This window comes from Neopelma chrysocephalum, unplaced genomic scaffold, assembly GCF_003984885.1.
Source record: "Neopelma chrysocephalum unplaced genomic scaffold, ASM398488v2 Primary Assembly neopelma1_96770, whole genome shotgun sequence".
In the NCBI taxonomy this organism is placed as follows: Eukaryota; Metazoa; Chordata; class Aves; order Passeriformes; family Pipridae; genus Neopelma; species Neopelma chrysocephalum.
In genome coordinates, this window is record NW_020925414.1 from 910,272 (window position 1) to 982,360 (window position 72,089).

General features: G+C 40.4%; 3 protein-coding genes across 4 annotated transcripts; 2 read left to right on the forward strand and 1 right to left on the reverse strand.

Moving 5' to 3' along the window:
• Positions 1–16,429: 16,429 nt before the first annotated feature.
• LOC113981778 (granzyme A-like) lies at positions 16,430–21,500 on the forward strand. The gene is made up of 5 exons (XM_027709358.1): positions 16,430–16,528; positions 17,224–17,368; positions 18,980–19,118; positions 19,776–20,048; positions 20,803–21,500. Exons 1-5 carry the CDS (start codon positions 16,468–16,470, stop codon positions 20,959–20,961), a joined length of 777 nt encoding a protein of 258 aa, XP_027565159.1. The 5' UTR covers positions 16,430–16,467; the 3' UTR covers positions 20,962–21,500.
• Positions 21,501–26,054: 4,554 nt separating this feature from the next.
• Positions 26,055–45,526, reverse strand: CDC20B (cell division cycle 20B). The gene is given in 11 exon segments (XM_027709364.1): positions 26,055–26,226; positions 27,227–27,266; positions 28,936–29,071; positions 29,751–29,876; positions 30,897–30,913; positions 30,916–30,948; positions 30,951–31,123; positions 35,252–35,336; positions 43,157–43,295; positions 44,519–44,722; positions 45,290–45,526. Coding segments are annotated over 11 exon segments (1,362 nt in total).
• A 2,038-nt stretch (positions 45,527–47,564) lies between these two features.
• On the forward strand, positions 47,565–52,530 carry GPX8 (glutathione peroxidase 8 (putative)). Of its 2 annotated transcripts, XM_027709345.1 has the most exons (4): positions 47,565–47,922; positions 48,001–48,377; positions 48,984–49,245; positions 51,059–52,530. In XM_027709345.1, the coding sequence occupies exons 2-4, from the start codon at positions 48,072–48,074 to the stop codon at positions 51,220–51,222; spliced, it is 732 nt and encodes a 243-aa protein (XP_027565146.1). In that variant the 5' UTR covers positions 47,565–47,922; positions 48,001–48,071; the 3' UTR covers positions 51,223–52,530. The 2 variants fall into 2 exon arrangements, with proteins under 2 accessions (XP_027565146.1, XP_027565147.1); XM_027709346.1 differs by lacking the exon at positions 48,984–49,245 and having other exon boundaries at positions 51,059–51,243.
• The last annotated feature ends 19,559 nt before the right edge of the window (positions 52,531–72,089 follow it).

The following is a 72,089-nucleotide window of genomic DNA, read 5'->3' on the forward strand; positions in this document are numbered from 1 at the left end:
TTAGAAGGACCTTGCACAGGGCCATTCGCTTCCTCAGGGCATCAAGAGGATTTTCATGGTTATGCTTCCTACATCTTTTGTCCTTTGCCTCATCAATCATATGGCTGTATTTTCAAATATTAGAATATTTCTTTTTTTTAACTCCTAGGATACTCATATTGTGAATGATTGCTGACCCCAATGACATAAGTGCTCTGTAACTCCTTTAAGCGGGGCCAGAATTTCACACAATACTTCCAATGTTTTATGATCTTCCCGGCTGGGTGTTTTTTATGCAAAGTATGGAAAGGAATGTTTCCAAACAAGTTCTAATTAGAAAGCAATGAGGGGTAACAGCTGCATATTGCCTGTGAGAAGTCTGGTTTCATTAAGCAGCAAAACTGTCAGAAAGCTATAAACCTACAAAAAGCCTAATCACTTCCAAATTTATTTTAGCTCGTATCTCACTATTTCCAACTTTATTGCTTAAAAAGGTGTTATAACTAAGCAGTGTTATGAGTGCAGAACACAGCCTCATGTTTTTACTCAAAAATGTGATAATTTACATGCATTTATATCCACTCAGCGTATCTGAGAGAATAAAATATAACACATGAATAGTATTGATTTTTTTTTTATTTTATTCATAGACCAACCTTAACTATCAAAACTTGATGTTAATTTTTGGTCACTTAGTCAAATGCCCAAAAGACTTATTCTTTAAGAAAACTACCTGGGAAAATAATTTTGAGTAACATATTCAAAGCTGCAGATATTTTCCCAAATTATGAATCTGACAGATATGTGATTTCTCTATACTGGCATGTTATTCTTCTCTTTCACTCTATCTTCTGAATTGTCATAGACTGAACAGGGGTTATTTTAGCTGTTTCCTGTCCATGATAGAATAAACTATTAAAGTAAGCAAAATTTCTGAAATCGTTCACAATCAGATGCACTTATTTAGATGATTTATTTAAAATCAGATAGTTACCAGTTACTAGTTACTACTAATTTTGCCCATGCTGTGTTATGGATCCTCTTCCCCGTGCCAGGGGTTAGCCTCATGTTATGGAGTATGGACACTGGCTGGGTAAGAGGTAACTGTCTCATCCTGCCTGTAAAGATGATGCAAAGAGAACAAAGAGGCAGGTCAGATGCAGATGGTTGTTGACAGCAGGAAACAGCCCCCAAAGCTGTGGTATACAAGATGTTCCCTTACATCGATCCCATGAGGACATTGGGCCAGAATTGGGCAACAGTACCTTCAGTGCTGGCTATAGTGGCTTTTTCTGTTTTATAAAACAAAAAATGTTTGGATTTTTTTATTGTATAAAAATTGATAGTAAAAAAATAAGTCTGTTTTCTACCATCAGCATAGAGGATAAGGATTTTTTTGTTTGTCTACTGCCTAAGATAAATGCTTGAAACAGGATTTGAAACCACTGGCTGTGCCCATGGAAACCATTCCAAAGTCATCAGCATCATTTGGCTGGGCAGATGAATACTTCCCAGGATGGCTAAGCTGGAACCAAGCATCACAGGAAGAGAAAACCCAACTGAACACTGCTGGTGGAATAACAAACCCTCCTGGAAAACAGTGTCCCAAATATGAATATCAAAACTGCTAATGATTACCGTGTCTCTGGCTTCAGCAACTGCATACAGGAAAAACAACGGGAGGGAAAGAGGCCTGGAAGAGAAACAATTTAAATATCCCATTAGAACTGAGTCCAAGTTTTGCATTATCTTACCACCTGCAATGCTCTTACCTCATGCAGACACTCTCAATATTTCTGGATAATGAGGCTGAGACCACTCAGTAAGATCAACACCATTGTTCATAAGACAGAATGCACTGTCAGAAACCAACATACTTTTTAATCATTTAGGGCTCTGACGTGGAGTCCCTGTCAAATCTCACTGTAGCACTGCTGGGCTCATTGCTGCTGCAACACAATCTCATTTCACAGGTCAAGTTAACTCAAACTACCCATTTCTACTCCTGGAGGAGCACACACATCATTCCACTCCAGCTGTGGATCTGATAACTTCTGAAGTTGGTGTACCTAGATCATGAGCACCACAGCCCCCTGTATCATGCTTTTCAGTACACTTATATTCTCTTGTACTTTTATTATAGAGGCATGCCCAAGGAACCTTGCAGTTAGAACTCTTGGAAATATTGCAGAAAGAAAATGAACTATACATTAGTATCAGCAGGTTTATCTTCTGTCTGTTGGTGTGAGATTTTCAGTGTTGCAAATATAGTTGCCGCCCCCACATCATTCTTTTCATTATGATGCAGATTGTGCGCAGTAGGAATTTGCTGGCAAGGTCCGACTGAAACACCTTGAAAGATGGGGCCTGTCACAATCACCAGTGAAAGGAAGCAGTGCAAGTTTCTCTGCAGTGCTCCATCAGCACACCCAAAGCATCAGTTCTGAGAATAATGGTGTGCTCAGTGCAAATATTTGTTACTTGAACACTGCTAAGACCAGTGCTAGGACAGGACTGTGTCTTTTGGCACAGGATGTGCACGCCCCAGATTTTAATCAGGGAAAGCCACATCGCTGTCAATGTGTTCCTTTGCCACTTAAATATGTTAGAAGTTTTGCAAAAACTCTAGTCCAGAGTACACCCTTCTTTTCATGCATCTGCTTTTATCTGATATCAGTGGGGCTGAGAGAATGTGTGTTATGATTTTTGTTGTAACAGCTTGAGATAGACTGGCCACAACATCCCAATAGATAACATTTCTCTGCGCTGTTTCAAGATAACCTAAATCAACAACCACGTGACATTTATTCGTTTAAATGGAAATCATAGAATCATCAAATGGTTTGGGTTGGAAGATGCCTTAAAGATCATCTAGTCCCAACCTCCCTGAAAAGGGCAGGGACACCTTCCAGTACACCAGGTTGTTCAAATGCCCATCCAACCTGGCCTGGAACACTTCCAGGGATGGGGCATCCACAACCCTGGGCAATGTGTTCCAGTGCCTCATCATGCTCACAGTACAGAATTTCTTCCCAATAACAAATCTAAACCTACCCTCCTTCAATTTGAAGCCATTTCCCCTTGTCCTGTCACTACCTACTCTTGTAAATAGTCCCTCTCTGTCTTTCTTGTGGTCTCCTTTCAGTTACTGGAAGGCAGCAATTAGGCTTCCCCAGAGCCTTCTCTTCTCGAGGTTGAGTAATTCAGAGCCTCTGAGCCTTTCTTCACAGGAGAGGGGCTCCTAATCATCTTCATGGCTCTTCTCTGGACTCATTAATTAATAGTTAATTAAATACGAATGACTATTATTTTTTTATTACAGGAGTGATTAAGAGCGATTAAAGTAACATTTAATTTTTTCATTTACTGATATTACTACTGTTCTAATTATTCTTACCTCAATTTTCTATATGGCTGCAGAGAGGATTGATATTTTATTGAAATAAAGTTGTTGTGAGAGTGTTTTAATAGGGTGAAGCTTCTTGCTTTTTACAAACAAATGTACATAAGAATGAACTCTGTGAAACTCCATTGTTTATACATTGAATCTAATCTGTGCCCTGGAAGCAGCCAAGGATGTAAGATCCTGTTCTATTTTATATAAGAGCTTTTTTTTTTAATAAGGTCTTTTTGTTTATCTTTCTATTGCTCTTTACTTTGAAGCAACCTGTGTCACCTTGAATTGAATTACAGTTAAATTTAACCTTCTTGCAATCTTCTAGATATTAATTACGAAATATTATTAGTCAATCCAAAAAGAGCTTCAACAGATGATTTTGGTGTTATAAACATACTGGGATAGAGGTGTCTGAACAGATCATTTATGAGATTAGGATAAATTTCGGAAATCAGTAAATCATAATTAGCATGTAGCAGATGTATTAAAATGACTTGCTGTAATTTGTCTGACTATGGTGAATTGACCTATTCAGAGCTGGAAAGAGGCTTCTGAGTTTATTTGTTTTTAGGCAAGTATCCAAGAAAATTATCTTGAAAATCTGATGGCTTGCTTTGTTTTAATTCTGTTTTCTAAATGTTTCTTCCTGATGCCAGATTGAGTTGCCCAAAAGGAAGGTTGCTTTTACAGTTTGCTAGATAGAGGGTGGCTCTGTGATCAGAAGATAGAACAAAGACTTTGACTAGGAGTTGTGGAGGCAATCCTTGCTCCAAACATATCACCACACTTTCAGGAAATAACAGTTGTTGACAATAGATAATGACACCCTCTGTACTGAGAAATAGAAGTTTGTTTAAAAAAAAAATTTAAAAAAAAATTGAACATGCAGTGTACAGCCAAAACAAGTACAGAATATCAGCCACTACTGCCCAGCACATCAGCCACTACTGCCCAGCACAAGAGCAGAACAAACCTAAGGCCTAGAGCTAACTGGCATCTGCACCCCAGTGTGATGTGTGAGTATGAGTTGCCAGTACCCTCTAGCGGATAGAGAGCCAATGTGTCAGCACCAGCACCATAAATTGCATGTCAGTGCCATATGTCATGTCTTCGCATGGCCTGGTCAGCCTTAGAGGCTGTTCTCTGTGCCCAAATATGACTATGTGACAGGCAATGAGCAAGTCAGACCTCTCAGAAAATAATCCTTCAGAAATATTGCTCACGTGGAAGACCTCAGAAAAAACAGATATAGATGTAAAAGTCTGACAGAGAAGTCAGCTCTGCCAAGACAAAGCTGCAAAGTGCAAGCATAGACAGGAGAACAGCCTTGGCCAAGGGCAGAAGGATTCCAGAGGCAAGAATCCTTTAATCCACTCAGAAATTTCCAGTAGAGGAAAAAAAAGGTACAAGAGAACTGGTCTGGTACAAGAACCCAGTATTTGGAAACTGAGAAGTACTGTGCAAGGAGATACCTCACAGGCACCTAGAGACTAGTGTTAAGGCATGACAGGTTAAAAAGGCAAGATTAGATTTCTTCAGTGATGGAAAGTGGAGCTGCAAATGCTGTGCTAAGGACAACTGACATATTCAGTAAATTCCGCCGCAGGCTACTGGATATGAGCTCTTCTCAGTCCAGTCAGGAATATGTTTCCAGCTTAATTTTGTCAGGCTTTGTGGGTGTCTGTCATTGCAAAGCTGTAACATACATGGAGCTACTGTCTGTGGCTTTCCCATTTCAAGGTTTTTCCTAAGAACCATCCCAGCAGTGGTTTCAGCAGTGAATGACACCAGTGGTCACCTCCTTTAGCCAACACTCACCCTTTCCTGGACCCTTCTTCTGCCTATCCCTATCCCTGGCTGCAGAATCAGTCATCCTTACATGGTGTTTTCACAAGTGCTAATAAAATGCAGAATTATGGGGCACTTTACAGCCTTGCTGCAGTACTCTTACCATGCTCCCTGGTCCAAAGTGCCCCTCTTCACATGGAGAAGTGGGCAAGTAGGTACTCTTTCAAGACACGGGGATTTCAAGGGTTACAAAGTCTTCCCTACTCTTGCATGTGGACAAAAATTGAGTCAAGGTTACTGCTCAGCTAACTGTTGCTGGGGCAGGGGCTGTTGGTCCTGGGGGCTGAGATGACTCATGAGTAGGTGAGCGGGTGAGGGAGCCATGGGGACTGGGCAAGGGAGTCAAGCCTGACAGTAGCGCATCTTTAATATTTTCCTTCCCACGACCTTCAGTGAGAAGTGGATCTAAGCCCCCACATACCACAGTGTCAGGTTTTACTGCACAATGTCCAGCTACCAACCCAGCTTTGGGGTGTCTGAGTGCTCCTTTCCTGCACAGCCTTTATAAGATACAGCTTGTTCTGCTCAGATCAGTGATGCGTTTCTTGGTTGAAAAGCAAGGCCAGAATGTTGTTCTGCTGGAGTTATTTATTCATGCCTCTGGAACATCCCAAAGTTTACAGTATTCAGTACATCTTAATGTAATAGCCAAAGAAGTAGAAAAGGTCTGCAGATGCTCTCTTCAAAACTCTTGGTTAAAAAGATCTAGAGAATGTTTGGAAGACAGTGGAAGAACACCATGCTAACCACAGATTTCTTCAGACACGCAGCAGGTCCTTTTGTTATATTGAAATCCATAGCAAAAGTCCTGTTTGTTTTGACACATATTAGATAGGAACTGTGTTAAAAAACTATAATTACTCCCATTACAATCAGTATTTATATTTTTTTCAGCACACTCATAATGAAGACTAATTGGAAAACTATTTCTCTGTTTAATATTTTAAGTCTTTGAATTTGAACTTAGTTTAATAAATATTTAGTAATAGAAAATGAAGTATTTGGGTTTTAATAACATCACAGAAAAATATTTGAACATTTAAAGCTTTTGTTACATTTTTTCTCATTCAGCAGATATCTCATTCACTATCAGTCTGAAATGGAATTTTTCTGTAAGTATACATTTAAAATGTTGCCATATCCCAGGCGCAGTGAATAAGGTGAGCAGTACTTTGCCATTCTGCTAAAAGGTAGAGGGAAGTCCAATACAAATTATATTTTCTAAGAGGCAGTTTCCTACTAAAGATTAGTAAACATGTTATCTGTACAAAGGTGGATATTTTGAACAGTTCTCACAAAGCTGTGGTGGTGTTCACAAAGCTGTAAAGCTGGGAGGTACTTTTTAAAGGTGATGCACTAAAGCAGCAGCATCTAGCTCTAAAGCACAGCACAATATTTATTAAAATGCTCTTGACTGTCTCACAGATCTCTGCAAAGGGAAACTTTTTTTTAATCCAGTCAATATAGTTTTTAGTCAGTTGTGTATAAACTCCAAGTACGCCTCTTTTTGCACATCATTTTCCAAAAGAAACAATCCCATTGTACTGACCAGCACAGCTTAATGGCCTACCTGAATCCTCCTAGAAGACAAAACAGAAGTAACTGTCAGTGTGCATCCATCGCTCTCCAGGGGAGCACGCAGTGCCACCTGCAGTGCACAAGTGTGTTTGAAAATGTTGCTTCTAACATTTTCCAATGTATGAAATGAATCAGTTGGTTTACATCAATTCATGGGAGTTGGGTAAGGTATAAAGAGAGGTTGCTTTTCAAGCCTTAGGGAGCCTTTGACGTAAATGCTGTAGACCAGCAAAGTGCTACCATAATTCTATTTAAAAATGTATTTTTTATTGTTGTAATAAATTGATTCTCATTTCTTTAGCAATTGTCCCTTCTGGACTAGGCACAGAAGGCATCAAAAGCAAGATCCAAATAGCCTTTTTGAGTGTACAGTTAATTCTCTACTATCCAGATGTTGACTTCTAGAAAGGATCAGGTGATTCAGACCCTGAAAGTTCTTCTTTTTCTGTCTGATAACTACAGGTGGTGCCTGAGGAGAGCACCTATAGCTGAAGAAATGTACCTAAAGTTAATAGATAATCCCAGGTTCAAACTCCCATACTCTTGATTCTGATATGTTGTTTTGTGAAGATATTTTGATAGTTTTCTGGATGATGTGGTTCCCAAACCAGCCACCTTGCATACTGTGCCAGGTTTTACATCTTACGAGAGTCAGGCAGAGGCAAAAGTTGCACATATTTGTTCAGCTTCGCAGTATCATTCATCTGGAAAGAAAAAGAAGGAAAAAAAATGCTTTCTTACGAGGAAGGAAAGTATAAATCTAGTTTCAACTTCCATCTAGTCTTATTTTACCACCACCTTCCTTGTAAACTGCTTTCCAGTATTTAGGAACTGATCCTGAGCTTAACTGCCCTTTTGCCAATTCAAAAGGTTTTCCCTTGTGACTGCACAGAAATTCCCTATCTATGGTAGCAGTAGTGAGTTCAAGCCCATCTTCCCTTTGAACACGGTAGGAAATTAAAAACCTACCTGGGAGTTACGCTATTGGATCTGTGTCCTACTTGAGTACCTCACTTGACACTGAACTTCGATGTTGAGATCAGACTCTGGTGCTTGACTGGCAGAAAAATCTCAAAGCACAGTGCAATGTACCCAATAACAAAGATGAAAACAACAGCTATAATCAATTAGACATTAGAGCAGCAACATAATTGAGGAAAAATTAGGTCTCTATCTCTTCAGACTACCAATTTTTTTCTCTAAGAGATTCTAAAAGGCCTAAATGTTTCAAACTGTCTGTGTTTTGTTGGCCTTTACCTAACAGATTCATCCTTCAACAGAGGCCAGTTTAAGTTTGTAAATGAAAACACAGCCAAACACTAACATATATCCTCAGCGTGCTTGGTAAGGGCTCACAGCTGCTGAACAGACATTTTCTGTCTCATAATCACCACACTATGATTCATTTCACAAATTGCAGTGTGGTTGTCAGTTAAACAATTCTGGCTTTATGCCTTTTAAAAAAGGCACTCCAACAAATCACAAATGTATCAAAAAAACCCATTTATGGTTTTTTCAGTGCCACTGGAAATTTCCAAAGATGGAAAGTTTACCCCAAATGATTTAGTACTCCATTACAGCAGAAGTGTAGAGATGGGAGGTGACCTCTTATACAAATACTATCCCGGCTTCTATGTCAAATTCAAAGGATTTTATGGTATCCATATCATTCTGGAACAGAGCTGTAACTTCCAGTTCCAGAAATACTACTTCCCAGTAATCCATTTTGGCTTTGTGTTCACAAATAACCTGGTATTCCTGACAAATCACTGGTGGCCATGGAGAAGCCTGTGAAATGAATCTGTCTACATTTGCAATGAAGCAGATAGAGAATACTCAGTAACATCTGGGAGAAGGAGCAGATGTCTGGGCAGTGATCAGTTACTTGGGGCACATATGTCTGTAAATGCTCCAGTTACTTACAGAAAGGGACATTGCCAGCTTCCTTCCTGTGTGATTGTCATATCAAACTGGTCATGCCATCTAAATACTAGCAGCTAGGTTGAAGTCATAGAGTCATAGAATCATAGAATGTTAAAGATCATCTAGTCCCAATCCCCCGCTGCCATGGGCAGGGACATCTCCCTGTAAATGTAAATTCTTATAGCCCTACTCCACTTTGGTATTGAATGATAATGTTGGCAAGGACATTTTTCTGTGCTTCATTCTGCATTATCCTGAGCCTCCTTCACTTTGTGACCACTCCACTGGAGCTGAATTTGTATATCCTGTATTACCTGTACTTCTACTTCATCTAGTTATGCCAAACAATTAACAGTAAGCTTCATCTCCATTCTTAGTTAGTCCAGCACAAGGTATAACTTCAGGATAAAAGTTTGACCCACACTCCATTGCACAGATCAACTCAGCACTGCCTTTGAAAAATTACCGAAGAATGCTGTGTGCTTTGGATGTGTTGCTGCAGTTAGTGGGTTAAAGAGAGTTTTAGAGCACAGAATGGGCTTGAAATGTCATCCCTACTCACAGAGACAGTGATCCTGTACCCTTATCTAGATTAGTACAACCAAAAGCAGGGTGTTCTGTGATATTGTTAAGCTATCTAAACAATGTACTCTTCAATACCAAAGAATAGTCAAAATGATCATCAGCAAAATTCCTTTTATAATAATACAACAGTAATTAACACAATACCTTGATGAGCATTATACCATTTTCCTTGGAAGACCAGCCATACTGAGGATTAGGAAAGGAGCATATAACCTTAAATATCTGCTGTTCTTTTTCAGCAATGGATGGCTGATTGGCTCTAAGAACAACTTTATCTTCTGATTCATTGACATTGTGATTTAAAGAAAGTACGGGGAGAGAAAGTCACTACAGGAACTGAGCAACATCTCTCAGGATAACCAAAAGACATGTAACATTATACTCATAATTTCACTTTACAACAACATGATTAAAACATAGGGAAGGATATTGTTCATTTCAATGTTTTGACATGAGCTTGTATTTCCTCTGCAGAGTAATGTTTCTTTACTGTAAATATAGTTTGGTGAAATAATTGTATGATAACTGACCTTCAAAGATTTTCAGAGTTAGAAATTAATTTCATGAAAAAACCTTCCAGCTTTTTAAGGAGAGTTGCTTGCACAAGGACTGATGGTACTCATGCCTTTCATTAACCTCTGAATTAGAAAAAAAGTTATTTTCTCCATTCTAGCAGCATGCCTCACTGAAAGATACAATTCATTTATTTGTTTATGAAAGTTTGCTTATGAAAATAGCTGCAAAGGCAGTACTGGAGTCTAAAAATTTCTCTTTTTATTTACAAAGCAGACTTGCTCAGCGAGAATGTTATAAGACTCAAAACTCCATCTCTGGGACTCTGACAGATTGTTCACAGGCCATACAGAGATCCATGTTGCTGAATTCATGTTATTTTATCCAAGACAAAAAATTTTCAGAAATTATTAACACATAAGATTCATTAGTTAGGAAGTCTTACATGCACTGCAATTGCACCTGCTAAGAGTAGACCAGGCATAGAATAGGGGTTGGCAGGTTTTGCATGGGCATTGTCTTACAGTTCAGGAGAAGGAAACCAGACAGATTCAATTTGGCCCAGTGACAAACACTTACAAGCAGCCCAAACCAATGCGCATGTTAGAAACCCAAACCAGTGACCAGAGAACACCCTTGACAGAATCAGAGAGCGCCAGTGCCTTTTCCACTGAACAGCTCACAAATCTGAACTATTATATGTGTAGCTGACTGTATATCTCTGACTTACTGACTGAAGAGTGAGAAACTCCCATTAATAAGTCCCTTAATTCCAAAAAGGAAGACTTAGGTTTTTTCTGTAAATTTCCAAAACAGCACATGCTAGGAGTGAATATTTCTGGCCTTTCAACCAAACCTGATTCAGCTGAAGAATTGTGAAAGTCAAATTGACTCAGAAGGAACTGTGACCTCTATTTTCAGACTAACAGAATGGAAGAAGGCTGGCCAACCTGCCCACACCTTGTTTGAGGATGTCGGGTTTGCACAGGTTTATTTTAATTGGTTTGCTTTTAGATATTCAGAATAAGAAGAATAAATTGGAGAACAGTGCTGATCTTGGAGTATCCCACCTGGGGAAGAGGCATTTGTGCTCATGTTTAAATTGTCGAAAGGGCAAGGTCCCTTGTCACAGTCATGAGTGACATTCTGGTTGTGTGAGCCCGGGTCACATAAATGGGAGGAATAGTGTTTCCATCTAATTCAGCTTCATCCCTCAGGGTATTTTGAGGCTTAGTCCCAGGCACACAGGTAAGATTTGTTTAAAGTAACTTGGGACATATTTCCTTTTCTAAGACATTACTGTTTCAGATGCATAAATAAATAATTTGGTCTTTTAACACCACAGTATGTATCCTGTAACATTGGCAGGATCTGACTAACAAAGGTAACTGTACACAATGCAGGTCAGTATTTCACAGCAGCTTAAAAGAGAATTACAAGTTCTTGGATCATTTTAGTGAGATAACTTCAGCTTTTAACAATCCATTAAAAAAAATCAATATCCACCTTGTTTCACCTTACAGCCTTTCACGCCATGCCCCACCTCAATGAAGATTTAAAATTGCCCCATTTTAAGATATTTATTCACAATGCACTGCTGTCAAAACCTATTGTTTTTCCACAAGAGCTCCTCCACAAAAAACTGTTAAATTCTTACTCTGGATAGCAGCCATATAAGGCCAGGAGTGAGGACACACAACATGTCCTCTGATAATGTCCATGGAGCCACCTGAAATGCAACAGAAGTGCAATTACGCTACATGTTGTCCAGAAGAATTGGGAATTTGGATATTTTTACCCTTAGATGAGTACTTACATCTTGGCAGTAGGGTAAGAGCAGCTAGGGAGATCAGGAGAGCAGGAGAGCAAACAGCTGTCATAGCTGCTGCTATTTGCTGACAAGAGCAGTGTAAATTACAATGCAGTCTTTTCTATTTAGATATCTCCTACAGGAAATTGGGGCTTGAAAGTTTTTGTTAATAGCTCCTTCTCTCAAGTCTTTCTTTTCCATCATTAATATTGTAGTACTTAACTGCAGCTTGGTTTCTTTAGATCCTCTTTTTAAAACCTACCTGTTTCTTGAATCCCCTAATAAAACCTGAATAAAATCTAATACCTGAATAACACCTAGATGTCTCAGGGAATTTGATGCATTTTTTACTTCAAACAAACAAACAAAAAAAAGGCAGCAACAACAACAAAAAAAGGAAATTTGTGAGAAGAATGAAAGTGGCTATCTTCAAGGTGGTGAAAAAAATGGGAGAATGAATACATGGGTGTGAGAGAAAGAAATGTTCTTATTGTCTTAAACATTGTCAAAACCACAGGAAGACTTTTTGTCAAACTGCAAAGGAGCAACTGCCATCTGTGACCACTGAAGCACACTACCACCCTACCACCGTTCCCCACCACCACCCAAAAATGTGTCTCCCGACTGGAATTTGGACTGTGACAGAAACTTGAGATAAGACTATTGTCCAATTATCTCAGGTCTAAGGAGAAGTAAACAAGGCTCAGAGAAGTAGTATGTGTCCAAAAAGCAAGCCAAACTCAGCAGCTGTGCTAAGAATCAGCCCTAGCCTGGGCTCGGCAGGTGGAGGAAGAGGAGGGTTTTTGATGTGTGGTGGAAAAATCTCTCCACACAAAATAGAAGGAATAAACCTCCTTCTCCGGGAAGACCATGCACACATGGGACATTCACATGAGAGGCAACTGAGAAGGGGTCATAAACCATCAAAGACCCCCAAAGCATTCCCCAGACTCATTCCTGAGGCCTTCCACCACCAGAAGACTGCATGTGATCTAAGTGATGCAAAAAATCCAGTCAGTTGCAAGACACTGCAAAGCTTCACCCCCCATGGGAGGTGCCTAGGCATCTTCTGAACGTATATTAATCCATTGGACACTATGTGTTGTGGGACCTCACCACCAAGAAGTCCAGAAGAAGAGGACCCACAGAACATAAAGAAGCCACATGTACGTAAGACAGAGCAATTTGCATTTTCTTAGAAGTAGTTTTTGAGGGTGCAGGTTTCAGATGCAGAAAGCCCTGGAGCACGCAAGTATCAAATGCAAACAAAATATCTAATCTGTGGTCACACGATAAAGATGAATTGGTGAGAAAGACACTTCTGTATTGCAAACCTCTGTGTCTGCAAGCATGTTTTGCATGCTTTGCTGGTAAACCACTACAAAAAAACCAGTCTACCCTTGTGTGAAGAAATTACAGAACCTGCTATTGTATTCAGTATCTTTAGAAAGAATTCAAAATGTAACTTGCTCAAAACAGCTAGCTTTCATTTTTATTCAAGAGTTAGAAAATGGCAGCTCTCCAGATTGTTGAATGAGATTGTAACACTGAAATGCTTATTTCTATGGTACAGAATCTTACTAGTCATAATCCAGTTTGAAAATATGTACACAATGCAACACAATTCATGTTTCAGAAGACTCTTCCAAAGCTCTTTTAAAAGAAAACATGTGACTTTTAGAGTTCATCTTGAAAGAGCCAGCTCTAGTTCCCCCAAAGTCACTATTCTCCATCTAATCCTGGAATTATTCGCCCACTGTAGGTTAACTCTGCAAAGAGGGACCTGAAGGCATAATTATGTTTGAGTCCTTTATGACTTTGCCCTCCCACTAAATGGCTAGCTTAGAAAGCAGCCATTTAAGAGACAAAATAAGAAACAGACCCATGTTCTGGCCAGTCAGGAGAAGGCTTGTGTTTCTAGAGCATATTATCTAATGCTGGGTTCTTTCTGCCAAGCACATTCAACTTCATAGAACTAACATTGATTTGTTTCAGTCAAGGCTTTGAGGACTCTCTGAGTTAACTACAACTACTTATATTTCTCTGCTACTCCATTTTCCTGTGATATCACACAGCAAATAGATGGAAAGAGGGAAGATGAACATCTGAGGCAGAAAAGACAACCTGGTGAGTATTATGAGACACTGGTACCAGAGAAGAAAGTAAAATAGGTATGCTCAAGCATATGTTTTTGTCCCTTCCCCAGTGAGTCCCTGGGAGTCTGTCTCCCAACCACTGAGGGATGTGCCCAGACACACCAGGGTGGGTTTGAGGATGGGGCAGCCCAAGGAGAAGACAGAGAAAGCATCACAGCTCTGCCTTGCTATGCTCCTGGCAGCTGCCCACTCTGCACCACTCACCTGCCCTCCCTTCCCAGCCCAAGGCAACAGCCCTGCAGCTGAGCTGAGATGCTGCCTGAGGTCAGGCACCAGCAGCCCTGGAAGGTTTAGAGGTGCAGTTTAAATTGGACCCCTGAACTTGTGTCCTAAAATCACACCTGACGCTCACCTTTAGCACCACCAGAAAGCAGCATGAAGGAAAAAGGAACACAGTCACTACGGAAGAAAAATTATCAAAATGACTGAGTATGAAATAAGGGATAGAAGACCTCAGCATAGTACTAGACAGAGACAAAACTGATCCACTGACACATGGGCTTAAAGCCTATAGCAAATTTCCCCAGAGGCAAGGGCTGGAAATAGAAGCGAGGTAGACTCATTGTTCTTTTACTCATATGGTGGCTCCTGCCAAGAGAGTGGCTGTGCTTTGTGGGAACTGTAGGGAGAAAGAATGGATCATTTTATTTACAATATGTTACTCCTCTTGAAGTCCAATTAAGTATGCAGCAGAGGAACTAATAAAAGAAATCATCTCCAGAAAGAAGTTTTGCTTTGGGGTTTCCTTTTACATGTAAAAGGCCAATAAATTCTAAACTTGACCATAAATTAACTTATTGACACAACCAAAGGAGCCCAGCCAACTTTTTGCACACCCTAAAATTTTATGTCAGTTTTTCAGCCTCAACTACTAAAGTTACAGGACGGCACTGACAAAAGCATTTGGGTACAAAATTTGAGGCTGGTTATGCGTATTAATACCTGTGCCATCAGGGATTATTTGAACAGTCAGAGAGGTTGTTCAGAAGGAACTTGCACAGAAAGTGATGAGTTGTTACTACATAATAGTTTAGGCTGCATATTCCTAATCCTAATTAGCAGTTTCAATGAATGTCCCAGTACTAGAGGGGATTTTTTAAGAGGTATGGGTATGCTAATACCTAGGGAGTTACAGAAAAAATATCTTTAGAAGTAAGTAAGATTTAGAAGTAAATCTATGCCTACCATCTAAAACCAAATTTTCTATAGCCCATTTATATTTTTTTCCAATATCTAAATGTACTTCTATTTACTTCTAAATATTTACCTGAAAAACACCTAGTAGCATTGGCTAATGTTTTATTCTGTGTATTCCAAATAGATTTTCCTTGAAAACAGATCAGGTAAAAACATGATGATACATACCAAACCTCTTTTTACTAGACATGGCACCTCACACAGGAGTATAAAACTATAAGTTTAAGCAGGTCTCAGTGTACAGGATTTTTGCTAAAAGTGCTCAGCCTGATCATGCCTTTGCATAGTCTAGAGGAAACAGCTTCAATATGGTAAAACTGCTAATTAAAATATCATAAAATCAGAGTTTGGCAAATATTTATAAGTCATAAAAGAAAGAACTGTACCTATGATGCCTGGTGATACTGTGTACAGGAGAACACTGTAAAAAAGAACAGCAGTGCTACAACGTGATGATAGTTACAAGTGATGTGGTAGTAGTGAGAAGAAAAATGAAAGAACATTAAAAGCTTTTGCAGTGCATGGAGTTCTCACCATGTCACACAGGTTGCTCTGTCTTGACAAAGACACATCAGTGACAAAGAGCTCCACAATCTCTAAAAATAAACCTACACCTCCCTTTTTCAGAGAAATCTCCAACAATTACTCTCTTTCCCAGAAGGGAGAGCAACAGCAAATTTGAGCAAGCTGTCTGCCCAAGGTCTTCTACAGGTAAAACTCATGAGGCTGGGCCAACTGAGCTCAAAGATGCGCCACAGCTAAAATACAGAAGCTTTCTGCAGGCTGATTGTAGTGGGGCTCAAGTCTTCAAGAAATCTTTCAGTCTGTGTGACAGGGACATTTCACTGAATGTACCTAGTTAGTAATAGAATACTTGATATTCCAATATTTTTATATTGATGAAAGATATTTTTATTATTTGAGTATATATTTGGAAGTGAGGAACTGTGGCTTTAAAAGGCTTCTAAATTCATAGAATCACAGAATATGCTAAGTTGGAAAGGACCCAGTCTCCATCAGTGAGTTACCTGGAGACTGGAATTCATCTCTGACCTGGAAGCCACCTGAGGTTCTGGAATGAAACTATATGACTTCACGTGGACAACTGAATCAAGCCTAAATTTATGTGAGCTGAGTAATACTGTGTAACTAGATACATAGTGGCTTGCAAGGTTTCACCCCAGTATTCATATACTAGCTCTCTGCAAATGCTACAGAGAGAAAATGAAGAGAGGGAAGAGCCTGTCTTCACACCACAGCAGATGACGCAATTTCTCACCAACCCCTCTGCTCTAACGTACATTGCTGGGGAGGATTTCTCGCCTTTGTCATGGTTACAGATGTCAAATATCCTTAAAAGGAAAAACCAAACCCACATCCTTTTCATTTATATATATATATACACACACACACAAATAGACAGATAGATACATAGACAGATAGATAAAAAAGTGAGTAAGGAGGAACACCAGACAGAAATCATGGGTGCTTTCCTTGCTTTGTACACCTTTGCTGCTGTCATTCTCCTGGTCATTCATGGAGGTAAGTAGCCAGTTCAATCCTTTTGAAGGTAAATGCTGATGTACAGAGTTCCAGCTAAGTCAACATATATTAATGTAAAGGAAGTAGTCACAATTATTATTTGAATTCTTATTATTAGCTCTTTTCCACTGTGTGTATGTGTTTGATCTTTCATACAAACAAAATTTCTGAATAGGTAGTATTAATTAAGCTGCAAAGAGGACGAGTTATCTGGAAAAGTTCTGAGGAGTTAACATAATGGTTACCTGATCTTTTTCTCTCCAGAGATATACACATGCATTGATTTCTTGATCTTCTCTTTTTCTGAAAAACAAATTTCTGTAGTGTGACTTACACTATATAGCCCATCTTCCAGCTACAATATTTAAGATGTGGCAGATCTGAGGTTATTACTCACAGTGAAAGCTAAGAAATTAACCATATCAGCAATCTTCAAGAAAAGAAATATGTGCAAAAGCAAAAATACTTTGGTATTCTTGTTGCCCAAGCTCACCCTACTGATCTAATTTCAGTCCTATTGAAACATAATGAAGTAGCATTGCTGAGCAATTTTAAGTGTACCTTGAAGACCATCATTGTGACATATGTATATATTTGTGTCTGCATACTTTGTAATGTTCTTCCTAAGAGACTTCGAGTGTCTTACAGTATCTGTTAGCCCAGCTGTGTGTGTTGTGGTTTATTTTTATTTTTAGGTTTGTGTGTGGATATCATTGGAGGGACTGAAGTAGCACCACACTCGAGACCATTTATGGCACAAATCGTGGAACCAAAAAGATTTGTTTGTGGAGGAGCTTTGGTCAAGGAAAACTGGGTGTTAACAGCTGCCCACTGTGAGGTGTAAGTAATTACTCTGATTCAGAGGTTGTCCTCAGCGAGTATCTGGTGTCTCTGTTCAAGTAGGAGAGTCAGTATGCCTGGTGATTTTGTGCACTTAGCATGATCATGATCAAGTTCTGATTATTGTGTTTTATAGTTTATATCAGCAAATGTGCTTCAGTGAGTAAAAAATATTATAATAAGGTATACTGATCTTCACTGCTTCTGAAGAGGTATTTTAAAAGCTTCTAGCTGCATCCAAGCACAGAATAGCAACACTGAAACAGTGATTTTGGAGGAAAGGTTTATCCTCGTTTTCTCAGTCAACCAGTACATGAGTCCAGATGAGTGGCCAGTCTAAACTGCTGCTCTGTAAACAAAAATAAATTCTTGTAACTTTATTCTATAAAAGATATGCAGTTCACCACAGAAAGAGACAGCATGCAGTTAACACAGGGGAAAAAATCCTCCAGACAGAAGACACTGAGAGATCTCTGCCTTACTGGGTATGTTGGCTTGTCACCAATGTTTCTTCTTCCTGTCCAACTCAAGATGCAAATGGGTATTTAGCCCCACAGAATCCCTCAGCCAGGCAAGAAGTGAGGATTAAATGACATAGGCCACCCCTCCTTTGTGGGGAGGACTGGAGCTGTTGCTGAGCCAGACCTCACGCAGGCTCTGTCAACACCCTGACCAAGGCCAGAGAATGACTAGGCTCTGCACACATCACGGAAATGTATCTCCTGGCCTCATCCAAGCAGGGAGATACATGGGACCTACTGCACAGGGCCCAAAAGCTATTGTATTAACATAAGGTAAAGATTATTTTCAAATGAGATTGCATTTAAGAGAAAATACAATGAATTGTTAACTTAATGATAGCTGAAGGAGAAGAGCAACCACTTTCTCAGGGTTATGTTTTCCACAGTACAACACAAATGAGGGCCAATATACACATCTGCTCTGCTACCATTCAGCTGCAAGATACATTGTTCGCCCAAAACTAGCTATACCTGTGGTCTCATATTAAGGTCTGCTTGGACTGCTTGACCAAGGAGTGCTAGACTTGTGGTTTCTATATCAAAGAGCCTCAGCAGGCACAACCCTGTCACCACTTCAGCATCTTGTAAGTACATGAAGTTGCAGAATAGTTAGAGAAAAGGAATGAGGTGTGTGTCACACAGATTCAGAAAACTATGTTGAAATGGTGCTAGGGCATAGCAATGACACAACACAGACCAGTCAAGATGATCTGTGAAGTAACAGTGAGCTATTCTCCTAAATTTTCAACACAAGTTGCAGAAGGCACAGTTGGTGAGACAAGTACCCATAGTAAAGCTAATGCATTCACCTCTCATTCAGTTCCGAAAGGGAAACAACAGGGATAGATCCAAAGTCAAGTTCCTGGGAAGTTGAAAATAGGATAGCATGAACTTTGATCCACTGAATCACTTTTTGTTTTAATTATTGTGGAAATAAGGTCATACTTTATATTTTTCTAAATTGCTGTTGCTTTTCAGGCACAAGAAAAGAGACTGTAGCAACTGAACGTTATTAGCACCACACGTAACAGCAAAAAATGTATAGAGTTACAGCAAGTGAATCCCACTAATCACGTTGTCCTCTTCTCAGGAAAGAAGGCAAAGTTATTCTTGGAGCTCATTCACGGAAAGCAAGTGAAAAACAAACACAGACTTTCCAGATTGCAAAGCAAATTCCCTACCCATGCTATGACTCCATTTCCAAGGAAAATGACATTATGCTGATACAGGTATAGACTTACACAACACTTGTGTAATATACATCTTCTACATTGCACCATTTTCTTCCTTCGTGTGAGGGAGAGGAGCCAAGGCAGTTTCTGGTGACTTTTTGGGGCGGTGATATAGTCTGGCTAATCCACCAGACTGGGGACCCAGGGATGCCCTGGTAACTAATTCAATCAACTATTTCTCTTGTGCATGCCAGTGCTAGAAGTAGATAAATTCTGGAGCTTGATCAAGATATTTCAGTTTCTGGCTTTTCAGTGAAAGAATAAATATAAATACAGCTAAGAAGTTTGGTTAAAAACCCTAATGTTCCGTCTGAAAAACAGTTCTAACTAAAAATGCCTGACTTCTCTGATTCTCAATTTTGTCAGCACCAGTGATGACTGTTATTTTATTCTCTCAGGGGTTTGAAAGCCAGAGAAGTAAAATATTTTTTAGAGCTAATATTCCAGCAGAAGCTAAATGGGTTTTCATGAGACAAATAATACCCATTTTCCTCATTCTTATGATGACATAAATCCTGTCACAAAGAATGGAGGAATCTCAAGAAGGGATTGCAGTAATCCCCCATTACGATAATAGGAAAGATCCAACGGTTAACATGCAAGGGCCTCTGTTAGACTCTGCCCCATAACACCTATTTTCCACATCTTCTACAGCTTCACAAAAGAGCAACACTTACTCCAGCTGTGGAACTCATTCCCCTGCCTACTTCAGATGATGATCCCAAACCAGGAACAATTTGCACAGTAGCAGGATGGGGAAAAACTGACAATCGTCGGAAAACGCTTTCTGCTACCCTGAGGGAAGTCAATATCACTGTCATCAGTAGGCAAGTCTGCAATGACAAACATCATTATAATGGCAAACCTGTTATAACAGAGAACATGATATGTGCAGGGGCTAAGAATGGAAAAAAGGACTCATGTGATGTAAGTATATTTACTGTCTATATCTGCATAAATTATATTAAAAATAAAATATAAAGTACTAGCTTTTACACATTTACTATTTTTGTCTCTCTCCAGTTCAATGAAGAATTTTATTAAATATCAGTGAGTTTACCAATGCTTGTTCTTTTAAGCCTTAAAATCAAAATTTTTGAAGAGTAATTTCATCTTCACAGACTTTGGATACAGTAATTTTATCCAGGCATGGTAGACAGCTATTCTTGTCTTCAATAAAATGAGTTAAATATTAAAATCTCCACACAACAATTTATGAGTCCATTCTCAAGCAGCTGACATCAGTGGAACAAATCATTTGATGTCAGAGGGCTTTGAAAGAGGTTTTGCTGATAAAAAGTATTTTCACTGGGCCCCAAGTCAAGTGCACAAGTGTGTATGAACTATCACATTTTAAAATATTTAAATATTGCATCTAAAAGTTACAAAAAAAAGGTATCAATTTCTGGAGACTTCATGCTTTTCCTCTTCATTTTCAAAAGGACTAATTGTTCCTTAACACTGAGCTAAATTTATTCCCCTTCACTTATATTTGAAAGATCAGATTGAAGTATTTTCTTCTTTTCTGCTATTGAAAATCTTAAATTCTAAGGAGAAAAAAACATGATAACACTGCCTACATTTTTATTTTCTCCACGCCACTGCTGTAAATTTAATTTAAATGAAACATTTTTTAGCTTTTGTTAATTTGAATGAATTTTTTTTCTTTTTTTTTTCCTAGGGAGATTCTGGTGGACCTTTAAGATGCAATAATGTGATGAGAGGCATCACTTCTTTTGGGAAGAAAAAGAAGTGTGGTAGTGTTGATGGCCCTGGTGTCTACACTCGACTCACAAACCAGTACCTCCAGTGGATAAGGAAAACCATAGGGGGGGCCTAATAGATTGGGTTTTGGGCAAGTGATATGTGTAATAGCATCTAGTTTTCAAATAGTCTTTTAAAATGGTTATACCGGTAAAAGAGGTATTTCCACACCGAATTTTAGCAGCTTGCTGTAGTTCAGCTACAACAGCATCTATAGCTTATACTGTCAGCCATGGAGTCATTGAATGGAGTTTTGTGACTCAGGATTCCAACATTCTTGTGTTGCATGTTGCTCTACATGGATTAGTATTTCTGATAAAACATCTAATCCACCTAGTTGCGTGCTGAGTATATACTGCACTCTTCTGTATATGGACTTTTGCAAATAACTCTGATATTTAGTGAGATGCTGGGTACAACTCCAGACATCTGAAAAGCTTAGTAGCCTCTCTGATTTTACAAGTGTAGTAGACTGCAAGTCTTCAGAAAGTTAAGTTGCAGCAACTGCATTTGATTGTGGGACATTGTAAGTGTGCATTTCCTAACTGTTCTGTATTTGAAACCTCTAGATTTTATTCCTTTATGTACTTTGCATTTAATAAAGAAATGGCAATAAAAATCTACTGATTTCAACTGAAATATTATATGGAAAGCTGTGTCTGTTCCAGTCCAGCTAGTCTGTGTACTATCTGTTTGATGTTGTATACACCAAAATCAGCAACATTATGTTAAAAAAATCAGCTGAAAACCCATACTCCAGAGAAGTGACAAGAAGTGTCACAGCTAGAGTATCAGTATTACCATACTGACATGAAGCACTGTTCATAATATAAGACCACATTAATTGTATGATGCCACTACTGCTGTTTCAGATATGCAAAGAAATTTTTTAAGTGCTTGAAGAAGGACTTGTCAAGAACTGCACCTATCTATTGTGAAATATGTTTCTGCCTGTCTCTGTATTAACAGTCTTCAGCATTTGCAATGCTATTAACACCTCAAAAAGGGCTTGGTTTCATTTTGTTCTGCTTCACATACCTACTTGGAGGTAGGCATCACATAAAAGAAAGCAGGGGACATCCAAGGAGTGGAGAAATTTTGCATTGATTTTAATTAAAAAATTATTGCTCTGTTCATTATGAGTGATAAAGCACCACTTACAAACACTACATGAGAAAATACAAACTAAAACTTTTTTACACAACTTCCTTAACCTGATCTTTGTTGAGAAGAAACAGTAGTTTTGTCTCAAAGGAATAATGAAGGATGAGGAAAGAGAGGGTCTTTACTATAGGGGTCTTTACTGAAATTTTTGATGATGAACCATCATCTTTGTTTTCCTTTTGTTACAAGCATTACACAGTCAGAACTTTTCACATTCCCATTCTTATTCCTAAAATGGTTTTTTTGACTCTTGGATTGAACACATAAACAAGTACACACAAACAAGTACACAAAAACATAGTCACAGAGGCACACACAAACACAAAAGCAAAACAGGAGAAGAGAGAAGAATTACCAGCAAACTAAGATTGCATCAGTGAAACCGAGAGAATTGCCCCGCTGACTGCTACCAACACCCAAAACGGTGAATTGATTCTGTCTTTAAACACACAGGAAACAAGTAATACCAGACTTTTTCTATTCTTGGAAACTACCAAACCCTTGTTTAGGCAAAAACTAATTCTAAAAAAGCTTCAGAAAACAAAAATATCCTTGTCAATCTAGTAAAAACTCTGTAGCCCACCATTAGGGCTCTGTCACCCTTCTCATACAATAGTCTTACTTTATTTCTTTGCTCTTTACTCATTTTTTCAGTGTCTTTCTTTCATCCTGCTATTGCATTTTTTTCATCTTACTGTTTCCTCTGTGGTCTGCTTTTTCCTCTTCCTTAGGAGTCACAGACAGAAACCTTGTCAGTGAAAAATCCCACTCAAAGCCTGTCATTCAATATTTCCTCACGAAGGAGAGGTCCTGACCAAGGAGATGTTTACAATGCATGAAGAAATGTGCAAGAGAAAAATGTGCAAACTTCCTCTTCTAGCTTGAAATTCAGGATCTATCCCAAAATAATTTAAAAATTTGTATTTTTACATAAGCATTATCTAGTGAATTATGCAAAATGAGCCAGTGAAATTGGACTTACATGGTTAAAAAGTATTCCAGCCTCTGTCACTACTGCCAGTAGTGTAAACCTGTGGAAGAAAAGCAGAAGAAAGAGCAAGAGAGAACTGAATTTTTATCTAGGTGGAGAGTTTCTCTGATCAAGAGACATGAACCCATTCACATACAATCCCACCAGTATGGGATAGAACCTATACTAGCTCAGAAAAATGTTATGATAATTTAATACCTTGTGACATCTAGAATGTAACTATTTCTTCTTACTGTTTCTATATAAGGAAATTGGAGGAAATGAACAGGTATAAACTGCATTACACAAACTATTGCAAGATTTCTGTAGGTAGCATCAAGTCTGACCACATAGTGGCAGAATAGGGAACTGTCTGTGAGACTAGTGCTTTTAAGTAGGGAAAAAAACGGATTCTCCAGTCTGAATTTCTTTAATCCATTTCATTACATTACAGACAATTACTTTGTTATATTTATATACCTGGAAATACACATGAACTGTCTGAGTAATGATGTGTTTCCTCTTGTAAAAAGTATTTTTGACCTGAAGTTTTGGACTCCACATGTTGTGCAGCGCTCCACTTTGGATAGGACTGTAGGGATGAAGATTTGAGTTTAGGCAACTTAAATTTTAGTTAATCCTCTCTGCCACCCCTGGAGGTTCAGCCTCCAGTGCATACAGACCTCAGATGCAGAACAAGCTGACCTCTTAGAAATGGGTTCTGATTTCTGTGTCTGCCTGGGCCTGAACAATATACCAGGCAATGATCATAAAATATGCCATGTTCTACAGCGAGAAAGTCAGGATTTCACATTTTGACTAAGACTTCATATGTTAAGACCTATGCACTGGCAGAATGAGACACCTATGCAAGAGCAGCAACTGCACACTCTGCACATTCAGAAAAAAGCACTCCAATATATGTTTAATTTCACTCTAGATTAGTTCCAGTCTGGAATTTAAATGCACACTTCAAAGCTTTCTCAGACACGGTCACATAACAGACCTACAGGTCACACAAACAAGGTTCTCTCATATTTATGGGTTATTGATTAGTTCTACTGAAGTTAGTGACTTCTCCCGCTTTTAGATATTATGTTAAAATACATCTGGGGCAATACAGCTTGGCAAGTCAACAATGAGCAATAAGTAACTAAAATAAGAGCAGTTCTTAGACTGAGAGAAATGTACTTTCTTATTTTGATATTTGAGCATCTAACAAAACATGCATGGTTCCAGTATTAGTCAGGTCCTTCCTTAACACATCCTCCCATCCTGTGTTATATACCTATTCCTATATTGGGCAAACTAATATAATTTAGGTGCTGCCCAAGGAAAGAAACAGAATTTCTGGGAGAATTAAAAAAAATACATGCATAAAGAGACAATACCACTTCTTATTTTCGCATTCAAAAGGGAAACAAAAATGTTTTTAACACTTCTAAAAGTTTTGAATTATTTAAAATACTATTTTGAATATTTAAACCAGATTCTAAGTGTTTGATAAAATCTCCAGCAACAAACATGCTCATATTAGAAGATAGGTACAGCATAAGTCATTTCCCATATTTAGGCATCAGCTTCTTGGTAGTAATTTCTCAATTGATAATCAAAGTTATCATTTTCTAGCGTGTTTTGAAGACCACATGAGTAGATTTATTGTAAATTAACATCTTACTAGGTAAAACAGCTGGGTGGTCTCAACCTCACAGAGCTAAAGTTAGCAACCACATGATGTATGAACAGCAGAAGATGAGGTTTAAAAAATCATGAGAACTAAAGACATGGCAGTTTCACATTCATTTCAAGAGATAACTTCCACCCCGTCTATGTCTTTTCATGCATTTGACCACAGTGTAATTTTCCATGAACTGACACTGCTTTACTCCCTTATTGTCCTATTCTTCTCCAGCTACAGGAAATATTCTAAATAGATTTTCATTGGGGGAAAGAAAAAAAAAGAAATCCAAACAATATGAATTTCTGAGTTCACAGGGCTTTTAGTATACAAATGCAAGAGTGAACCCTTACCCCTTGCCTCTCATCACTCCTAATAATGAAAGCAAAGCTGCGAAGATGTCTGTGAACAGAACACATTTCGAATAGCATTACTGAGTTTCATCTGAATAGCTTCTGAGAACCTGTCCTGACATCTTTCCTTGGCTGTTGACAGTGTACAAATCTTACATGGGCAGATGTCTGTTAAACTCCAAGAGGTTTGGTCCTTGTGAGCATTACATAAAAGTCATAGGACGGTGACAGCTGCACGGTCTGCTGACAACCAGAATTGAACTGGTACCCTTAAGGAATGAATGAACTAACGGTTTTGTTTGACCCAGCAAGCTTCTTTAACTCATCCATCTGGCTTCTTAACTTGTTGACTACATAATTATGCATAATAATAGAATTATTATGCAATTTTTTATATTTTCAATCATTGTCAAACATAGTGGTCGTGTTTAAGGAAAGGAAACCATTAAAAATCCAATAAACACGGTTTCCTAATTAAGCTAGTTATCATTACCACTACGAAAAACAGTAAAGAATTCCCAATAAATTTGGTTACAGTTCCTTATTTAAGCTAGATATCTAGAAATATTTAGATAGATTCTATACCATGATCTATGTGATACATAGAATATAGACCCCTGGACTGGTCTCTGCTGACCCCAGTCTTTGAACAATTCAAGGCAATTTACATTAGTTAGCATGTGGTTCTTAGTGGGGATGCTAAGATAACGTAAAATTTATTACAAGAAGCAAAGCTAGAAGCAGGACCTAAGACTTTATGCTGGCACTTGCTGGTGGATTTGATCTGTGTTTGCTAATTCAATGAAAAAATATGTAACATTATTCTTTAGAGTTAGAATACTTTTTCTCTAGGGTAAGACAAGCTACTAACATTTCACATGATGGACAGATAAGGAAAATTACGTTCTCTTAAATAAATTGTACTATCTTTTGCCATGTTTCCCTTGGAAGGAAGACACATATTTTGAATTCTTGAATAGGCTAAATACATTAATCACTGGCTTTCAAGGAAAAGAAGTTGTAAGAATGAGCTCAAATAACCATTGTATAAAAGCCTTGCTGCTGTGTTTGCTCTCCACAGATTCATGGCATTTCCATAGACAAGCCATCCCACCTGTTGCAGCAGAAAGGAGCTTGCTCTGATCTGGGCTCAGGTCAAGACTCTCCTTTTGTGACCTGTATAATAAAATACACACAAAAGAAAATGAAAGATACAGCAGAATTCTACACTGATTATGCCAGACATTTTCACCACCCCCACTCACATTATGGTTTGTTCCACCTTTACTGTAACAGAAAAACATGCTGCATAGGATGTGGGAAGCTAGGATTATCTGTTGAATATTTTCATATTAATAAAGAGCTGAAGGCAACGTAGACACCAGGCTTTAACTGACAGGACTGCACCACATTGAGGAGATATTTCTATCCAAAGAATACACTGAACCTGAACTCTTGAGTCTCCACACATTTACAACATCAGTCTCATCTGTATTTGGTAATGTCTCTCACTTCTGAGTTTTCCCATCTGGCTGCACAGGCCTTGCAGACAGTTTGTAGCTGATCCAACAATAATGAGATAGTGTCTCCAGCTACTTGGCTATTACTGCTGAGATCTTTTAACAGTGATCCCACTAAACCATTTGGTGAAATTGTGTCTTGACTTTGTGTGCAGTGGCAGTAAACCACGGGTCTATACACTGAAGGTAAGAAGTTCCCCCAGTCTAGCAGCACAAAGAATGGGCAAAACTCATCAACCTGGTTATAGAAGAACCTCCCTCAGTAGAAGCAACTGATTTTGAACTGAAGGCAGAAAGAGTCTGGTACTAAACTGACACCGTTGAGAGATGTATTTACCAAACTGCTCTGCCATAGACCTCCTGTATCATCTAACTGTATGTCAGTGCTAAGCAAACCCACGAGGTTTTTAGGCACACCATGGAGTGAGAAATTTGAAGCCCTTTTCCTTGTTACTGCCCATTGGCTTCTCTGGCTGGGTGAGTTACTGACAATCACATAGCTAAGCTAGTTACACAAGGGGAAACAAAAGCCTCTGAGTCATAGTTTCTAAAAAGACCAGATGAACCCCATCCTAAAAGGAAGTGTGAAGGTAAGAAATCATGTGTGACCAACTCAAATGAATGTGGGTGACCTATGTTCTTCCCATCACCCGTACCTGAGTTTTCCATGAACACAAGAGGATTGCACTTGTCTGGCTAAAAATATTATGGGGATAAACATGTGAGAAACTGTAAAGCCCTCTGAAACTGTGGTACTTACCACAATGGTACCCGATGAAGCCTCACAGGACTGTTGCAAATGGACAGAATCCCCCAACTTTGTGAACCTGCTACAGTGGCTCTTTGGAGACACTGTAACTAAAAGCAAATATCCGCTGTCCTGGTGCTGAGTAATATGTGTTCCTCCTAAACTTTGTGACTTGAATTTCAATGCCATCATTAAATTATTTCAGCACAGATTAATTTTCAGGTTTTGCACCTTCTCAAGTTACTTAAATGTACACAATCTTTGCTCTATATTTAGGACCACGAGTTTACAGCTCAGTGAATTCTTTACACTGTATCCATTCAGTGTCTATAATGATTTTGAAGGAAGAGCTTGAGATGTAGTCTTTGGAGGCATCCAAAACTTCCACAACACTGACTGAAATTTGATTAATAGTCTAAGTCAAAAAGGTTTTTGAGTGGAGTTTTCTGGGTTTATTTCATTGTTTCAAGATCACATTCAGGTCAAATATTTTTCAAAGCAATTACATATCTTGCTTTCCTGTATGTTTTATTTGATCGGCAACAATTTTTCTAAGGGGACGGCATTTGCAGCCAAAATTACTCTCTTTTTTTCTAATAAATTACTCTAATAGTTCTATCAGAAGTATCTCAAAAGTGGACTGAATGTTATAAAAATCTTTCAGTTGTTGTTTTCTGAATATGCTAAGTGACAGTCAATCTTAATTACTAAAGTACTCAACAGGTACTGATGGATCTTCATTGTTAGCTGGGGTCTTCAGCATTTGCAGGAGCATTTCTTTGGATGTAAAACTTCTGTGGTTAACGGTGTCTCAGGTTGACTTAGAATCATCTCATCCATCACAGTATTTTTTGTGAGCTTATTTTGATACATCCACAATTTCTTCCAACATTAAATTGCTTATAGCAAGTTATTAAGAGTCTTCATAAGCAGGAATGTGTCTGTGTAGCAATAACCTGGTCTTTTTGTTCATAAATAGCATCAGAAACAGAGAGGTTTAATAGCAAGGACCAGCTTCTGTATATAGTGGAGCCCGACAGCACCATATACAACTACAGAGCTGCAAGGAAAGCAGCAGGTTACAAGGGAAACACTCTGCACCACATTGCTTCACAGCCAAAATCATTCCTTAAAACCCAAACAGCTCTAGATAACACATGGATATTTGTTTCGAACACCATTTGGAAGCTGGTTCAGTATCCTTGCATAATGAGCTGCAAAAGCAGTCATATCTAGGTTATATCACCTGGAGGGTCATCAGCCTAGAATATAATGGAAGCAACCTGATATTAGCATGTTCAATCTAGGCCTAATAAGCCTCAGGAAGAAGTGGAAATACATATTCTGAACCTGGCATGGCCTTAGAAATTATAGGAAAGTATCCCATCATTAAAACCAAGGAATTTCACAGAAGCAACCTGTATTATTATCTTAATAAGTCAACCTTTACGATCCCACAATCAGGACTGTGCACATGAACACATCTATGTAGGCAGAGGGAGGATGTGAAGCTCTTTGCTCTTTTCTTACAAATGCATAAGGTATGCACTTGCAAAACCACACTAATCAGACAGATAAATAACTGAAATAGTTAAAGCTATTAACTGAAACACTTGCCATAGAGTTCTGATGAATTGAAAAACATGGGATACTTCCATATTTTCATCTGATTTCCAAGAAGGCCTTGTCCTATCATCAGTTCGCTGGTTTTGGGTAACCAGAGCAAAGAACAAATCCATTGCAATTTAAAATTCTGCTTTAGTTTTCAGAAAGGCTTAGCATACACCATTCAGAGACTTGAAATGTTATCTACAATGTTTAAACAAGCTACTGGGAAATAGTCACAGCAGAATATTCACTTTTTTAGAAGGATCATTTAATTCCTTACAGCTCTTCAAAGTACAGTTGCCTTGTTGTCTTATCTAAACATGGTAATAACCTATCAGTATAAAACCAAAGCCCTTAAAACACATCCCCAGCTAAGTTGTAATAGCTCCAGCAAAGCAACAGTTATGCTGCTTTATTACAGCTGAGAATCTGTTTCTCTGTCTCCTAATTTTCAAACTCCAGAGAGAGATGCTTGCCTTCTGACTCTTACACCTCACCCCTATGCTCTAGGAAATTTTTCTCCACTTCGACATTCTCTCCACATGAAGAGCTTTGGCCAAAACTATTATTACCAACAAGGAAATAAGATCAGAAGTATGACCATCTCCTCCTCAATCACAGTGCAGACAGAAGTGGTGAATGAGAAACAGCTTCTGAATCCAATCACACCCTGCAATGCTGAATGTAGCACAATTGCACATCTAGAGAAAATCCTGCTGTTCCTGTGACTGCAGAACCACCCTCCAAATCAGTGGAGTTTGCCAAATGAGCACAGCTATAGAAAAAGCACATAGCCTAAGTATGCAGACATTTCATCATCTCACCTGAGAATCTGTAGCTGCACTTTGGAGGATTTTCTCACAGTTTATTTCCCAGATACTGAAAATCCCATCTTTCATTCCACCTCCTGTAGCAGGGACTTTGGTCTGCCAAGGACACCAGTTTACAGCCTAAAAAATAAAAAGATAACACATGCCAGAACAGAATAGGAAGTTAGCTGGAAGAACAGAGCAGTTTTATCTTAGTTGGACAAATGAACTACAACAAGCACCCAGAATGTACACAGTGCAGAGTAGGATCCCAAAACTTCAAATGATGCTTCCCTTGCCATTGTTTCACAGTAGCCTACACAGTCCCACATACCCTTGTAAAACTCCAGCTTCCCTCCTTATCCTTAACAGGTCACAGACGTACACCTCAGTACCACAAGAACCCAGAAGAATGAAGTCTTACTGCCTCAGTCAACCCATCACAGAAGTCTAAGCAAAGTTACCTATGCGGCTTACAAGAGATGTAGTTTTTTTCTGGGATATTTCCAAGATATCCTTAAGGCCCAGAATCTACTTGAAAAAAAGTTTCTCAGAACTGAATTCCACCTCTTACAATAAACTTTTCTGACCCCTTAATCCTAGCACTTCAGGCCAGCCTCAGATCCTTTTGTGAGGATAAACAGCTTATAAGTGCTGGACTCCCCTGCCTCTTCTGCTAATACCTGATCTATCTCCCACACATGAAGAACCCCAAATCATTTCATTTAGAGTTTCCTTCTTCAGATAATTTGCCACCAGCAACAACAGGAAAATATGGGCAGGAGGGCAAAAGATACCTCATGTATTAAACTGATTGCAGCAGAAAGAATTTCCCAAGACTGAAATACCTTGTTTGCAAACTTGTGAGTATTGCACCACCAAACTCTTCTGTGCAAGGTAAATAGATAGAGGGGAACATGGTAAAAGTTATTTCAGTTTGCCAATAGATTTGCAAAGGCGTTCTAATCCAGTAAAATTTCCTAATGAAAACCCTAGCAAACTTATCTATGAGGAGAACTGGTCTTAAAATTAACTGCATCACAGACAGAAGAAACTAATAGATATCAGTGAGATAATTTGAAAAGTTTTCTGAGTGTCCACATCAACAATGTGCTTTCATGAGAACTAATAAAGAAAAACAGACATTCTTTCTTCATGTACCTTAACTGCTGAGGAATAGGTATGGTTTTCAGTGGCTGTGACTGCAATTTACACTAGGGTCACTAGGCCAGATATTCAATATACCACCACCAGACCCACCTGCCAGCAACTGGTTGGTTAGTAACCATTTCAGGCTGCAAATGCCTTGTTTGTTTTGGCAAAAAGTCCCACCATGGTGCTGAGCAACCTGAACATCATGGTGATGAACAGAAACTAGTCATGAACCACTGCAGACAAGAAAAGATAGCATGGGTTTAATGATAAAGAAGACAAGCTACTTCATCACACTGATGTTTCTTCAGTGGTTTCAGAAGCAGACCACATCAGAGTGAAATGACTCTGCAGAACAATAGTATTTCAGTAAAAGGAAACTCAAGCCAACTATCAGAAGCACATCCCGACTGTAAAGGTGGCTGACAACAGAAAGGAGCCAAGCAGCTACTCCTTTCAAGCCAGGTAGAATATCTGTTCTCCCTCATGGTTTCATTTCCATGAGGACATACCACACTGTATGCCACTAATCTGCACCCTGCTCAACTGTCAAGCCATTTAATGTAAACGATTTCCTGTTCTTCATTAAACTTTTTTTGTAAGATGGTTCTTGCCAAGGCCAGATATGACTCCACACCCAACAAAAAGACAGTGTAAAACTGCATTGCACTGGGAAAGGACTTACTAGCAAGTAACTGTAGTCTTTGGTTCTGTCCCTTCTCTTATCTCCTTTTTCCCTCTCACTCCAAGGCTTACAGAAAATCTGCACAGCTTGATACTGTTGCACTAATTTCCTGTTAGGAAATAGATGCATGGTTCTACAACCAGTATTATCAGTCTACTAAAGGAAAAAAAAGGAAGGAATACCTTGCCTGGAAGCACACCTACTGTTACAGCTCAGCTCCTAGGTACATGTTTTACACATCAATAGTGGAGTCAAACTGAAAATATTAAAAGTATCTTGCAGTGTCTTTTCCTGTCTTTCTATGGATACTACTTACATTAAAACTATGACAAAACAGAAGAGCTTTCGCAGTTCCAACTAATACGGTGACACTGAAATAAAATCAGCAAGTTCATACCATCTTACTGGGTACTTGAGAAACAGATATCTGATATTACTGCCAGAGATTAATTTAAGGCATTAAGAACTGGAGACCTTCTCATACTGGGTCTAAAAGATTTTTCAGATACATGTTGTGCTTGTACAGAGGTTAGTCAAGTTCTTGAAGATCACAAAAGCATGGAAGATTCCAACAAGCAACTCTCCAGTGAATGTTAAGCACATCTTTATAGAAAATACATATGCAACTACATGGGTATGTGTGCATTATAAGCAAAGGCATCATCATTTGCCTTCTGAAGATTTATATAGATTTTTTCCTACTAAATAATGATAAGAAAATCTAACCTAGTGAGTTAGACCCCTATCGGATCTGGATGAGGATGAGCTTGTTTTCCCCACTGCAGCTTTGTATTAGTGGCTAGAAAGGAGTTTGTATGACACCCGTGTTTTGGCAGCTGCTGAGCAGTGCTCATGCAGAATCAGCACTGTCTCTCCAGCATTCCCCCCGCATCGGTAGGCTGGGGATGGGCAAGATCTTGGGAGTGGACAGAGGTGGGACAGCTGACCCTAACTAATATTCCTTACCATTTGACATCTGGTCAGCAATAAAAGCTAAGAGAAAGGGGCAAAGGAGAAGAGGGGAAAGGCAGTAATTATAGTGATATGAGTGGGAAGGAACTGGGCTCCTGAGAATCCTGTTTGAAAGAACATTTTTTTCCACTTGGCATAAAGAAATCAGAATGATTTGCTTATGACACAGAAGAAGGCATCTATTTTGCTAAATACAAAGAGAACACAATAAAATGTTGTGATGGATTAGATTACAGTACATAAACCTGAAATTTATTTGCAGGTTCATGGTGATGTGTTGCTGGACTATTTTTAACCACAAGAATTACCATGTAATCCCAAAGTCAATTAATACTTTGAGATTACAATTGAAACTTCCACAGTGAAGTTTACTGTAAGAATGCTGCTCTTATTTTAGTAGCAATGAATATTAACTCCATGGTTTTTTTTTATTTATGCAGTGATTTTAACTCTGCCCTAATGTTAGAATGAACTGGTTAGTTTCAAACCTAGCAAAAGAAATAGATGGTACCTCAACCTAATCTGTTAACCATAACTGTAGTTCACAGACTGATACTGAATTTTATCATCAACATACTCAGAAAGATCTGCAAGTTTCTGTTGTTTTCACTACTTTGGCTAAGGTGAAATGCAAACCAAAACTAATTCTTACTGTAGTAAGGTTATGCCACTTGGCATTGTGTAGTGGGTTGGCTTTTGGATTTTTTAGGCCTTCCTTAGCAACGGGGTCAGAAATCTAAGGAAGTATTCCATATCATCCTTTAGCATAACACAACATATAAATAAGGCGCAGATAAGAGAGCCCGCTCTCTTCTCTCTTCCAGTGGCTGAAGGCGACAGGTCTCTCCGCAGACGGTCTTTGCTTGTACAGGCCAGGGCCTGCCTGCTCCGCCCTGCCGTTATCTCCGTTCCCTTCGGGAGGCGCGGGGAGTTGGTTGGTGCTTCACACAGTTCTGCTGTCTCATTCAGGGAAGTATTTAATTCAGTTTTTTGTATTTATTCACTATCTCTCTATTAACGGGATATTTGGAGGATTTTTTTTTTTTAGTGTTTTTTATCCTTTTTTCCCCCCTCCCTTTTCTTCCCCCCCCCCGAGCTCCCTATTGTGTGTACAATATATTCAAATTGTATATATAATTGTAAATATATATGTAAATATATATTTTTTATATAATTCCGTTTTGTTCAGACTTCTTTTGGGTTTTTTGTGGTTCATTTTTTTTTCCCTTGCTTGAGAGAGCGGGAGTGGGGAAGAGACAGCTTGGACTTGGCAAGAGAGAGCCAGGCCAAACCTACACACATTGGCAGGAGGTGACAGCTTCAGCCTTGTAACTTAACCCACCCAGTGTATTTGGAACAGTATTTTATTAACTGGTTGTTCAGCTGTATCCTTGTACCTCTCTCCACCTTGCAGACCTAATAAAATCAAAAGCCAGAGCAACTTGTGAAATCAAAATTAAACTATCACTAATGTTCCTATCCAGAAATACTAGTTTTGAGTTTAATAATAAATTCAGTCCACCCTTGCTATTGTTTTCCCATTTAAGTAAAACAGAAGACTATCATATGATTCTAAAGTCACAAAAGCATCCATCATAAACAAGTTTCCTCTCAGCCCCTTCAAGTGTTAGTCAAAGATCTGAAACAGAAAGTGGGATGAAAAAAACCACAAAAGAGTACATTTGTTCTTTCTCATCTGAGTGCACATACTGAAATATAATAATAATGGCCGGTCTTCGCGAACGAAGATTTTTGGGGAAAGGTCTTTTACCTTTCCAGCCTGCGCAATGGATTTTTTAGGTGAGACACAGCCTGCGCTGAACTGAGCCCACCCTTTAATCCTAAGGTTCATCTGCCAGGGCCAAGCAAGCTTGGACAATGGCAGTGAGGTCCTCAGGACGTAGGTTTGTTTAGAGTGACCTTCTCATAGATGGATGGCCTCACAGGGCTAACGGACTCCATCTGCCCGGGGGACTGGCTGGATTCGAACCTGGGTCGCAGAGGTGAGAGTCCTGCACGCTAACCACTAGGCCACCAGGGGTCCCTATACTGAAATATATATTTTATATATATATAGGTATATATGTATGTGTATGTATATGTATATGTGTATATATATACCTAAATATAGAATATTCACCCACCACTCTAAAATACACCCTTGACAAAGCAAAGGTCAACCATTTCAGTCCTCCTTGGGTTGCGGATTGCAATGAGCTGGCCTTTCATTGCAGATACACAGCTAGAGAGGTGTGCAACTCTTAACAATTCTGTTTCATTGTGCATCTGAAAAGACAGATTCAGTCTTGATATCAATAAAGGGGCCATTTAAACTACTTACTGTCTCCGCAGCACTGGGCAGGCTATGACTTTTGGAGTTCAGACCCACTGGAGACAATATAATTTCAAGGTCAGGCTTTGCACAAAACCAGAGTTACAGCCTCCAAATCCAAGTGAAATTCTGCAAGTGGTGACAGATTTCTGGAAGGAGATTAAGAAGTAGGGACTAAAGAGGCAGATTAAATCCCCTTTGACTGCTTTCCTGCCAGAGAGTAAATCTACGTATGATTTCTGAGGTGGGTGATTAATAGAGGGACAGGAAAATCACATTTGAGCAAAGCCAAGAAAAACAGCTAAAATGAATGGGACATTTGTCCAAGTAAAAGCAAGACTCTTTCTGGAAATATACTGTGCTACTCACCTGCTCAGAATGTAATGATTCCAGCTCACAGCTCCAATTACAGACAGGTGGCCAAACATATTTTTCAACCTATTTCTAGTTTCAATCTTCCACAAATGCCAATCCAAAACAAACAAGAAATTTGACATCAAAAAGAAAACAAAATTGTTCCCTTGGTTTGTTTCCAAGCCACTGCCCAGTTCTGAATTGACATATGGACAACCTGAAGTTCATTTATTCACAAGTAAGACAACGAGTATTTCAGAATTTTGACACCTATATCAGTGATGTTGAAGTCAGACAGGATTGCAGGGGATACACATCTGTGAGTTTAAAGCTCTCTATATACATGTCAGTATTTGGAAGTTCATACATGGAAGCACTGGCCTTCACTACCTTCAGATTGCTGACTCATGACTGCAACAGGTAGGTCAAGGTATTATCTAACACATAAGCCAAAGTCACAGGAAAAATTGTTATTAGCAGAACTTTTCATATGTGCTCTCCCACTTGAAACCACCCCCTCCCCCACACAGTAATTAACTTTTTTTGCTTTCTTGTGTTTATTTCCCCCAAAAAAGTATCCCCCCTCAACACTTAACCACAGGAAAAGGTTTTTAAAATGCACATGCTTCGATCACACCACACTAAGCTCATGACAGAACATTAACAAGAAACAAAAGCAAATAAAAGTATGAGCAAGAATGACCTTTGTGGTCATTATCTTCAAAGACTCCTAAACGTAATAAAATTTTTAAAAATGTCAGATCATTAGTACTATGAATCATTTAATGCTAAATTTTTACGTCTAGCATTAGCATTTTTATGTTTTAACTTCCTATTTTGAATTATGCTCCAGAGAGGAGTAAATAGAATGAGTATTAAAAGTTTCAGGGGCAGATGATGTTACTTGTCTCTACTGAAACAGGAGGGTAAGCCCAAAAGAGTTAACTAAGAAACTTGGGCCTACTAACAAGTTACTTACATTCAAAACGATCTGTTCTGTTCTGCTAACTGGACCAAAGCTTAACAGAGTGCTAAAGGTATATGTAATGGGCCTAGAGGCAATAAATTAGGATACAGTAGGCTAAAGTAGACATTTGAATAGGAGAAATAGGTCAGGAGCCAGGGCTTTCTCCAAGCTTGAGCGAGTGGGTCAAGAACAATGGAAAGGAAGAAAGGTCAAACTGAGGAAGATGAGAATAAGCCCCCTCCCCATGGGATGAAGATCAGATGTACCCCTAAAATTGGGGGCCAAGAGAAGCGCCGCCCTAAGCTCCGCCTGAGCTCCACCTGTTATCAATATGTATGAATAGGTGTTATAATCACTTGAATATGCATTTAATCACATTTGGAAATTGTATAAAAACTGCTGATTTTGTGTGAAGCCTTCGAGCAAGTTTTTCCAGCAATAGCTGGCTTGCTCCCAGTGCTGCTAATAAATACCTTTGCTGCTCAAAAGATCAAAGTTTCTCTGAGCAGTTCTTTATACCCGATTTTTCGGATTCACTACAACTAACCTCTGTTCAAAAAAATTCAACACTGAAAAAGTTTTGTACTCTGTAGATTAAATACACACATAAACATCCTATATGAAAGTCCAATGACAAATTGTGGAGAACTTATTTTGTGCAATCCTCCCCTACTCTGTCCTGAACCTTGTCTCCTAATCCAAAATTCAGTTTTGACAGACAACAAGTATTTCCCCTTTCAGCTGTGGTACTCCCTGCCTCTGAAGATGAGCAAGAAGCACATTAGGGTGATTTTCTTCTGTATCTAAAATTTTGTGCAGTTAAAAAACTACACAGATTTTCAGGAAGGACTTCAGATCTGGCCAATGGGTTATCTAGTGCTTCATTCTAACCCTAAAAACGTCTAACATCAGTAAAATGAGATCTGGTTTACAGAAAAACCTGTACTTCTAATATCTAGACTTTTCACTGTGTTTGAAAAATTTTACAAAGCCTTCTTGAACCCAACAAAGTAAGATAATTCAGGAAAAATTAAGGCACTTAATTGTCATATTCGATGAATAGCAACACTTCTGAAACACTGAAAATGTTTTTCTTCTTTAACACTGGTAGGTGTCATTGCCCAGTGAAATAACAGATGAAATCATCTCTGTAACTCATTTCAGGTTTTTCTTCTCTCATCAGTAACTCATCTACCCCAAATTCATACTGGTTGCCCTTTCAGCTATATTCACCTACTTCAAGACACATGACTGTGTATAACAGGCTTTTTCATTAGTGGAAATTAAGTTATTTTGTGTTATTTTGCCTGGGTACTCGTGGATATCACTAACTTTTGATAAGATTTTGGCTCTCAAGTGCCTGTGTCAATTCTCAAAATGAGACTCAGGAAGTGATAAGTAGTCAGTACTGTCACACCATACTATTTGATTTAAAAGTGGGTGAGTGAAATCAAACCTGGTATTCCTGATGCCCATATTCATTTGCCATTAGGGGTAAAAAACACTCTGACTAATTCCTTGACTGCTCTGAAAGGAGGCTTATTTGCACAGAGAAAAGCAACAAAGGAAAATATAAATCTATCACATATACCCCAACTACTTCTACAGGAAGCAAAATCCAGATTCATAAAGAAGCTGATTTTTACTGCTTTTACATGAGAATGAAACAGGCCCTGACTGGCAAGAACCCATCATACAGAAATAGCCAGATCACCAAAAAAAATCATCTGCCCAAGACAGAACACAACAAAATATTGGTCTGATATTTAATGAATTGGCTCACACTCAAATAAGTATGGGAATACTTGCATTATTTCACAGATTATCTGTTCAGATTACCCCTGTTTTCAAATTACTTGATAATTCACACTTCCTTATGTTCATTCGTTCCTAGGATACTTTATGGAGCAAAATAATCAACTCCCCCACAGATGAAACCAGAGGCAGTGCTAGAGACAGTTTGCTCCAGTTACCTTTCCCTACAGGTTAGAACAACAAGGCTCCACAATCTCTACATGTCTTGCACTTCCATGTGCAACAGTCCATATGATATATATTCTCTCCCATTCTGCAGCACAACCCAATACTATTTGTAGGGTTTGGAAACAAAAAAGCTGAAAGGAAACGAATGTTTTAGGGTCATCAGTACATCTGATGGGACCCAAAAGATAGCCAGGTAAAATACTAGGGGTTAACTCCACTGAATGAGCTGGAATACTATCTGTTCAGAGGTTGTGAGAGCTCTAGAAAGAAGCCCTGAGCAGTTAAATCTCAACCACTTCGTATTATTCTTTAACACTTGCTGGAACAGTTAGATGCACCTTTCCAGTGTAGATGCAAATTTCACTTTCTTACTGTTCAGTGTGCCTGAAAATGTTTGCTCTATACACATACCTTTCCAGATTCAATTGGCATTTTCACAGACCTTCACACGATCGCTTCCTTCAATGCTATATCCAACCTCTTGGACTACTGGAAGCTAGAAGCACTTTTCTGCAAATACATTGAAGTGAAAACATGGCTGAATGAAGAATTCCATTGTAAAACGTATTTAATTATCATGGATAATGCCAGTCCCATCAAAGGGCTCAACACTCATTATATGAAAGCTTCAAAGAGTTTGTGTCTGGGATGGGAGAACAATAATACCAGTGCTGAAATCATGTGCTCTAACTTCAGGGACTTGAGACATCTTTCCTCCCATAAAACACCAATTCATTGCTAGTGATCACACAAACTTTAAGAAAGTTGTTTGAACAAGGCCACTTTACCAGAGAAAGAAGTTCCAGGCCTGTACATCTGGAGTAGCGACCACAGGTCACCTGCCAAACCCTATCGCCCTCTTGTCCTCTTCTGAATTGGCCCTTGGGCTGATGCTGCCAGCATATAGTGACATGCTTCCTGCATGTAGCCAACAAGTCTTTGAGGGAAGGTCAGTTTTGTTGCGCATATACTGCAGGGCCATTGATTCCAGCATGAGACCTATTGGATATTAGAGTCCCTCAAACCAGTGTCCCAGACACTGGACTCCAAGATTCCATTCCTTAAACCAGTATTACAATATGAAACTGAAAACAGGTACAAGGTATCTCTAAGGAATGAGATCTTCTAAATTACATTAGCATTTCCTTAGGTATCAAATAAACAGATGATGCAGCAAAAATGAAAAAAGGGAGATATGAATTGTTATTGGAACTTTTTTTTTTTTAAATAGTTAGCTTGGGTCTTTAATCAAGATTTGGACAAAGGCCCAGATCAGCTCACACAGGACATGACCGTAGCCACCAACTCCTAGTAATATTCATTTTTTCACAATATTCACTGAGATGAATGCTCTGATTCCAGTTTTCTGCTTGTTCTGTAATCCTTTGTTTATAGTAATGTGGAAATGCAGATGTTTTCACCAGCTACTCAAGATCAGTAAATTTTATCTCCAATGTCTGTGAAATCCACCCTTCCAAGCACAGTCTGTATTACTCTTCTTCAAAGCCCTGCTGCAATCATGACAAGAAATGTCTTAGAAAAAATATAACTGAGAAAAAAAGAAAGTGTTTCTTCTTTATATATTCCATCTGTTCTACAGTGGGCCTTCAGTTTTGAGAGGCATTTTCTGTAAGACTTACACAGACAACTTGGCAGAAAGCTAATCACATAGCTTGGATCTGTGTCCCTCTAAAATAAGTGTAGACATTTCTGTGGAAAACTCATTGTGTATACTAGGAAGTAATATTTTGGCCCAGAGAGACCACACACATTCACTGGTATGTGAGAAGATTTTATTCTCAATGGATCCCATCCCTTTATACTACCAGGCAACACGAAGTAAATAGTCATTTATTACTGTATCTAAGAAGATTAATGGGTTTTTGTATGCATTTAGCCAGGACTGACTTTCAAATGGTTTTAGGAAGAACTTAGGTTTTGGTCATGCCACAATGTATCATCAAGACCCCCCCTGGAAAACGGTTGTGGTCCTTGATGTAGCACAATGAATATTTTAGCTCTAACTCAACTCCTACTTGTAAATTACAGTATTGTTCTAGGTTTACATAGAATCATAGAATATCCTCAGTTGGGAGGGACCTACAAGGATCATTGAGTCCAATGCATGGCCCTGCACAGAACAATACCAAGAATCCCACCATGTGCCTGAGAGCACTGTCCAAATGCTTCTTGAACTCTCTCAGGTTTGGTGTTGTGACCACTTCCCTGGGGAGCCTCTTCCATCCCAACCATTCTCTGGGTGAAGAATCTTTTCCTAATATCCAGCTTAAACCTCCCCTAAAACAGCTTTGGGCCATTTCCTTGGGTCCTGTCACTTTTCACCAGAGAAGAGATCACTGCCTGTCCCTCCACTTCCCCTCACAGGGAAGTTGTAGACTGCAAAGAGGTCTCCCTTGGTGTCCTCTCTCAGTGTCTTCTTCTCCAGGCTGAACAAAGCAAGTGACCTCAGCCACGCTTCATGCAGCTTCCCCTCTAGGCCTTCTTTGTGGTGTAAGTCATTTCACTGTAGGGATGAAAGACTGACACACAGTCCTGTATTGGGAACAGTGCTGTTTAATATCACCATCAACAACATACACAATGGGACTGAGTGCACCCTCACCAAATTTGCAGATGACACCAAGCCGAGTGGTGCAGCTGACACACCTGAAGGACAGGATGCCATCCAGAGGGACCCGGACAAGCTCAAGAAGTGGGTTCATATGAACCTCACGAGGTACAACAAGGTCAAGTGCAACGTCCTGCATACAGGTCAGGGCAAACCCCAGTATCAAGAAAGGCTGGGGGATGAACAGATTGAGAGCAGCCCTGCCCAGAAGGACTTGAGGGTACTAAAGGATGAAAAGCTGGACATGAGCTGGAAATGGGTTCTATAGCCCATAAAACCAACTGTATCCTGGACTGCATAAAAACCACGTGGCCAGCAAATCAAGGGAGGTGATTCTGCCTCTATTCCACTTTGGCAAGACCCCACCGGGAGTGCTGTGTCCAGGTCTGGGGCCCTCAGCACAAGAAAGACATGGAGTTGTTGGAGTGGGCCCAGAGCACAGCCACAAGAGTGATCAGAGGGCTGGAGCACTGTTCTCTGAGGACAGGCTGAGAGAGTTAGGGTTGTTCAGCCTGGAGAAAAGAAAGGCTCTGGAGAGACCTTACCGTGGCCTTTCAATACTTACAGGGGGCTGATAAGACAAACGAGTATAGACTTTTTAGCAGGCCCTGTTGTGATGGGACAAAGGGTGATGGATTTAAACTAAAAGAGGACAGACTGATACTAGATATAAGGAAGAGATTTTTTACAATGAGTGACGCATTGAAATAGGTTCCTCAGAGAGATGGTAGATGGTCCATTTCTGGAAATATTCCAGGCCAGGTTGGACCTGATCTAATTGAAGATGTCCCTGCTCATTGCAGGGGCTTTGAACTAGATGACTTTCAAACGTCCCATCTGATCCAAGCTATTCTATGACTCTATGATTAAGAGTGAATAAATACCATGTACGCATCTCCTAAAAGACATTATACTTTAAGGAAAAATGTTTTACATACATTAATTCATAGAAAGTGCTTATCCTCTCACCCCAAAAAAAGTCACATTCAATTTCTCTGTTGGCTAGATTTACTTAGGATTATTAAACCAATTGAGTTGTGTATTTTAACAATTATAAAATTCACAGACTCTCCAATCAGTCCATGGAGGGGTACAGGAAGAAAGAAATCACTGCTGTTGAAAGGAAGATTTTCCAGACTATTTTGTTTATTAAGAGAAGAAAATTATTGTCCCAAGGATCAGGTTTCCTGGAATGATATAAAATTGGGTTTTTTCCAACATCCAGTGACATTCAAGAGTACAATTATTACAAAGTGTCAGTCAACAAGCCCGTTATGCCATCTGTCCTGACACTACCTCCTTTTCCCAGAAGCTGAGCTTAATACCCTCATAGAAACTTCTCAAGTATATAAATTTAGGATTATAATTTAGGGCATTAAGTATACACCTCTGAAGCAACCTTACTCAACAGTTATGGTCAAAAAAGTAATCATGTAAAAACAGCTATTAGCATCTTCACTACTGACCTTGCAACTGATGCCATCCAGGAAAGGAAAAGATAAGAAAAACTGTGGTCACTGGCTAAAAAAATACAACAATACATAAAAAGTCACAAAGAAGTAGCAAGAAAATAGAGATGCGGGTTTGAGTGTAATGTTATGGTAATAGATTTTTTAAGTACCACCAGGTTTCACGTGAGAAATCAATTTTCACATTAGCAAAGACAACCAGGTGGATGGGTAGAGAGCACGGATTTATGTTCCAAAAAGGAATGGATAATGCCTAAAAAAAAAGAAGAATCGTGTGTCAGTCTTCACTAGGAAAAATGAACTGATAAAGTGCACAGCAATAGAAAAAACACCTAAATGGGAAATTATCTGAGGTCTTTGTTTCACATTAGGCAGATTCCATGTGTTCTTTCACCCTTGACCAAGAATCTGATCACTTATGGTCATGATAAAAAAAATGTTCTCAGAAATCTACTTTTTGGTAAATTTTTAATAGCACCTCATTCTGTTTACATGACAAAATGAACAGCTACATCCTGCAGAACTGAAGCAATTATCTTCTTCACACACAGTGGGTATTAAGGCAAGTGGAAAACTGAGTCATTCACGCTTTTCATGCATAATTCTTACAATACACACTTTCCCTCAGAGGTAACAAACCCATCTTGAGGGTTTCACTAGTCGTTTTGATTTTACTTTGCAGGACAATAGCCTGGAGAAAGGAGAGTGAACCTGAATCAAATAAATGACAAACAAATTGCTCCTGACTTTCCTGCAACCGACACTTCCTAAATTGACCTTCTCATGTTACTGTTGTCCAAGTCAACAAGGTATTACCCTCATAACATATTCCAGGCCAAAGACAAGGTAAAAAAAAATCAGAAAAACAAATATCCTACCTGTGTGTTTGAATGCTGCACTATTCACCTGTTTCTTTTCTATTTCAGCTCTCCTGTTACTCCTTCTTTCCAAACCTATTGCAGCATGACTGCTGGGTAAAGTCACAAGAGTTTTCATGACAGAGAGTTTCTTAGACACCTGAGAGTTACCGGATAAACAATTTTAATTGAAACAATTCCTTAAAGAAAAACATGTACAGAGATATTTGTCAAGTACTTTTCAGAATAACACTGATTGTAAAATAGCAGTACTCTAAAAGCAGATTTGACACACTAAGTGGGACAATCAAATACTGACATCTGAACCAGTCACCCTGCTTTCCTTCTGTCAGTGAAGATAAAGAGACATTTCTACAGCACTATTCACCTAAAAGAGGTATCTAAAAAAAGTCAGATTGATCACTCCCTGTATAAAGAATGCCTGTTTACTACTGCAGCTCATGTCCAGCCTTAGATTTATTGACTAGTTACACAGGATCATACCCCATAGGAAATTAATATCTGATTTCCCAGAACCATACAGGCTTTCAACACTGCTAATAGTGGCAGCATACAGGACTTTCTGTTCTAGAAACTGAAGAAGGAAAGACTTCACATCGTCTTAGAACCTGAATTCCTTAGACATGTGCATGCATTATTCAAAAGCTCTGGTATTCTGCTGTTGAAAAGCTCTGGTATTCTACTTAGCAGAAAACAGAACTGCACTTTTTGACCAACATCATAGGAACATATCCTGAACACTAAGCGGCATGTTTCACTTACTCTCTAAATATTTCAATTATTAATCAAGAGGTCAACTGTGTTTAGATCCCTACATCTTCTGGGAAGTTCTTCTTGGACATGCAACCTGCAAACCCTTCCCCAATTTCCCCTAGCATTGCTTGAAGCACGAGTCAGCACACTAAAAGCTCATTCAACCTTTCTTCAGTTCCCTCTGTTGCTGATGGAAACAGCCTCCCCTAGACTCAGCTGTCCTTCAGAGCAACTCAGAGTGCTGGAAGTTTGGTCTGTTTTCTGAATGGCCCTCAGGCAAGTGAGTTGAGTGTGTCCCTTGGTTGTTGTGCCTTTGTCAGTACATAAAGCCTTAGGCATTGGAGGAGAAACAACAAGACAAGCTCCTCCTTCAGTGAGTATACACTACAGCAAATTCAGGCCTGCAGACTGATCCAAGTTCTGCAGTTACAGCTAGGTCTGCAGGAGCTGCACACAAGGCAAGAGAGAAGCAGAAGGAAGTGTAGGAGAGAAGCCTGTATGAGCTCCCTGCTCTCCTGTCAGTTATTGATAACTACTCCAGCTGTGAAACTGCTGCAACAGACCCTGTGCACTCTTATAGTCCAGTGAAACTTAAACCTTTTTCAATACATGCCCCATCACAGAGGGAAAAAAAGGCTGGTCTGCCACAGGCGTTGCTTGACTTGTTTTTCTCTCCTTTTCACTCTCCTCTATATCAGCTGCCTGTGTGTTCTGCTGCCCTAGGCTGTCTCTATGACCTGCTGCCATAGGCTGTCTGCACACTGATGAGGGGAACCTTGGGTTGAGCTTTCCTCTCACAATAGCAGCATGCGCCTGTCAAGAGAATCACAGAATCAGAGAATCACAGAATCAATTAGGTTGGAAAAGACCTCTGAGATCATTCAGTCCAACCAATAACTGAACATCACCATGTCAACTTCACCATGTCATCAAGTGCCACGTCCAGTCTTTCTTTAAACACCTTCAGGGTCAGTGACTCTACCTCCTCCTTGGGCAGTCCATTCCAATCTTTAATCACCCTTTCTGTGAAGAAATTCCTCCTAATGTCCTACTTAACCCTCCCCTGGTGCAGCTTAAGACTGTGTCCTCTCATCCTGTCACTAGCTGCCTGAGAGAAGAGACCGACGCCCACCTGGCTACAGCGTCCATGCAGGTAGTTGTACACAGTGACGAGGTCTCCGACCCTGAGCCTCCTCCAGGTTAAACAACCCCAGCTCCCTCAGCAGCTCCTCACAGGACTTGCGCTCCAGAACCTTCACCAGCTTTGTTGCCCCTCTCTGCACTCACTCCAGTACCTCAATGTAAAAAAAACAAAACAAAACAAAACAAACAAAAAAATCAAACCAAACAAAAAAAAAAATACTTTGTCAGGATGCTGACCTGTAGCTCTGCCTGCAGACTGCTGCAGCTGTGCACTGCTAGAGCCCCGGCAGTGTGAGACGGGAAACACCAACCCTCAGCTCGCACTAACTCCCTGCTGCATGCAGTTTCAGAAATCCCTGCAGGAGGCCATCCTCTCTCCACAGGAACTAGTTCCTCTGCGTGGTGACCTGGCGCCCCGCCGGCCGTGCTGCTGGGCGGGGGCTCGGCGAGACCGCGGGCGGTTGCTGCCACCATGTGCCGGCAGGGATGTTCGACGGAGCTCCGGCAGGGAGCGCTTGAACAAGGAGCACCTGCCCGAGCTTGAGACTTGCAAGAGAAGACAAAACACTGAGATTAGACATGGCTTAATATCATCCTGTCTCTTGACGCTATTTGTAGTTGTGCTGTGCCGCGCCACACAGGCTCAGCCTAAGCTAAGAGCAACAGCCACGGACGCTGGGCTGAGGACGACTCCGCCAGTCACACGAGTGAAAAAAAGAGTGAGGAGGGGAAAAACAGCGTGAAACAAATGTTTCTGGTCTGATAAGTACACCTGAATCAACTGTGGCACAGAAAGTCTGTGGCAGCGAAAAAAAAAAAACAAAAAACAAAACAAAACAAAAACAAACAAACAAAGTTTGTGTCACTCGTGCACTGAGCTATGGCACTGGCCTTTGAAGGACCCAAGGCGCCTTCGTGCATTTAGCATAGGCTCATGGGTCTGGTCATTTCTGAGAGATGGACACTAGGCAAGCCACACATGCTGGCTGCCTAGAACCAGGCTGGTTTTCTGATCTCCACACAAAGAAGGATTTAGATATCTTCTGATTTCTGAACCTTCTTGCCACTGCTGTGGCTTATTCAAGTCATTATTTCTAATGTTATCTTACACTTTTTAATGTATTAAGGCATACTAAGTAAAGACTAAATGACAGATTTACATTTTTTTAATTTACATATGTTCAAATTCATTCACAGAGCAATTCGTGGCAGAAAAAGATAAAACATTAGAATGTATCAAAATCTGAAATGTAGAAGCCTAATATTAAACAAAATATTTTGTTTTTTCAGACAAATTTTAAGCAATGTTTTTGGTGAGAGTAACAACAGAAGGCACAACTGGGTTTCTGGGTAATTATTAGGTACACGAGTAAATATTTATAATATATTAAGGAGGGATTATTTATTTATTTCTGAAATAATATTAGATGTAAGTTACAAACTGTTGAGATGTAGCTTAGACACCATGATCTTGCATGGGTTTTCTGTAACCAAACACATTCAAACCTGCTTTTAAAGTCACCATTAGTCACCTGTGCTCGTCTGTTGAGTACAGCTTTGCTCATTTTAGCATGGAAGTCTGTGCCTTTTCTGTCCCAGCCATCAAAACACCATTCCCACAGGCCTTACTGCCAGGCAGAGATGAAGCCTTACATGTCCTCAGATACAAATACCGAAATTTCACAGTGTTTCCCAAGCATCTCTCTGTTATGTAGAACTGTGTGAAAGTCTCCATATAGTCTTGTTAAACAAAATTAACATGGACTTTAGCTACTTAGAAATTGTAGAAATGATCGAACATGCCACTATGAACTTGTACAAATCAATGATACTCATAGTGATACTGAAGTCACTGAAAAGAAAGAAACCACCAGATTCCAGGTTTCACATTCAGAAAGTTCTGTTCTATATTTGTCCTTTAAAATGTAGCATCTAAGTGCAGCAAAAAATCAGGGTGATAAGAAAAAAATCTGAGACAGAAATCACTCTTCAATGGTGGTTTGGAAAGTTAAGAGGGAAAGAAAGTAAGCAGACATTGGCAAGCAGCATAGACAGGCAAGAGCATAGAAAAGCCCAGAAAAATAGAAATGTGAAGAGGACAAAATCCTGAAAGTTGAAAGGAAGAGGGGAATACCAAATGGACAGAAAGAGGGAAGAACTGATCAGGGGAAGACAAGATGAAAGACAGAGGAAATTTCAGGGTTGTATATAACTGAATTGTAACCACTACATGTTGATGCACCCCTAGAAACCAAGAGCAACAGGCAAGAATCTTTAAAACATAAAACGGTAAAATGAAGACAGATAAAACACCAGACATGTGGCTCTGAAATTCAGAGAGTCTTGCACAATTGGCTCAGCAAAACAACAGTGGAGCTGCTTGGCTTACACATGAGATTCTCAGCTAACTCTTTCTTCTCTCATGCAGGCCTTCAATCTTACTATCTCAGCAGTAAGATGCCGGTAACTGTCATCTCATACTGCCAGTTAGCCAGTAGCAATTAAGAAAGCAACCCATATCCATCATCATTCTGTCCCTTCATGATGTTCGTAGTGGTGCTGTGCCATGCCGTGCTGGCTCAGCACTTCTAAGCAAACAAAGCTGCCAGTGGTCTCATGGCAGCTGATGACATGCAGGGCTGAGTCTGTAAACAGGGTGATTTCAGCCATCCTGCCTTCCTTCTACCTGAACAACTGGCCCCCAGGCTGCTTCTCCAGGTCTGTTTGACAGCATAGCTGCCTCCTGCAGAACAACACTGCCAGAGATGCCAGAGGAGCCCAGAGGTTGTGCTAGAGCTGTACTACAAACCAACAAGAGATCCCAACAGCTCTCAAGACTGTGCAGATGAACACTGGAATATCCCACACAGGTCAGTCAAACAGAGCAATCAGCATCCTTAGGTGATGAGAAGATCCTTTTCATTCATTTCTTCTTTTTTTTCACCCAGATTCATCTCTGTACTCTAAAGCCCAGCAGGCACTGTGATCTTGAACAGCTGTTTCAGCAACAGAGACAAAAATGAGCAGCTTGCTCTTTCTGTCTGAGATGCGAGTTTCATATTTCAGCTCCTCCTTCACATTCCAGGCCTGCCCAGGCTCCCCTCCAAAGATTTCAAAAATGGAGCCTTTTACAACTACTTATCCTCTGAAATATTCAGTGCCCAAAGCCAGGGTCGTTGTGGTCTTTCTGTCAGTGGTTTTGTGTACGACCATTCTCTGCCTGCTACAACTCAGAATTTTTAAACCTAAAATCAAAGATTTTTATTTCTTTGAAGTCAAAGATTCACGAGGAAGGAACATTTCCTTGGGGAAGTACAGAGGGAAAGTAAGTTTTTGTTTCATTTTATCTGTCTTGAATCGTTACTGACAAAAAAAGTGTACATTTTTAGGTAAATAAAATGTTTGGTTATGGGAATTTTTAGCAGAGATTTTTGTAATAAATTCCTAATCTTTAAATGGTAAGCTGGAGAAACATTTTTTTTCTAGATCTGCTCCAGGAATTAAGTAGTAGATCTAATAAACTAAGAAAAATAAATTCATATTATTTAGTATAGATCATTATAGCCTAACAGGAAAATTTGTGAATTTTAATCTTAGTTAAGAATGGTAGTATGTTGTGTTGAATTTTGGAAGTTGATCTAGTAAATATGATTTTAGTGCAAGTCCTGAATACCTGCTTTTTTAAATGTTTATATTTAAACAAAGCTGCAAGCTGAAGTTTGTCTATTTATTGAATTTTTATAACAGATTCTCTGAATGTAATATCTTCAGCTGCTTTCATCTGTTTAATGAAATGATGATCAGACAGATTAAATTTAGCTTTCTGACAGGAACCATCATAGTAATAAGAAACGCAATTTTAAAATTTAATTATAATCTCTACACTATCTATAGGGTTTTTTCTTACTATTGTAACTTTATTTCTCTGAAGGCAACTTTAGTTGTTAACATGGCCAGTTACTGCCAAAACACAGACAAAAATTACATCGCACTGCAAGAGCTACACAGAGCGTTTGGTTCCTCCCACTTCACTGTGCTGGCATTTCCCTGCAACCAGTTTGGAGAATCAGAGCCTAGTTCAAGCCCAGAAATAGAATCTTTTGCCAAAGGAAACTATGGAGTAACCTTCCCCATTTTTCACAAAATCAAGATCCTAGGATCGGAAGGAGATCCTGCCTTTAAATTTCTAATAGGTAACTGTTTTATATATCAAGCTGCCTGTAACCATGGTATTCTCACTGAATTCCAGTCTGAGTTTGTTTGTCAGGAAACACTGAAGTCTTCAAACTTCTCTGCTCATGGAGAGAAACAGGCACTAAGCATACAATTCATCTCATTTCAATCTGAATGTAAAAAATATGGGCAGAAGGATTGTATCATGAAAGAATCAGTTTCTCCTTACTGATCATAAAAACAGCCTACTGTGACCAGTCCAGCTATAAACATCCATTTTTTGTGGATGCATGAACTTGAGTGCAAAGATTCCTATCTACAAGATCCCATTTCAAGTTACGTGATTTTCATTGAAAAGCAGCTTTTCTTGTGGACAAAAATATAATTATGGATGGTCCTAAAATCACTGAAAGATTTTAAATAAACACATGCAGATTCATTTTTTTAGCAGAGGCATGTGTCCACCTTTATGTAAACTGTATTGTGAAGCAGGATTATATATACTGTAGTTATATATAATCACTGATTTGTGTTAATTTGTCATGTGAACTTCAGGGCCCAGCATGCAAAACCCTCTCATACAAATACCCCCATTACAGAGAGCAGTTACTGACTTAGGGCCTCATATTCTCACAGGCAAAATGAAACTTTCTCTCTTTAGTTGACCAAAGAGCTCATAGACCCAAAGCCAGCTTGAAAAGCCTCTCTGAATTATCCTGAGCTTTGGCCAGGTCTTTGACCCATGCTTAACACTGATATATGAAAGAAAGGATACTTAGAACACAACCTTTCTCCAACGCACCATTTTAACTAGAAAAAATGTAGGAGAAAGCCCAAAACTGTTCTATCTCCTTGACCCAACACAGGGTCACAGTTACCCATACTGTGTTTATCCCAATATTTTTTCCCAATACTTGTGTTTATCCAGACTATTTCAGTAGTTATATGAGAGATTCCAAAACCTCACAGCCTATTTCAGTTTTTCACAGCTCCTCTTATGAGAAAACTACTTAAATATCTAAATTAAATCTTTCTTACAACACTTAAGTATTTTCTTCTTGCCATATTCTCTGTGATACCTCTTATGTACTTGAAAATTGTTATTATTTAGGAGTCATTTATGTTTCACCACTCTCATTGTAACTGTGTTTCTTCCTACCTCCTCTTAAGCAAGATACCAAATACCTCAGTAAACCTTGTTGACCTCAACCCTTGTTGACCTGAGTTGCCTGAGGTCCAGTGGAATTATTGAGGGCTCTCTCAACTCTATAGAGGAGACTAGAGCATGCAGGTTACAGCTGCATAGGATTAAACCAGATTCTAAATATCAATGCAATCAGTGTTAGATATCAATATCTGTAAAGAAAAAAATGTTTACTCAGCATTTTTTAATTTGACATGCTGTTCACCCACAGGAAGGAGAAAGATCTTCTGATGCTTCAATATTTTTAAATAAAGCCTTTCTTTTCCTTCATTCCCTGCATCTTCAATAAAAGAAGCACCTGCTTTCTTCAGGTAGCTGTCTTGACAATCAGAAGGTTGAACATCTTCAGGCTACATCGCCTTCTTGTGCCTCTTACTGCTAGCTACAATTTGCCCAGCACTGTCAGATAGTCTAGCACAAAAAGAGTCCACTGGCAGCATAAATGTGGATGTGAAGCATCATTCACTTCCCACTTTTCTGATCATTAACAGCAACCAGTAAACCATGCCCAGACTACTAGCAAAGAACAAGGTGTGATTACTTCTGCATAAGAAGTTGAAGAATCAGTTCAGGGCATTGAAACAATTACAAGTGTAACTCGCTGAAACAATCTGATGCCATCCTTACAGATTCTTCAAAGAAAGAGCCTCGATGGAATTTCTGGAAGTACCTTGTCAGTCCTGAGGGTAAAGTTGTGAAATTCTGGAGACCCAAAGAGCCAGTACAAAGTATCAAGCCAGAAGTAGCAGCATTAATCAGGCAGATTATCATGAAAAAAAGAGAGGACCTCTGAAAAAGCCATTTATACTGTGATTCTATTCAATAGCATGGATACACAGCCTTTGTACATTCCTGGGAAATGTTTCTAGAAGATAAACCATCAGGTGATTTTACTACTCTTTAGTATTGGTATTTGCAACCAACATACATTTGGTAATATGTCTATTAATGCTGGATTTTCCCTTGCAATAGCCTTGAGAAGGACTGAGTTTACTGAGATGGCAAGGCACTAAGTACCTTGCAGGATGGACCTTCAATCTACATAAGGTTTCTAAATGTTGCTTTTTTTTTTTTTAATTGCTGATAATTGCTAATTGCAATTGTCACCAGCAGGGGGATGTCTGGAAAGAAGATTATTAATAAATTACTCAGTATTTGCACAGGTTTCTTTCCCATCTATCAGTAACAAACAGATTTTGATATTCCATTAACACATACTCGCCCTGTCTGAAGCGTATGGGGCCCAGAGGCATCCATGGCAGGGTCTTTAGAGGCAAATGTAACTGAAGAGACCAGCTTTGCAGCATTCTCTCGAGGAAGACTACGGAATTGTGAAGCTGTCAGTTGTAAAAAAACTGTACATAGAAAATGATAAATGTAAAAGAAAAAAATTGCAGAAATGTTTTCTTGCCTGCTTTATGTTTTGATTCATTTTACATTTCACCTTTAGAGCAACACCCTTAAACTCTTTAGACATCTCTATACATTTGCACCAAGGTACAGTGCCTTGACTGTGAGCTCCTCTCCTATTGGATTCCTGGTTTTCTGACCTGGGTGAAGGCGAGGCCTGTGTGAATATACATGGTTGCTTACAGAAGGATTCAAGGTGCAACGAAAATCAGGTGTCTGGGACTCTTACAGATGTCTTTCTGATGCAGTCCATGACAATACTCCCCAGCTATCTGTCTACCTACCTCCCATCTTTAGAATAAAAAAACAGTCTTCATGCAGAGGTAGAAGAAAGAGGAGAAGGTTCAGGGTTCAAGATCCACTCTTCTCACCTTGCAATCTCCCCAGTCCTACATGTAACTGCAAACCCATTTCCAGTTCTGCTCCACTGTTCTATTACAAACTGCCAAGTGTTTTGATTTATCTGTTTGAAAAAGGGAGACAGTAAATTTGAATAAGAAATGTCATTCCAGATGTCCAAGTCCTAATGGAGGGGTGAGAGAATAGAAATGAGAGAAACCTATGCCTTGGAAGAGTTTTCTACATGAGAAGGATGGATAGCATTAGTGCTGTTGTCTTGTAAGACTGACTGAAAATAACTAAAGTCCTTCAAAACTTTTTCCAATAAAGATAACCACTTAACTGTATTAAAAAGGTGAGAAATTGAAAAGCAGGTAAAAAAAAAAGGTATTGAATTAATTGACAATTTCACACAAAAAAAACCCCAAACCAACAAACTCTGAAGAATAAGGACATTAAAATGTTTTAAAAGATTGAGTAATGATACTGATGTGAAAGATTTAACAGTCACCATCAACAGTGACAAACATCATTTTGGAACAGAACTCAAACCTTGGCAATTTTGGCCACTCTAACTTTCAGAGATCAGCTAAGGATTATGCAAAAGGTCTCATTAGTCGAAATCAGCCTGCTGCTGATTGTTTTAGACCAGCCTCTGAGCTATTTGCCATTATCCCACAAGATTCTGCATCAAATATGTCAAGACAGTTCCTGTTCTTATGCTGAGGTTCTGTATTTTACTCCAGTCTCCTCCTGCATGTGCTGTTCCAGCCTTGAGAACATTTAGTGGAACATGTCAGGTGATTTTTGTCTCATGGCTCTGCTGCTTTGATGGAGCAGAAAGGGAATTCAGATAAAGACCGTCTCTCCTCACTGGGAGCAATCTACATTCCATGGAACTAAGTGGAAGAACACAATGTTTTTCAATCCATAAAGGATTGAATATCTTAACTTGAAAACGCTCACATCTAAAGTATGTGTGTCCACTCCTGTGTACTCCTATAGCTCCCTGTTTTTTGGATGACTGAATAAAAAAGGATATAGGTATAAAGAAATGTTGGGTGCTGTTACTGTAACACCTAAAAAAAGATCTATTTTAGTCCTGGTATTGCCTTAGAGTTATTCAGCATGTGGGAAATTTCATTTGGGTTCCTAAAATACCCTATGAAGGATAAACGGAGCAGTATCATTTTCTAGTTTGGAAAGGATTAGAAGGGAAGGGAATGTGCACACCTTGCTTGTGACTCACTCACTAAAGGACACAGCGTAATCTTAAATATCCCAATGCCAGCATTAAGATCAAATGTCTTTCCTGGTATTCAGAAATAGCATGTGATATTAGCCAATGACTGGATGGCATTATTTAACTCACTCCTACCTGAATTAAGTTTACTCAGGAGTCCTAGAAAAAGAATGTTTTGTCTTACAACACGGTCATGAAATTTCTCATTTCACTATTCGGTCACAATCCACTACAACCATCTTCTGTAGAAATTTGAATATAGGTACCATTCTATCCTGAATCTACACAATTTAGGTTTTTCAAAATTTACTGTTAATTAGCATTCATCCAAAAACTCAATGTATTTGTATTACTTATACATCATGAGACGTGCCAGCTGTTCCAATACAACATTTAGGGCAGATCATTGATAAACTAATCATTTCTCTCTTCTGGGGTAAAAATAAAGGATCTTTAATGGACAAATCTACACAGACTTGGAAAGGCAAATAAATAAAACGAAAATTAGAACACTGTTATACAAGCTCATACTTACCTATAGTCAAAAGCCAAGAAAGTAATATGAATACATGTTCATATAAATATCCACTTACTGTTAATTTAAAATAGAGCATATAAAAAATATAAACTCCAAAACTGTGAACAGATTGAAACTTATTTCTTGGATTCCTTAATAATCCCAGCAATTTACGATAAAAACACCCTCGTAAGACAGTTAACAGAGTTCAGTCCATGAATGTTAAAGTTATGTCATCTTCATTTCTTCATAACCTAACCTATTACATAACCCTTCATTCCTATCTCATCCTTCCTTCACTCCTTAGGCCTCACTCATCTCTATTTTGTCAAACAGATACCATTTAACCGTGAGCTTCTCTTTCCAAGAGATTATCTGTGAGTGCAAATATTTTAAATCACCGCCAGGTGATATTCAGTCACCACCAGGACATGTTCCTGTTCTTTCAAGTACTGTCACAAAATACTTGTTTGCTAAGCCAACACACCAATGCTCCTTTAAACACTTAGTGGTGCAAGAGAAACATATTCATATGGGATTCAAACCTGAAATCTTACTTAATAGTTTCATAATTGAGTAGATTCTTTAGAAGCCAGTTAGGTTACCTGCATAAATGTGTGAAATACAGTTACATTTAATTTTATACCCTCAGTCACACATAATTTTATACGCTACCTTCACTCAGTCTGCATAACATAGCAGAGCTCCTTTCAGTCAGGGGAAATAGGCAGGCATTGGACGCCATACCAGCTAAGGATCTCATGAGATATTTATAACAGTGTTTATATTCTTGTCTCAGCAATGATGTGCTAATGTGGCAGTGTAGTCAGTTGCTGGTGTGTGAAGAACAGCTAACTAACAATACACTGCCTAATCACCACATACAACAGTAGGATCACCGTGATTCTACAGACTTTCACAAACACTGATGTTATTTGTCTTCTTAGGAGACCTTCACTTTGCAAGACATGTATAGCAGCACCCAGATAAAACAAGTACTAAAAAATAATTTCTTCTTCACTCTGTAGGTGACTGAAGTGCCAAGATGAGGACAAAGTTAATACTCTGTTGGCTGTGGCAGTATGCTTGATAGAAGCTTGCTGTGTAACATTAATCAAAAAGATCAATGTGCTTCCAGCCTTTATTCTTCTAAGTATAATATTGTGTCCAATTAAAATTGTGTCTTCTGGTTGGAGTTGTGCAGTTGTTTTAATGCAATGATGTTCACAAGTTTATTCTGAGAAGCAATGAAGAAGAAAAACCCTAAAGCTGACTTTGCTTTATATGGAAAGATAATTGTTTTTCAGATACAGAATTCACATAATTAGTGCAAATTACTTTAAACCTTTTCCACTTAATTACTGTTTTACAAAAAAAAAAAAAAAAAAAACAACAAAACAAAAAACAAACTCTTTCCCTCCCCAAAAACTACCCACTTGCATTTGTCAAATATCATTATAAAAAAATATTAAAATCAAAGTTTAAAACTCTGTGAAGTTTTTAACTGTGCTGCTTTTGCTATAAGAAAACTCCCAGAGCTTAAAATTGTTCAAAACATTTGAATTATTTACCTGCTTCGAATATTTATAAGCTTCCTGTTACCTTGGTATCTGAAAGCTGTTGAAAGCCAGAGTCTAAATCAACCAAAAATTCTCACAGTTCTTTGAATTATGGCAGATAATGGAAATACAAGATACCACTATAATACCAGAAATGAGGTTGACAGTCAACAAAAACAAACAAACAAACAAACAAAACCAACAACCATCAAAACAAAAATAAACAAAACAAAACCAAAACAAACAAACAAACAAAGACAGTAATTAGGAGGACCCAGAAGATTTCTTGTACAAAAGTAGTAGCTCTCCCTTTTGATGACCAAGGTATGTGGAAAAAGAGAGCAACTGCATGTTAGCTGATGTCAGAATTTCAACCAGCTAACATACACTGCCATCCCATCACACACAGATGCGCAGCCTGCATTCCTGGAAACAGAATCCTAGCACTTTCCAAAGGAGTCGCCTTTAAACAGCGGTGCGCCAGCCCTGCAGCAGGTGGCAGTGCAGCAGTGACTGCTACATCCAGTTACAGCAGCCAACTAGCAAAGCACTGCCTACCAGACACAGAGTCCTTGCAGAGTGAGATGTCTTCTGATATAATATGCCTGGAAACGTCTTTTATTTTCTGCCCAAATTCAGCATTATTTATCTGTTTTGAGGTTCATGTTTCATATGTGTATATATAAAAGTTCAAACAGAATGTACTGTCATGAAATAAATGTCACAGATAAGTTTCTGATTCAGCAAGACCTGAATTAGCAAAATAATATAAAACCTATGTGGAGTGTGACTAGAATCAGACCCCAGACTGTACAAAAGGAACTGAATAGTGTTGCAGTTTCTTGTCTCAAACCACCATTTGAACAACTTGAACAAGTAGCAGTATAGTATGTTACCTCCACAAGTTAATTAGTATCATACTTACCTCTGTCCTTTTCTCAGCTGCGGATTTGTTTATGGTCACTGTTGCAACCCTGCAGTTAGTCTAGATGAGCTCAGAGTCTAGTTCAGTACAGTCAATTTTAGGTTATTTTGAAATTAGAATTATTGGTTACTCCATAGTGCAACTTAACTGTAGGTTATGAGCCACAGCACACCTCCATTTACAGCCACGTAAGAGAGGATGCAGAAAGATCCCAGGATTGAAGCTTATGGATTCAGGCTGGATGGAGGTAAGATTTTACCTCCCACATCCATTTTGATCGAAAATCCTTTGAAGTCACACTGGCAAGGAGTTACTGAGTTAGACACTTTGTATAGAAGTCAGTGAACACTATATTTTAAGCCTTCGCTTTGCTTCTTCAAAACTGGTCTGAAATCACTCAAAATAACTCTTAATACAAAACAAAACATAAAACATTTACTTGTCTGAGTGCTGCTGTTAGCACCCACAGGAAAGCATAGGTAAATGATTTCTGCTTGTTCCATATCAAGATGCCACTTCTGAGTTTTCCATGCTGTTTTTGAGTGAAACAATATGGAGTGCAGCTACCAGCTGTTGACATATGAGAGACAACAGCCAGCTAACATGCACTGCCAGACTGCTACATTCTCTTGAGTTTTGGCCACCAGTTCCACTTCGCCACCATCCCTAAAGCTTTGTCTCCTGTAGCTCAGTCATTGCTCACTTTAATAACATGACTTTCCTCATGGGGTCACTTACATGAAATATTTATGCTGAAGCAATATTGTCAGCATGTTAGTAGCTACATTTCCATACTGTCATTATATCTAAGGACACACTGCTTATCTCCTGCTTCCGTGTTTTTCGGTATGGTGAATTCCATTTAGACCTTCACTTCCTACTCCATCACTTTGCATGTTGCAGTCTTATGAGGTTTTGTGATCTATGACAACTCCTTAAAGGACAACCTACCTGTATTTTACCTCTTCCTTGCTGTTAAGCATTTTGTTTGTGATTAATACTTTTCCCACCTAAGTTCGTACTGTACATGCAAGTTCTTTGCTGTCCCGTTTATCTTTTACCACCCTCTAAATGTGGGCAAGTCAGCTTGCAGTGCCAATGAAAGAGAGTTCTGTAAATCTATACAATCCCTTCAATGGAGTCAGGTAACTTTTGCTTTTAAAGAGCAAGCGGTCCCTCTAGTGTTAAAGGAGAGAAGCCCAAAGGTGTTTTTTTTCTCCCCGAATAGATGTCACGTTACTATAACTTGCATTTTTCTGGCATTGCAGATGCTACAGTTAAAGAAGTGTGATAAAGAATAATAGAAAAGGATAAAAACATTTCCCCCAGAAATGTACAGAGTGGAACTCTGCAGTGCAGTGCATACAGAGGAGTGCATATGTCTGTGCCTGCCCCTACCTCAGCCGCTTTCCGTGGGCTTTGCTTTCTGCTCCACTTCAGGTCTTTTCCGAGTGTTCTCATGACGTTATCCTTGAAGAAGACACAGAGGCGCAACACTTAACAACCGCGCAGCTCACCCCAAATCACCGTCCACCCAGTCCCGCTGGTGGCAAGGCTTCGATGGTTGCCACGGCCCCGGGGACAAGGCAGAGCCGCTGGAGAGGACATCTCCCCAGGCGCGGCCCTCCCCAAACCACGGGCAGCCCCCGCATCCCCACAAGGCAGCGTTACCCAGAGCAAGTCCTCATCCCTCCTGCTCTTCCAGTTTTCCCTCTATCTTTGCCGGGGCTGACTGAACCTGCTGCGGGATGGCGGGGTGGCCTGACCCGAGTAGGATCCCTGCGAGCGAGGCGGCGCACACGGGGGTAAAAGGGTGACCCGGGCAGGTGCGTGGGAGGCAGCCTGTAGAGAAGGAAATTTACAGCCCGGCCAGAGCTCGTGGCACCAGTCCCTCGGCCGCACCCCGCACCCCTCACCCCGCACACCGCAACGCTCCCAGCGGCCGCGGATGCCCTTTAAGCATCCCCCGGGCGCGCCCTGCGCGGCGGGAGCCCCTGTCCCGTCCCGCCGGCGGGACGCGCCGCGCCTGGGCTGCGCGGCGGCGGGTCCTCGCTGGCGGCAAAGGAGCCGGCGCGGCGGGTCTCGCGGACTCCGCGGGCAGGGCGGCGGCAGCGGCCGGTGCCAGAGGGCCCTGGCTCGGCCCCGGGCACGGGCAGCACGCCAGGCCGACATCCTGGGAGGCCGCTGCCCGCCCCGCCGGGGCCGGTGTGTCACCACCGCGGCCGTGCCTCGTGGAGCTGCTCCATGGCCATGTCACGGTCTGGGGATGCCTCGGCCCCTGTCTGCTGAGTGCGGAGAGGGCAGCCTCACAGAATCAGGTTGGAAAAGATCTCTAAGATCATCAAGTCCAACCTTTGACCAAATACCACCTTGTCAACTACATCGTGGCACTAAGTGCCACGTCCAGTTCTTTCTTTAAACACCTTCAGGGACAGTGACTCTACCTCCTCCCTGGGCAGTCCATTCCAACCCTTTCTGTGAAGAAATTCCTCCTAATGTCCAACTTAACCCTCTCGTGGTGCAGCTTAAGACTGTGTCCTCTCATCCTATCACTGGCTGCCTGGGAGAAGAGGCTGACCTGCACCTGGCTACAACCTCCTTTCAAGTGATTGTAGAGAGTAATAAGGTCTCCCCGAGCCTCCTCTCCTCCAGGCTGAACAACCCCAGCTCCCTCAGCCGCTCCTTATAAGACTTGTGCTCCAGACCCTTCATCAGCTCCATTACCCTTCTCTGCTCTTCTCTTTGCACATGACACACACAAAACCCCTCACATCAGCTGTTTCTCACCAAGGTTTTGCCCTCTGTGAGGAGGTGGGCATCACTGCAAGGAGAGTGAGGCCTAAGGGGCATCACTGTGCTGAGTCTCTCAGGCTAGGCTGTCCAAAACTGAGAGCTGAACACAGTGTTGTTCTCTCAGAGCTGAGACCGAGCAAATAGCACCCTAGTCCAGTGCACCACTGGGGAAGTGTCCTTCAAAGCAGGTCTCCAAATCCAAAAGTGAGGAAAACCTCACCACCACAATAGTCAGACTCCAGAAATAACTCGCTAGCATTTGCTTTAATGTGACAGGCAAAAGCAGATGTTGTAGGAGAAAGTGTGAAGAATGGTTTCATCCCAGCAGATGAGTTGCTCATGCCATGTGTTTTACGAAGTGCACATGATAGAGGAATTATGCACACCCTTAGGCACTCCCTTCACCTGAGAAAACTTGGGGACAGGTTTGGCAGGAAGAAGGTAAAATACAGTTCTTTGAAAGACAGAGTTTAGTTAAATCAAAAGAGAGAGGAAAAGAAGGATTACTGGTAAATAAAACTTTTTTTTTCAAAATAAGTTCAGAACTGTTCTTTTTCAATCCTTGTCATAGTTTCAAAATTTGGAGTAATGCCATCCAGGTTTTCAAGAGACAGAAGAAACAGACACAGAGCATGAGCCTATTTTTCCTCTTTCTAGGTTTTGAACCTGAGAATTAACATTGAAAGTGTTGTTTTCTAAGAGTAAGAAACAGAGTGCCACTTTTTAAAATGTGCCAAAAGTATTCTTTACTTTCTTACTGTTTCTGTAAAACAGGAACTTTTTCATAATTTTCCATTGGGAAAGAATTATTTGAGCTAATTAAAAAATTCTTCAAGTTAAGTCTTGTTTCCCACCTATTTCGATTTCCATAGCTGTACACTTCACATCTGCAAAGGGACATCATGTAAGCATGATGATAGAGGAGACTATTTTTACTAATTCCTTAGTAATAAGCAATAATTAAATATCAGATGACAGAGCTGTTTTGAGAAATCAAAGTAAAACTAATTAAAAAAAAAGCCATCTTATTCTCTCACTTTGTATTCATAAGGACACAGCGAAGCACACCCGGGATACGAAGTGTCTGAGTCACTCAACACCATCTTAATGCTTTCTGTAAAACAAACAACACACAAGGTATTGCTAGCATAGCTTCACAAAGGATTGTTTGCAATGCTTCAGTTGTTCGTTTAACTGAATGCGAAATCTTTCTACAAGACTAACTTTCAGCCAGCACTGCCAAATATCATCACCCTGCCTAACAGCATGCACCGAAAAGCCAGCTTGTTTTGTATCAGCAACAATCAGGTGAAGTGTTTTGAGCTGTTAACTATCCCTTAAAAAATCTTTTTCTCACACTGAAAAGCTTCTTTCAGATGAGCAAACCTGTAACCATGCAGTTTGTTTGATAGTGAGAGGAAAGAGTTTGCAGTCTGAGAGCTATATAGTTGTAAACTGGAATAAAAGTCAAAAGACTTTCAAAGTCAACAAGGTTTTGCTTGTGTGAACTAGCATTAGGATTAATTAATGCAGAGAAAGGCATTAAAAAGTAAATAATATGACCCACTGCAATTGGTGTTACAAGCAGCGATTCCTGCCCATTAGCCTTCAACTCATGCGTGCACGCACCATGAACAGATTGTAAGAAAATATTTGGAGGTTTTTCTATAAAATTTCTACTGAACACTGATTAGCATATGGAAAATACGCCAAGATATTACATTTGCTAGTAGCCTTAAGATAAGTAGGTCCCTAGATGAAGTCAGTGGTAAATAAAATTCAAAAATAAACAGAAGTGCCATGAGGAACTCAAAACTCCTTTATGTATGTTAAGGAGGACACACTGAATTGTTAGGAAGGTATTATAACACCAAGGATATCCTTAATACTCCCTTCTTCACTTGAAGCACCTGGTATTTTGGAAATTTTGTGTTAAATAAGAGCTCTTCTGTCACTTGGAAATTGTAACTGAATTTTAAACGAAGTTTTGTTTTAGAAAAGCTGTCCACAGCTAAGTGTATTACTTCTATAATGCTTCCAGCATCTCATTAATGTGTCTTCAAAATGAAATGAGAAGATCGTCTGGGTTAAGTGTCTTCATTTCTTTCTCACTGTGGACTTCTTTTAGGTTACTCATTATGAAACCTATGCAGCCAATTGCTCAGCTATTTCACTTACATACTAGAAAAGTGACTGAATGTTTGTAGCTCTCTGTAAAAAATATTCCCAAAACGGTATGTAGAAACCATGTAGTTTGTTCCCACTGGCAGCAGATGGTGCTGATATGTTGTGCCTCATGCATCCTTGAAAGCTGGTATGCAGATTGTCAAATCCAGAGTAATTTATAGGTTTTTTCTCATCCATTATTCATAAGGTCTTTTAATACAAATTTGACGTCATCATTCGACAGCAGAATTTACTGAGATAAAATATGAGTTTATAGTTTGAAGGTGGGGTTTGGACATCAAGAGCAAGCCTCAAAATATTCTCAGAAAATTAAGCACTGACTGAAACAAGACATTTCAGGAAAAGTTGGATTTATCACATCCAGACTGCTGAATAAGGACCACAGATAATTTAAGGGCCCAGGTGTCTCAAGATACAATAATGACGGTGCTCCTTGCCAAATGACAAGACATGCTGACAAGACATGATGCTACCCTGCACCAGGTTCTGGCAAACAGAGAGAGTTTGAGTTGATATTTAAAATAGATGGAAAAGATTCTTTGAACATATAATGGTGAAAATTTGTATCCATTTTGCAGTTGCAAAATGATGAGAGGTTTTTGGGAACCAAGGCCTTCAACTTCCAGCCAGAGGGAAAATAGTGCTCCAGCTTTGTTACATGGTCACTGAGCAAAAATCCTGAGGTACAGAATCATCTGAATCATCTTATTTTTTTCTTCCCGTATTTTTTTATTGTTCTCTCTAGCTTTTCAGATAGTATACCAGAAAGATCCCAATCTTATTGCCTATTCAGTCATATCAGTACTCGGGTGCTTCTGAGTGGGTTAGAGGAACAGTTCTCACAGTGGTACAGCCAAATCAAGGATGTCTCTCCAAGTGACTGACAGTAATAGAAGATAGTAGTTGCCATTATAAAAGGGAGGTTTGAACCTCAAGTATTTGTACCTGAAACAGAAAGCAAAAAAAGGAAGGTGAAGGAAGGAATCGGGAAAGAAAAAGGGACTCAATTCATGTGACTGTTCTCGCGACATCATATCACACTGCAACGAGCAGCTGTTGTTTAGACTCAGTATGAAATATTGTTGACCAGGCAACTGGAAAATTCTGGCAGTGAACCCACAGCTTCATTTTAGCTGTACAAAGCACAGGTAATTTAGATGTCCTTCAGAGGACAAGAGGAGGAAAATGTTCCTTCTTCTTTGCTGGGGCTCACCTTAAAGCCAAGCATTAATATCTCAGTCCATTATTCATTTATCCTTGCCAGCACAGTAAAGGTGCTTGTGAAGATGTGGGGAGTGAGCTCTAGAAATGACTGTCAACTATTCCTCCTGAAACGAACCTCAAGACTTCAGTCTTTAGGAAAAGTACATCTCCTATGCAAACAAGTGAGGAAACAAAGAAAAAAAGTATATATCTTTCTTTGTGCTACATTCTGCCACACTAAGTATGTTGCATTATGTGTATAAGACTGGCTCATAAAAGATTGAATACTGTTAATATATAATTTTTTCTGACATTTGTCCATTTGAATGACACCTTCACCTGTACCTAACCCCTTTTATTTCCAATGTTAAATTCAGTGCTTATGACGAGCCTGGTTGGCAAGTGTGTGTAAGTAGACTAAGGTTCTGTTTAGCGTGAGGGAGGAATTTGTGTCAGCTGTCATTTTCTGACTTTTAAAATTTTTTTATCGGTTTAAAAACAGAATGGGAGGGGAAGAAAACAAGGGCACCAAGGGATAAGTGCATTTTAATAGGTTACATTATTTTTTATGTAACATACTGTTGACTCCCGGGATTTTCAGTTCTAATGTGGCCTTCAGCTTTCATAAAAAAATACAGGCTATTTCTTCATCAACACATTATAGTAATTGCCTGATTTTGCTTTTCCATGGACAGATCAAAAGCTGTCCTGGTAGGTCATCCGTCCCAGGCCTTTCTGCTAAGTTATCTCTTCAGTGTGTTCTCCCACATATTTGGTGCACATTAGAAATCCATTTCAGCACACTACTGCTAACAGACTGTTTCAGTGAAGGTTTCCAACATGCTGAGATCCTATGCTGGCATTGGAGACTGCACACATCACAAAACTACATTTTGTTTACCTTGGCTAAACTCTAACCCAACAAAAGGACCTCTGGGTTCAGTGCCAGCTGCCAATTTTGTGCCTAAATAATATTTCAGTCTGTAATCCTGAGAGTCTGGATTAATAAACTACCAAAATACTACTCAGATGTAGTTCTTTCCAAAGCTTCTCTAGCAGGTTCTATTGATAACACAATACTTATTTCTACATTACTAGTACCAAACTACTATATCTTACTGTAAAATTAAGTATTGCAGAAAGTAATTATGGCTCTGGATAATTATGAATTACAGCTACATCCAAGGCTTCAGGCACCTGCTGTAGGTGATTCATCTCAGGTTATCTTAGAGACAGGGCAAGGTTTCTAACATTCTTTCCTAGATAAGAGTAATTGACTGTACCGCTTAAAAAGCACTGTCATCTCTCGTTTCAAGCATGTTTCACTCAAGTAATTGCTCCATCATCTCTGAATTCCTAAAATCCTGTTGCATCTCCATACCATTTCCCATGGAAATAAGTCTCCAGTTTCACTTCCAAAAAACTAATATTTAGGGAATCAAAAAGTATTAGTATTGCAAAGTATTTAGGCTGTAAAATATTTTTTGTCACTGTATTTAAACAGCTGTTTACTGTTCAACACATTGCAAAGAATATTTTTGTACTGAAGTTTAGTTTTAACATGTTAAATATATTTTCTTGAAAAAAAAAATCACCGTACATAACCTTAGTTATTATTAGTGTACCTAGGCTATCTTTTACAATATGCATATGCTGGGCACCTTAGCCCATGTGTGCTATTGCAGCACAGCTTAAGAAAATGGCAATCCCTTTAGATTAGATGGCAAAAGTGTTTCTAACAGGTCTCTGGACTCAGCACTATCACAAACAGGAGCTCACCTGTTGTCTGGGACAATACAGCTGTCACCAAATATCCTCAAGCAGCAAATATTTATCATTCATTTGCAAAGAGCTGTGCCCTAGTTAGAGCAGCTGGGAGCAGTTCATCACTGTGTGGGTGTAACCCAAACTGTGTATTCTATACCCTCCATGTCTTTTCCCAGGAACCGTTAATGATAGACCATTTGCCGCAGCTGCCCAAAGCACACCTGAACCCTCAGGCTATAGTTATGGGTGATGTTAACTCCCCTCCAGGGAGTCATTAGCACCCCCACACCCAGCCTGAGGGGTCATGTCTGCTAATGGGCCACCAAGGATTCCAGAAATATCTCACCCATTGTGGAACTCCCTGCCCTGGGGGAGGTACTGGGCATTCCCACTCGAACGTGGGTGTATACAGTCTTGGGGTCTTGGGACTTCCGGGCCCACTTGTCGGATCCAGAGGAGGACCAGAATCTCAACCAGACTGCAATCACCACTCTCGACCAGACTGTGATCACTACTCTCGACCAGACTGCAACCACCACTCTCACCAACAGGTTTTCCCCCTCTTTTACTTTGGACTCAGGGGGACCACGTGGGGCTCAGCACAGGGGCCAACGAGCACCATTCTCTTCGTGCCCCAGGGTGCTGGGTTATACATCTGGGTTTTGTGGGTTAAAACCAATTGCTTGTCCACATAATTGTATTATTGTATTATCTTTTATTAAATTGTAACTCTGACTTGTGGTCTATCTTGAGTTGGGTTCATTTCTCCTGCCGGTTTACCTTTAAACCAGCACAAGCTGATAAAGAGGAATGAGTTTTAAGATACTGAAACAGCTGTACACATCACTACAGAGAGGCTTAAAACAGAGGACATTACTATTCAAGAATATAGAAGAGAGAGTTAGAATTGTTAGTATTTATTGCATTAAATGTGTTGTAAATATGATCAGCCCCAGCTGAGATTTCCCAGCAATTTCTCTGGGGGGTGGAGGCTCCCTTTTGGTCTACGTGCCATCGGTATTCCTGCTGTGAAAGCCAGAGCAGTCCACCCAGGGGAATTCAGGGAGATCCCTGGTACATGGGTGAAAGGTGGTTGAAACTGTAAAGCATCAGCTGAGGTGAGCTTTGCGTAAATAGAAATATGAGGTTCCATGTAGAAGCCATTGCCTGAAATCCTGAGATCTATGCTATAGAAAAGATCAGAGCACAAAATGTAACCCTCTTCTAAATGCTTGGTGTGTGTCAGCCTGCTATAGAAAGACTTACATGCAGGGTGTCTGGGACATATCCTCACAGGCCATTGCAACAGCAATTTACTGGGTGAAAAAGAGAATAAGCCTCAAAATCTCAAGGTACCCTATTTTAATAAGTGAGTTCAAATTGTAACTGCATTATCCACATAAGAAATCTGGAAATTTTACCAAAAAAATTATCACTACATATGAATAACCTTGAAAACACTTACTAATTTGGGTTTTTTTAAAAGTGTTTCGTTGGAGAGTATAAAGTCAATACTGAACATAAATAGTCCCTTGCTATCAGAGTTTGAACAGGTGCTAGGTGCAAGGCAAACTTTAAGATTATTTCTGCTACACCTATGAAATAGTTATGCCAAAGCAAACCACCGCCTCTTTTGACCTCATTAGCTTTAGTTGTTAAGATTATGCAATGCAAAATGCAAATAATGTCTGCTGACCAGAATTAAGTCAATGTTTAGAAAAGATGAAGAGTGCTGCTGCCGTCATATAAAACCAACTGCAAAATGCTTGCCTTTTTCTTGAAGATAGACAGGGGTATTTTTCTTTAGAAAGATATTCAGGAAAACAAGGGAAGAAAAGATAGTGAAATCTCTGCAATCCCTGAAAAGACAAACCCAGTAGGAACAGTTTAACACTGGTGCTACAGCACAGTAGCCATGGTCTCTACATGTCTACCATCTGAGACACCTCGATGGCTGTCTGCCACCACACAGAGTTTGTGACAAACCCACAGGGGCATCAGCTGCATCCTTCTGATGGAAGTTAGCTCCATATGAATGGGACCTGCAGGAACCTGTGAAAATGGTGGTCAGGCCAATCAAATGACAGCAAATGTGTGCCTGTTTTTACATACAGGTTGATATGAACACCAAAGCAAGAGCATTTCTGTTACTGACATGTGGAGAGTAGCTCAGATTTGTGAATGGGCAATGTTTTCTCTTTATGATGCATTGAACAACATGCAGGAAAATGCCATGCCGACACTCAGTCTTGCATATTGCCTTTGGACCAGTGGATGGGCAATATTGCTGATAAAAAAGGCTTTCATAAATTAAAGCTATGCCAAAAGCCGTATGCCATTTCTAAATAATTCCATCCAGGTCCCTTCTGCCCTTTCTATTCTGAAAAGACCTCAAATTACTGGCTTAATAAGCACCGATTTACTAAAAGATAGTTCCTCTTTCTAGTGTTTACTTTTAATCAAGCTGTACCTTGAAGTCTGGTGTCATTTTTTAATGAATACCTAAGGATTTTACCCAATGGAAAACCCACGTGCCCATAACAAGTCATGTGTGCTTGCATTCAACACATGATTAGTAAACCCTTACCCTGGCACACCCTAAATTAAAAGGTATTTTTCTCTTTCACATCAAAGTGTCCCAGTTGCCTGCAGTTCTGCACCACCACTCTTTCACAGCCACACATCCTAAGGCCTGGCACTGGCAGGGCAGGGAAATGTGGAGAAAGCTTATTTATGAGCAGGAACAAAGCTCATTACATGTTATTGCTTTACTTCTGTTGGGGTCTTGGCCAGCTCCCTTCACCCATTGCACGGGCCATGCACCACCAGAGAGAGAAAATCATAGCGAGCATAAACAATAAACCTGCGTGTCCTTCAGTCCATCACACCTGCTCGTCCAGGGGCTCTACACAGATCCTGTTCCAGACAAAAAGCATAAAGCCAGATCTGTTTGCATATGAGGTTTCCTAGAGGTGGACTTCCAGATTCTCCAAGGATTAGCTTCTGACGGAAAAACCATGAAGCATGAGCCTCAAGGGGCCAGGCTTCGTCCCCTGTGATCCCACCAACTCCTGCCTGACAGAAAGACAAAGGGCACTAGGAGTCCTTCTGATTTCATGTTGTCAAAAGTAGTTGTTGGGCTGTTTTACTCTGTGCAAGAGATTTGCTGACTTATTATGAAGTTCATATGTACGAAGTGGGTGGATAAGCATCAATTTAAAATACACCTTTATAGTTTAAAGGAGGTGTTTATGGTGTACCACTATAAATAGGTTTATAGCCTAACACCAAGAAAATACCATGTTGCATAGCAAGCACCTTTTACCAGTGTATCTTTGTGTCCATTAATGCTCCCGTTGAGTCTCAGTAAGAAGCATCTTGGTCTGATTAGCCAGTTTTCAGTCTTTTCAATAAATAGGGCTTCAAATTTAATAAATGTTTAAAATAATCTATGATCATTTTCTTTTACTCTTATATCACATCTCAAAATTCATCAAGGATGCTTTTAGCATAGGAACACTATGAGTAAAACTAATCAGAGGAAATGTCAGAGCAAGTGGAATGCAAGAGTGGATAAAAATGTATTTCTAACTCTGAAAAGACGTGAAGCAGCAGCAAAATCAACAGTAGTGATAATCCAACAGGGTGATTATTTTTTGTTATGTCCTAAAAGAAGTGTACATTTTAAATGTGTCATTTTATTTCCAAGGAATTAACATGCTTATGAGCATTACAAAAGTGTATACACAATCCATTTTGTGTTTAATTTCATAAAACACACAGAGAGGAACTGTAGATATGTATAGAAGCTGTCTTTTACTATCAGTTTATTCCCGACTGAATTCAGTGCAGCCAGGAAGCTTTGTCTCTTCCATCTGCTGACCAACCAGAGCTTTCATACAGCATTTTTGCCAAAGTGGCAATTCTCTTCTGCAGAAATATAAATGTCTCTGGAGTCATCCAGGGTTGAGCCCTTAGCATCCCAGACAGGGCTTCAGCACAAATCCTACTAGAAGATGTCAGTGCTGCAGACATAAAGAACTACAGGTACTGAATACCCACCTCTGCAGTTTCCTAGAAGCCATATGTCATGCTGACAACAACAACTACTCTCCTTCCAAATACAGTCTCTGCTGCCAAAAGTGCAAGAGTATATATACAATCACCTTAAGAAATCTACTGAGGTGACAGTGTGCTGTCACCTTTACTATCACACAAGCCTGTCACAGTTGGACTGCTGTTAATGTGCACGAACCCCTGCAAGAATACTGGAAAATCTGAGTATTGAAAAACCAATAACTTCACAGAGAGAAAATCTCTACCCTGGGTGAAGCACAGTGCCTTCACTCGTGTGCCACCGAAAAATACACTGCAGGTACTATTTCACATGTGTTGTCAGTGGTTCAGCTTTCAAACCAGAGGGTGAAAATGAAATGTATCCATTCAGAACAGTTTAACATTATTTTTTACACTTCTCTTTACTTCAATTAGTACCACTGAATGTTAAAAGCAGCATGTTTTATTCTAAAACTTCCTGGTTTCTGTTATCCTTGCTTTAATGAAAGCAAATAAGTATATATGAAGTAAAACTGTTTACATTAAATCTGTACAAATACATGGCAATTTTAAGCAGTATTTAATCATCACATCTAGTGCAAATATACACATACAGTTGCACACATGAACGATACAAGTGCAATCGGTAAACATTGTGCATGCAAAATTCCATGATGGGGCAGGTGCATCATGTTTAACGACCTGGGATGGTCAGTCTGCTTTCACACTGGCCAACTCCAGCCACTGGACTGTTGGCTGCGCCTGTCTGCCCGAGTAAAATCTCTGGATAAAACCGGGCAGAACTTCGTTTAATTTCTACATTCATTACATTCATTAGCGAGCTACTGAGGGCGAGCTGCCAACTCTGGAGCCACGGCGGCTCCGCGCACAAAGCCTGGGGCGGCCGTGCTCGCGGCGCGGGGCCCTCGCTGGGGTGCGGTGGCCTCTGCCGCGCTCGTCACATCGCTCCTCCAGCGTGAATACCCCTTTTCCAAGGGAAAACGGGAAGCGTGCCGCCGGGTGGGGAGCGCTGCCAGCCTCACGGTGCGGCAGGTCCCGCTCCGGCCCGCCTGGGACGCGCGTGCCCGGGACCCCGAAGGTCTCAGCGCGGCACCCATCGGAAGCGGTGCCCGCCGGCGGCGGTGCGGAGAGTGAAGGCGTTTCCCTGCGGGAAGGCCAGGGTGCGGATGGCTCCCGCCTCTCCCAGCTGTGCTCGCAGGCTGCCGCCCCCCTCCATGTCCCCGCCGCCCGGGCGCGGGGCAGCGCGGCCGGTGCGCAGCCCGCGGAACGCGCCGTGCAGACGCGGGGCCGGGCGCGGGCGCTTGGCCGTGGGGCTGCTCCCGGGGCTACCCCCCGAGCTCTTCCCCGGGCTGCCCCCCAGGCTCCGCAGGGCGGCGCGGCACTTCTCCGACACCGCCCGCAGCATCGCGTCCACGCCCTCCGCATCCGCCCGCCGGGTCCCGGTCGGAGCAGCGACGGAGGGAGGACGTGGAGGATGAGGAGAAGGAGGAAGGGTCGCCCCGTCGGCGCTTTGCGGGAACATCAGAGTCTGTTGGGAGGAAGGAGAGCGACTCCCAGGAGCTGCGCCGCACAGCCCTGCCCCTCACCGTCCTTTCTCGTCCAGCGCCACACTGTCCTCCGCTGCTCCATCCCACAGCGCACGGCCCCATCTCACACCTCAGTGCCCTGCCCCGAACTGTACCACGCTGTCCCCCACTACCCCGCTTCATCCCGCACTGCTTTACCCGACATCGCACCAATCCACATTGCTCTGCCTCATCCCGTCCCACACCGTCGCACCTCGCCACACACGGCCCTGTCCTGCATCAGACAGCCCCACACTGCACCATCCCAGCTTCTACTCTGGACTTCCAGAGGGCAGATTTCGGCCTATTCAGAAGACTAGTTCAGAGCATACCCTGGGAAACAACCGTTGAAAACAAAGGGGTCCAGGAGGGATGGACATGCTTCAAGAAGCAAGTCTTGAACGCACAGGAGCAGGCTCACCAAAGAGTGGGGAAGACGACCAGTCTGGCTGAACAGGGAGATTTTGAAGGAAATTAGGGGAAAAAAGAGAGCCTACTGATTATGGAAAAAAGGGCTGGCTACTCAGGAAGAGTTTAGGAATACAGTTAGGTCAAGTAGAAAAAAAATTAGAGGGACGAAGGCACACTTTGAACTTAATCTAGCTACTTCCGTGAAGGATAAAAAAAAGTCCTTCTACAGATACATCAATAGCAAAAGGAGGGGCAAGGAAAACCTCCATTCTTTATTGGACATGGGCAGAAATATAGTTATCAAAGATGAGGAAAAGGCTGAGGTATTTAACACCTTCTTTACCTCAGTTTTCAACAGTAAGACAGGTTGTTCTGAGGACAGCTGGCTTCTGGAGCTTGTAGAAAGAGATAAGAATCTGAATAGCCCCCCTGTAAACCAGGAGGAAACACTTAGTGACCTGCTAAGCCACTTGGATCCTCACAAGTCTATGGGACCAGATGGGATCCATCCAAGGGTGATGAGGGAACTGGTGGAAGAGCTCGCCAAGCCACTCTCCATCATTTACCAACAGTCCTGGCTCTCTGGGGAGGTCCCAAATGATTGGAAGTTGGCGAATGTCACGCCCATCCACAAAAAGGTCTGCACGGAGGACCTGGGAAACTACAGGCCTGTCAGCCTGACCTCAGTGCCCGGCAGGGTAATGGAGCAGATCATCCTCAGTGCAATCACACAGCACCTACAGGATGGACAAGGGCTCAGAACCAGCCAGTACGGGTTTAGGAAGGACAGGTCCTGTCTGACCAACCTGATCTCCTTTTATGGGCAGGTGACCCACCTGGTGGATGAGGGGAAGGCTGTGGATGTGGTCTGTCTGGACTTCAACAAAGCCTTTGACACCATCTCCCACAGCATTCTCCTGGAAAAGCTGGCAGCCCACAGCTTGGACAGGGGCACTCTGTGCTGGGTTAGGAACTGGCTGGAGGGCCGGGCCCAGAGAGTGGTGGTGAACAGTGCTGCATCCAGTTGGCAGCAGTGGTGTCCCCCAGGGATCAGTGTTGGGCCCAGTTCTGTTGAATATCTTTATCGATGATTTAGATGAGGGGATTGAGTGTACCATTAGCAAATTTGCAGATGACACCAAGCTGGGGGGGAGTGTTGATCTGCTGGAAGGCAGGAGGGCTCTGCAGAGGGACCTGGACAGGCTGGAGAGTTGGGCTGATTCCAATGGGATGAGGTTCAACAAGGCCAAGTGCCGGGTCCTGCACTTTGGCCACAACAACCCCATGCAGCGCTACAGGCTGGGCACAGAGTGGCTGGGGAGCAGCCAGGCAGAAAGGGACCTGGGAGTTTGGATTGATGGGAAGCTGAGCATGAGCCAGCAGTGTGCCCAGGTGGCCAAGAAGGCCAGTGGCATCCTGGCCTGGATCAGGAACAGTGTGGGCAGCAGGAGCAGGGAAGTGATTCTTGCCCTGTACTCAGCACTGGTGAGGCCACACCTGGAGTACTGTGTCCAGTTCTGGGCCCCTCAGTTCAGGAAGGATATTGAGGTGCTGGAGCAGGTCCAGAGAAGAGCAACAAGGCTGGCAAAGGGACTGGAGCACAGGTCCTGTGAGGAGAGGCTGAGGGAGCTGGCATTGTTTAGCCTGGAGAAGAGGAGGCTCAG

Bases quoted from the DNA above. Each gene is read 5' to 3' on its own strand.
- LOC113981778 (XM_027709358.1), top strand. From the start codon at position 16,468: ATGGGTGCTTTCCTTGCTTTGTACACCTTTGCTGCTGTCATTCTCCTG. The intron at 19,119-19,775 runs GTATAGACTTAC...CATCTTCTACAG, and splicing joins ATGACATTATGCTGATACAG to CTTCACAAAAGAGCAACACT. The intron at 20,049-20,802 runs GTAAGTATATTT...TTTTTTTCCTAG, and splicing joins GAAAAAAGGACTCATGTGAT to GGAGATTCTGGTGGACCTTT.
- GPX8 (XM_027709345.1), top strand. From the start codon at position 48,072: ATGAGCAGCTTGCTCTTTCTGTCTGAGATGCGAGTTTCATATTTCAGC. The intron at 48,378-48,983 runs GTAAGTTTTTGT...ATTTCTCTGAAG, and splicing joins TGGGGAAGTACAGAGGGAAA to GCAACTTTAGTTGTTAACAT. The intron at 49,246-51,058 runs GTAACTGTTTTA...CCATCCTTACAG, and splicing joins TGCCTTTAAATTTCTAATAG to ATTCTTCAAAGAAAGAGCCT.